The sequence below is a fragment of the Tasmannia lanceolata genome, unplaced genomic scaffold (genome assembly GCF_043159265.1).
Source record: "Tasmannia lanceolata isolate RefF3 unplaced genomic scaffold, GAP_Taslan_0.1 ptg000007l, whole genome shotgun sequence".
In the NCBI taxonomy this organism is placed as follows: Eukaryota; Viridiplantae; Streptophyta; class Magnoliopsida; order Canellales; family Winteraceae; genus Tasmannia; species Tasmannia lanceolata.
In genome coordinates, this window is record NW_027518684.1 from 11,516,456 (window position 1) to 11,588,544 (window position 72,089).

The 72,089-nt window shown below is 39.3% G+C and overlaps 3 protein-coding genes across 6 annotated transcripts; 2 read left to right on the forward strand and 1 right to left on the reverse strand.

Moving 5' to 3' along the window:
• The first annotated feature begins 5,821 nt into the window (after positions 1–5,821).
• On the forward strand, positions 5,822–23,385 carry LOC143881895 (PH, RCC1 and FYVE domains-containing protein 1-like). 3 transcript variants are annotated; one of them, XM_077385231.1, is made up of 10 exons: positions 5,822–6,423; positions 8,654–8,740; positions 12,303–12,392; positions 12,559–12,645; positions 12,740–12,859; positions 15,722–17,887; positions 18,178–18,324; positions 19,391–19,890; positions 20,153–20,352; positions 22,721–23,385. In XM_077385231.1, the coding sequence occupies exons 1-9, from the start codon at positions 6,376–6,378 to the stop codon at positions 20,316–20,318; spliced, it is 3,411 nt and encodes a 1,136-aa protein (XP_077241346.1). In that variant the 5' UTR covers positions 5,822–6,375; the 3' UTR covers positions 20,319–20,352; positions 22,721–23,385. The 3 variants fall into 3 exon arrangements, with proteins under 3 accessions (XP_077241346.1, XP_077241345.1, XP_077241344.1); XM_077385230.1 differs by having other exon boundaries at positions 22,731–23,385; XM_077385229.1 differs by lacking the exon at positions 22,721–23,385 and having other exon boundaries at positions 20,153–20,569.
• Positions 23,386–26,661: 3,276 nt separating this feature from the next.
• On the forward strand, positions 26,662–30,659 carry LOC143881896 (putative serine/threonine-protein kinase WNK7). 2 transcript variants are annotated; one of them, XM_077385232.1, is made up of 7 exons: positions 26,662–27,611; positions 27,735–27,772; positions 27,891–28,118; positions 28,218–28,438; positions 28,895–29,052; positions 29,142–29,592; positions 29,698–30,659. In XM_077385232.1, the coding sequence occupies exons 1-7, from the start codon at positions 27,507–27,509 to the stop codon at positions 30,525–30,527; spliced, it is 2,031 nt and encodes a 676-aa protein (XP_077241347.1). In that variant the 5' UTR covers positions 26,662–27,506; the 3' UTR covers positions 30,528–30,659. The 2 variants fall into 2 exon arrangements, with proteins under 2 accessions (XP_077241347.1, XP_077241348.1); XM_077385233.1 differs by lacking the exons at positions 27,735–27,772; positions 27,891–28,118 and having other exon boundaries at positions 26,664–27,611.
• An 8,954-nt stretch (positions 30,660–39,613) lies between these two features.
• On the reverse strand, positions 39,614–41,274 carry LOC143880969 (U-box domain-containing protein 28-like). Its single transcript, XM_077383944.1, has one exon. The coding sequence runs from the start codon at positions 41,140–41,142 to the stop codon at positions 39,868–39,870; it is 1,275 nt and encodes a 424-aa protein (XP_077240059.1). The 5' UTR covers positions 41,143–41,274; the 3' UTR covers positions 39,614–39,867.
• Between the last annotated feature and the right edge of the window lie 30,815 nt (positions 41,275–72,089).

Consider the following 72,089-nt stretch of genomic DNA (forward strand, 5'->3'; position numbering starts at 1 on the left):
CTACAAAATAAAAATTAAAGGAGAATAGAAAATAAAAAATAAAGGGATTTTTGCCAATTAGTCCCTGGTTTGCAAAACTATAGCTTAATAGTCCTATGGAATTTCATATCTACCATTGCGCATGCTCTCTCACCAGTCTTTTAACATGAACCCTAACTGAACGTCAACCCTAACTGAATGGTTTAGGGGAAGTGGTATGTTCGATACCTTTTCTTCCTCGGGCCACCCCCTATATTGTGTTAATGACTATTCTGTTTACACTATAAAAGGGCGGCCCGTGAAAGAAAAGGGGGAAAATATATTATTTTCCTTGTTTAAATCTTTGAACAAGATAGGCCCATTGTATTTATAAAAAAATACGTAAGCCTCATATAATGTATATTTCAAGAAAAAATCACTTGAGACCACTTTGCTTGAAGAACCAAAATGTTAATTTGTTGGGCCCCAATATAAATCGGCCTTGGCCCCGGGCGTGGAGCCACATATAGCGATGGGGTGACCATGGTCCCCCAAAGACTTGCAAAATCCCTTTTATGTGCATAAAAAATATGTGCACATACGCAAGCACCATGGGAAGTGGGTCCCATCTATTATATGTGCACCTAATCATAGACGCCATATAGGATCCAAGCCGTTCACTTGTTTGGCCTCAATATAAATAGGCTATGACACAAAAATCATCTCCATATATAGAATGATCCTAAACCTCCGATCTGTAGACAAATGACGCCATATATAATTCTCTAAGAGTCGGAAGTGTTAAGATTATCCTATGGAGATGGTTTTGGGGGCAATGCCAATTTAATTTCGAGCCCAACAAATGAAAGGTTTGAATCATTGAGCAAATTGAGCCAAGTGATTTTTCAAAAAATATACATTAATTATATGATGTCAGAAGGGAGTGAATATATCATGCCGAGAAAGCATTGGTTGTGGGAGTGAACCGTTGAGGGAGAGAGTTCACGGTAATTTTGTAATTTCAGAAATGTTAATGGAAGAAGGTAGATGCCGTAAGTTTTTGAGATGGTTTGGCAATTATTTTTCCAAAGGCAGGGACTAATTGGCAAAAATCCTTGCTAATCTAGAAAAGGAAAAATTACTACAACCACCTCAAAGCGCCCCCCCCCCCCCCCCAACACATTGACCAGAGTTAATTTCTGAAACAAAATCCCCTTGGGAAGTGATATATCAGCCCCTTTTCATTACTAGGGACACCCACGACCATCACCGTTGCAGTTAAGTGAGGTTGTCGAATGTTAGAGTAATTAGGTCAAGCAAGAGGTTGCTTGAAGCATTACACCCAAGGTATCTAATTTGGAATACCAAGTTTATTGCCCCCAGCCCCTATATATAGAGATACACTAGGGTTAATGACTGGTTAATGGACTCTAGCCCATGTAGGCCCACTACACCGGTCCATTATCTTATTGGGCTTATATTATAACATACATGGGTTATATCATATACCCAACAATCTCCTCATATGTTCTACATATAGCACAATCCGATAGATAGATAAAGTGATGTCCAAACAAATATTGAATCATCCACAGCACCATATCAATAAAGATCTGTAATCCAACTGAAAACAAAAATACTTTAAAGAATAACCAAGAGTTTTAGAAATAATCTAAACTCAAACATAAGCAGTTTTACATGTAGGTGAACTATTTAATCAACTGAAAAGAAAATAATAGTTCTCACTTCTCTATAAGGATTCACTCATCAAGTAAGTCATCATCATCAAGATCCAAATTGAAGCAATCTCCTTCATTTTCGCCAATTCCTGTAAATTACCAAATATGATTTCATTAAAAATGAATCCAATTATTTATGTATTTTACTAAAAGTATCTAGTTCTACCATAAGAACTTAGTACAATTTCATAATGGCTGAAAAAATAAATATTAATATCAATAAGCATCAATGTCAAGTTTCAATCAAGAACAAGACCTAAACAATTTCTTTTACAAAGAACCATTCCATGTTTCCATTTGAAATGTTACAGGCATCATATCCAAATTGAGTTAAGCTGTATCATCAAGTTTGGAATGAAACAATCTTTCCCAAGAAGGACATGTCATCAAATGTGGAATGACATCAAGACAACTGTAAACATCATTGAAACATATCAAGTGCTTATCTTGGCCAAGATAGGGAGATTCGAAAAATTCAAAATAATATAAATGTAAGTTAAGACACATCTACACAATCATATACCCAACATCGAATGGGTAGGGCCACTACTACTGGCGTGGCTTCTTTGATCACCTTCAGTTGATTCTCTTATAGGTGGAGGTGTTTGCACTATTTCATCATTTAGAGATGCATTTGTCGACCATCAAAGCATAATCTTTCTCTTTCTTGTATCCAGAAGTTCAATGAATCATCCTCTTTGATTATGCAATCCCCATTATTTCTAAAGAAGCTATCACACATAATAGTTTTAAAACTCCTCCGCATCATCGTGGGCTCCCCCGAGTCGACTCCCTTTTACTTTGCTGGTGGGTGTCCCAACGGATATATTAGGAGAAATAATTTATGTAAATCCACCCGACTTTTAGCAATTAAATTTTTGGCAAATTTTGGGTGATAATGCAATCCAATCCATCAGACATGCATTGGGTAGTTGGAGTCTTGGAGATTAGTTTTCATTTTGAAGAGTTCTATATTAACAAGGACAAGCAAGCTTTCCCTCTTCCCTCACTCCTTAGCAATAGGCATGTTTCACTCCTTATTGCAATCGGTTGCCTTTATAAATACCGCACTTGGTGAGAATTTTTGTTTCTAGGGAGAGAGAGAGATAGAGTAGAGATAGAGAGATTTGAATTATTTTTCTTCCCCACCTTTTGTTCTTTGAAACTTTTTTTTCCATTGGGATTGAACACGATTGAGAGCGGCTCTTTTCCGGTCTTTTTCTTGAACTGGAAGCGCGAGATCGACTTGGGCGATATCTACATTCATCCATCCCTCCACTTCAAGGAATTCGAAGAGCTCATGAGCCGAATGATCGCAATCTCCTCAACCGAGATCACCATCTTTCGTATCGATCTATTTGAAAAAATTCTTGTCGCCAGCCGAACATAAGAGGATCCCAATCAAAGAGAATGCCAACTTCACCACAATTATCCGCAACAAGAATTGTGTCTTCCTCGCTATATTGAAGCACAAAAGAACACCTCCACAGAAGAAGAAGATCCTCCCCAGTGCTCCAACGAACAATATGCCGGATTTGTCTTGGTTTTATGATATGCTGGACGAATTTGAATGGGGCACCTATACTGCAAAGAAGATCATCCCCATGCTCCACCGGACAATGCGCCGGACTTCTCTTGGATTGACGATCTGCTCGATGACTTTGAATGTGAGCTAGCCCTGCACTCCTCCAATCCTGAGATTTTAGGGTCGAAGACTAATTCCCCTCAAGCTTCCTTTTGATTTTAGTGTCTCATTGGTTTGTGAATAGGAAGAAAATAGTAAGTGAGATGGTTTTAGATTTGCACTCAGTTAATTTACTCTGATCATTTGATATTAGTGCATTGTAAGAGAAGGTAGATTATATTCACACTGACTTACAGTGTATATTCCATTCATTTTTAATAATTAAGTATTTGGTTTTGAATTTAATTGGAAATTCGTTCAACCTTTTTATTTCATAAGGCCATTTAAGTTGTAAATAGAAAATTCGTCTTACATAAATAAGTGGACTGGATGGAATATCTATCAAAAAATTGCTCACTTACATCCCATTAAATAAAAAGGTTTTTCCAAGATTTTATATGGTGTTTTCATGTAGTTGCTGAGTATTCTTGAAAAATGAAGTAGTCTCACATGATTCGATGATCCAAACCGTTCATTTGTTGAGCCCCATGGTAGGCAGTGCTCTGAAATATAATCTCCACAGGATGATCTAACGCAGCAATTTGTTGATGGACGTTAAATTATAGAAACATCTACAGATATGAGGGCAAGGATCATCCTGTTGAGATGATCTTGCGCCAGGGTTGATGCCCAAAAAACAAATGGTTTGGATCATTGAACCATGTGGGCCCTCATGTTATTTGGTGTATATCGATCATACTTTGGGTGTGTTTGGATTCCCATAATCAAGCACCGGAATTGGCATCTTATTTTGAATTAGAGGATGAGATTTACAGGGGCGGAATTGAAGGGGAATATGCTGGAGATGGTATTTTGATTCCGCTCGGGCCAGAATGGAATTTTTATTAGAATTTTTTCTATCATTGGGGAGTCACAATAGGAATCATAATGAGATGCTGAATCCTGAAAGGATTTTAAGGTAGTACATAATTTGAGATATGCTTTATTGTTTCTATTCAACGGCCGTAGTTATTACCATTGTTTAATGGAAAGAGATTGTACGGGAAAGTCTACCAACATCTAGAACATCTAATATAATAGTGTTGAAATTTTCTTAGGCCCTGTTCTTTAAAGATTATGGCAACCGATTGTGAGTGCCGAACCGATTAATAGAGAAATAGAAAATTTTAATTATGGAGAGTATTATTTTTTGTAATAAAAATGAATTAACCAAAGAGTGAAAAACTCATTTCCCAAGGAAATTTTTTACCCTAATCCTAAAAAGCCCTTTAAATGAAATTTAAACGCTCTAATCTCCTACAATGAGTCTCATGAAATGATTATGGGTCTCATTGTTTCAACAAATCTGAGCAGGCAGATCCTAAATAACATGGTTAGTGTGGGACATACGTAATCAAGTTGGTGGAAAAGGTCCGACCAAGCCATTGCTCGTATCAACTTAAGAAGGGCCCACCTTTTGCTCCCACTCCCCAAAGTTAGCCTTTGGAACCCTTCCTCTCATCTTCTTCCTCATTCTTCCCCTTTCTTCAAGTCCCCATCATGTAAACACTCTTTCTTTCAACTCTCTAGGGCGGCTTTCACTAATTATTATTCTTATCGTCATAATTAGTTCCTCACTCCCAAATAATATGTACTTTATTACTCGTTTTAAGCATTAGTTCCTCACTCCCAAAGCATTGTGGAGGAGTTTTCCTTGGGGTTAATTGGGAATGGAAAAAGATTTTCTTACTTATATTATGATTAAAGGCCATTGGTTCACTACAAGTACATTCTTTTTAAAAAAAATATATAATTGGGCCCACATTGTTTGCTATCCAAATCATAGCAAATGAATAATTGGGCCCACATTGTTTCCACCAACAAATGAATGGTTTGGATCATTGAATAATGTGGACCCCACTATGTATTTTTAAAATTACCTGGATAAAAAGTGCCTGTTCTAATGGGAAGTGATATTTACGCCCCTTTTGATCACCAGGGACACCCAACGTCAGTGTATCAATGGCAAAAAGGGAGCTGATGTACTTTACGTCAGAAAAATTCAGTGGATTTGATTGCAAAGTACACTGGCAAATGGGTATTCTGGTGATGATAGGGGCGTAAATATCAATTCCCATTAGAATATATGGGACCCATGAATTGCAGTTGCACCAACGAGATCGAGATTGATCGTGATGAAGGGATGAAATATCTTTCCTCAATAAAGCTAGACTATTATAGACCAAAAATATGGATCCACTCGATCAATCTGATTTTTTCAATACGAATGTTTGTCATAGGCCATAGTTTGCTGATATTTTTATGACCGTTGATCTTACTGGTCATTCATTAAATAGGCATAATAATGATGGTCACATAATTTTTGGTCTTTCTCCTACTTTTATTCCATGGTGGACCACCCCATCATCCAAATCTCAGATGTTTTATAACTTCCCTCATTTTCTCTCAAAATATTTACCAACAACGAAAAGTCTCTCTCTTTTTTTTTTTGGGTCCACACTCCACAGGCGAGTTCATGTTTTTCCCCTTTGACTCGTAATTACGGACCCCAGAAGGGAAGTTATATGACTTATATCCCATTCCGCATCCGATTACTCCGCCCGGTTTTCCGAAAACCGGCGTTCTTCCTTCCGAAACCCCCGGTTCGTTGTCGGAAAGCCGCTATATCTCACTCCTCGTAACGGTGCTGAGCTCTCTAACAAAAGTCAGCTATTTCACTCGTCAAAGCCTTTCATTTTTTTTTTTTCCTTCTTCCTTTTTTGTTTTCCGCCTTGTTGAAAGAAAGTCCAGGGTGGAGATTTTTTCTAGGGTTTGGAGATTCGCAGATCTGAGAGACGATATAGTTCTAGTGCTTCTGATAGTTTTTTTTTTGTTCTTTGTTCTTTTTTTTTTCTCGTTTTCTATTTGGGGAGGAGAGATGTATCTCTTTGATTGAGGGTTTGATGAAAATCCACCGAAATATCTTTCGTCTATGATGACTGGAATTCTAAAACGATCGATGCGGGCGGTGTTTGGGAAAATCTCTCACATGGAATGGCAGATCTTGTTAGCTATGGGAATGCCGAACGTGACGTCGAACACGTGAGTTTTGTTTTATTATGGATTTTACTGTAAATGATTTGTAAGAATCTTTGTATTTTTTTTTAAATTTCTGTTCCCCTGTTTTATTTGTTCTGTATGATGATCTTAGGTTTTATAGTAGTTATTGTCGAGAACCTGCGAATTTCATGAATTGTTGACTTTGATGCAATTTTTGAAGAGATTAGGGATTGTTGGAGAATTGTTGTGATCGTTAGAGAAGAATTTTTCAAATTTTTGGTCGAAGGGTTTATGAGTCTATGTGGGTTTTGTTCATTTTGATCTATTTTTTACCCTTCCACTTTTTACCGCAGCTTGTGTTGGAACTTGAGCCAATGTCCATTGCCTATCAAAATTTAAGTAGTATGATCTTATCATATTAGGGATGTATCTGAGTAATTTCTCACATTGCAAGCTCCATTACATTTTAGACGCTGAAAGTGGTAAACTGACATTGTGGGAACTACTGATGTGGAGTTTTTTATAATGGTTAGCTTACTTAGGGTTGTTCTTTCGTCATGGGATGTGTCTGAAAAGTGAATTAGTTTGGGCATGTGTTTAGTGGGAAAAGCTCGATATGGTTTGAATCGAGCTCCTCATGCATAGTTTTGCAGCTTTTACAGTGCATTTGAAAAGGAGAAGGATCCTCTTACGGCAGATGATTTTGTGATTTTGAAAATGGGTTATGATAAATGTTATTCTTGTATGTGTTGATGGTATAATGGGGAAAACAAGTAGTTTACTTAACACCAGTGAGAACATGGGGAATATATTGGACTGAGTCTAATATTATGAGGGCCATGGAGGAGGAAGACAGTTGAGATATGAGATGAAATGCCCTATAAATACACCATTATTGTATGGACAGTCACTTAGACCTACTGCTCAGATAGAAAAGAAAAAGATACTCACTTAGACTTGAAAATCATTGGTAGGTTGCAACGATCTCAACGACTGACTAAATTGATTCTCCAACTATACGATCTCGATTAATGTGAAAAGGATACCAAGGATATATGATGACTCTGAGATGTGCAAGCTGAAGCTTAAGAGGAGTGGGATGGCTAGAGGGCAGAGACCATCAAAACCCTACAAGTGAGTGGCTGCGAGTTGCAGATAGAAGTCCTAGAGGGTTGAATTAAAAAGCGTACCATTTGAAGGGAAATCTCACTGTGAAAAGGCGAAAGCAAAAATAAGAGTGCTTTTTGATGATTTGGTTCGAAGATTTTGAGGATAAAAGTAGAGATAGGATCCTTCATCCTCTTCGTAAAGGCATCCATCTTTGAGGTATCAGTGAGCAAGTCCTCCAGAGTAGGAACACATAGTCTCTCTAATCCTCTAGTTGTAGAAGCACCGAAGAAGGTGATTTTCCCAATGCCATTTGGTTGGTGAGTTTGAAGATTGAGCATATCTTGCTCTAGACAATTTTATGTGTTTGATGGATGACATGTTTTAGTATTTAATTCGAGGTCATCCTTCATGTACTTGAGGGAAATGAGATAGTCGATTATTCTCTCAAAAAAATAACAATGAGATGATGGATTCTTTGGAGAGGTTTTTTTCCCCCATCCATTGCTTCATAGATGAGAGGTTTCTTTCCCTTTTCTTTTTTTTTGAAATGGTTGCAATTTCATTCAAAAGATAAAACAGAGGACCGAGATGGTTGACCGTCAAGTACAAGGATAGAGAACAAACAAAGAAAAGAGATACACAAAAAATAAAACCATTGTCATGGTGGGAGGAAGTCAAACATCTCCAAACCCTGTCTTCCCACACCTTCCCAAGCGAGTTTATCTGCCTCTCTATTAGCCGATCTTCTAATATGGCTGAAGATAATTGAGGTTCCTTCTATTCGGCCCTGCATCTCATCGAAGAAGTGTGCAAATCTCCAAGGGGGACCTTGAATTTCTTCTCATCGACTGTGTCATAGACATTGAATCCCTTTTATTCCTTTTCTCTTGTCAATAAATCTATAATAATGGTAAGAAAGGCACGCACACATTTTTAAAATTAAGCGGGAACACCATTGCTCGAGAGAGTTTCCTTTTCATCCACAGTGGAATACTGAATTTGCTGAGTATTTAATTTGTCATAGGAAGAATCATTTTTCTCCACTGTATCTCACATATATAGATTGCTGAGGCCTGTGGTCATGCTTATTCAATGGGTACTTAATTTGTTCATTAAAATTTGTTTCTTCTGTTTTAATTGCTTCTTGTATTTCTTTTCAAAGGCTCTAATTGCTTTGAAGAAAGGCAGTCAACTGCTCAAGTATGGTCGTAAAGGGAAGCCCAAATTTTATCCATTCAGGCTTTCAAATGTGAGTAATGCTACCATTCTGTCTTCTTTAAGGACATTATCTTTATTGTAATTCTAATCCATGCTTTGCATTTCCTTTCTTTGATATCTTGAATAGATGAATGGACTCCCTAGATATTATTCTTTATATTCATTTGAGTACTTTGTTACATGGGAATTGGGCACTAGTTTTGGAAATTTGATATTGCTCGTTGTATTTAGTGCCTTCCAACTTCCAAGCAGATCTTTTCCTCAATATTCAAGTTTTATCACTCTCAGCATAAGTAAGATTCTCCATTTAAAAAAAAAGCATAAGTAAGATTCTAGATTGTTCTTTGATTTGCACAATATTTTAGGGGCATGGGTATAGCCTGTGACACAATTCGAAGGTGCTCTACACCGGAGCCTTGTTATCTCATGTTCAGTTTCAGCTTACCTAAAAAAAATGTACTCTCTCTCTCTCTCTCTCTCTCTCTCTCACACACACACACACACACACACACACACACATATTATAAGGAGATGACACCTATACTCCCTTGGTTTGATGATGGTACACCTCTATTTTGCTCCCTTCTAATTAGCTGTTAATTAAACAGCATCTGAAAGCCGCTTAGGAAAGGATAAAAAAGGGAGAGGAGTGCCATCATCACAACAAGGGCATGTGCGTGCGTGCGTGTGTCATGGATATGTGGGTGGTTGTGTGTCGTTCTCCGGTCAAGTTATAAATTTATTAGTCAATTAGTCGTACTTTGAGATTTAATGTACACTTCCTCTTGTACAATAATAAATTCATTTTCAATTTCAATCATACTGGTCAGGGTTGGTTAGTTTTGGGAGGTTGAAGTCTTACCTCTAGGATAGATGGGTTTCTCTGCTTAGGCAGCAATCCAACATGGCTTTAATAGAAGCAACACAGGCCTGCCCCCGAGTCTGTTGATTCCAGGAGACTGCTCAGAGATGAGTGAGCTAGTGTTATTTTTATGCTATTTTTAACCTGGAACTAGGAGATCTTTCCATTCCCAAAAGACTTGATTACATTTTATATCACATACGAAACTAATTAGAGAATCCGATACTTGATTGCCTGTTATATATTGGTGGGTAAATCTTGGCTTGATCTCAATGATGAGATCCTTTAAATCTTGTTAGTAATAATTTATAGATCGTAGAGGCTCGTTATTGGCGGGAATTGGGGAGCCTTGGCAATTGGGAGATCCTTCACCCGGGTTTCTCAAATTGAACTTCGATTGTTCTAGCCTGGGCAACCCCGGCCCGGTGGGAATTGGGGGTGCCCTCGGAGATTTTAGGGGTGAGGTAATTTGGGCGTTCTCTGGTTCGATTGGGCGTGCGGATGCTAGCGAGGCTGAGGTTTGGGCTGTTCATCAGGGGATAAGGTGATTGGATATAGAATCTTTGGATCGTATCATTGTGGAGGGAGATTCCCTTAACGTGATTCGATGGTTGAGAAGGTTGTTAGTCGCTCCATGGAGGTTTGCGCAATACTTTGATGATTCATGACAGAATTTCTGGGCCCTCAATTATCTTCTCGCACGTTAGAAGATCGGCTAATAGTGTGGCGGATCGATTAGAGAGGGAAGGAGTTGTTAAGCAGGGTTTGGAGTTTTTTGATTTCTTGCCTCCTTGAATTGGGGTGTCTGTTGCATACTCTTTATTCTTCTTTTTGTATTTCGGTTTGTATTTTCCTGTTTTGGGTTGACTGCCTCAGTCGGCCCCTTTTCTATTTAATGAAATCTGCAATCATTCAGAAAAAAAAGAGGCTCATTATTGGCATTTCTCAATCAAAGCCTTACTGTCATCTTCAATCCAAACCACATCGAAATCTAAGGTCTTAGAATATCTAAGGCCATCTAAAATGCCTCTCAATTTAGCCTGCAAGCTAGTACTAACTTAATAAAAATGAGAAAAAGCAAATATAAGCTTACCTAAACGATCTCTAAAGATACCTCCACCACCAGAAACATCCGGATTGCCTTTTGACGCACCATCTATTTTAAATTTTCTTTTCAATCTCTTTGGTTTCAGCCGTTAAACTTTTAAAATTGTAGGAGTCATAACCTTCTTTGGGGTAAGGGAGATGATTTTTTCTCGCCCCCCCCCCCCCCCCCGCATAGGATTATGCGCCCCCCTTTTAGCAAGATTTGATGTCAAAAAGCGTGAATTGTGGGCAGACTTTTAATGCTTTTTTATGTTAAATCACACTAAAAGGGGGGAGCATAATCCTACAGAGGGGGTGAAAAAATCATCGCCCTTGGTTTAATACTCAAGTTGCCAAGATCCAACTATTTTGGCAACTTTTTGATTTTTTACCACCCTAATTGTATAATTGCAGGGGTGCAGGGTTGTCTCTGTTTTCTTGGTTTGTATTTGTGTCTTTGTACTTGAGGGAGGACCTTCTCAGTCTTCTTTTTAATGAATTCTGTTACCATTCAAAAAAAAAACAAAAAACAAAAAACGACTCCCTATAGGAGAACTATGAAGATGGAGAAACAGACCTTGCAAGCATGTTACCCCAAGCCATAATTGCTCTAACAATAATATCCAATAATGTTGGAAGTTTTAGAAGTACCTTTTCCTTCCAAATTTCCGGCTGATAATAGATAGAATAACCTTCAGTAAGAAGCCAAATGTCAAAATTTTCCTCATTTTTGATAGCTCAAACCATTGAAGGAGCTTTGTGGTGATTGGTTGATTTTGAATAAGAGTGACATTTAACATAGACTACTGATATCCTCACTGCTATGTTTTGATAATGAGTATAAGACAAACTCACCTTGTCTTTTATTATTTAACTAGCTGTCAAAAGTTATTACAATTCCCAAAAAGCTCTCAGCTGCCAATTAAAAAGGAAAAGACAAGGTGAGTTGCTTTTCATGCTGTAGCTTTTCTCAATTGATGTCAATGGTCTGTTCACCTCAATTGGGTATTTTGTCTTGTATATTTGTGTTGGTTAGTGACATCCAATGCTATTAAAATAAAAATAAGAAGAAGAGGGAGGAGGAGGAGGAGGAGGAGGAGGGAGGAACCCATGGTGAATGTGAGGGGTTCCTGGACAGGCAATGACAGGCAAAACTTAGCAGCAGCATAGTGGAGTTGATGAGGGCTAGCATGAACTAGCAGGTACTGATATGCACTTGGTGTTCTATGTAGCTGGCAGGATAAGAGTCAGGTACAAATCTTAGGGAGAGCTTGGTTTGATGCTAAGATGTAATTCAAAACTCTAAAGAATGCCTGTGATTCTCTGTTATGGAATCTGTAGGAAAGACCCAAGACAATATTCTGGACAAATTATTAATTAATAACCTTCATGTGCATTTGGTATACAATTTTGTGCACTATCACAATTTGATGAATCCTGCTAGAAGGTTTGGATAGGTATGTTAATGTGCATTTTAATATTTCTCTTTCTATAAGTTTTTTTTGGCTACTGTATTAGAACACGGATGTTGCATTCTTAAGATTTCATGGTTTGTATTGTAAGTTTGTAACCACGTACTGTTATGACTTTTTATTAATATGGTTGTGCTATTTATGAGTTTCTTCTTTATATATCTGATTCACAGGATGAATCGTCGTTGATCTGGTTTTCAAGCAGTGGAGAAAGAAATTTGAAGTTAGCTTCTGTCTCTAAAATTATCCCTGGACAGCGAACTGTGAGATTATCTCTATGCTTATTCAATATTATTCTAATGATCGTTTCTGATCTAAGTTATTATCTGTGTTTTTATTTTGTAAAGCTTAAAAAAATTCTAATTTCTTAAATCTTATGACTAAATTTTTGAACTCTATTTATTCAGCTTTATTTGTATAACTTTTCAGCCTGTTTTTCGACGCTATTTGTGCCCTGAGAAGGACTACTTGTCCTTTTCACTTATATACAATAATGGTACACGATCTCTTGATCTGGTTAGTACACCTACTCTATGATTCTTTTAGCATTTACAGGATTATGATCTCCTGAGTTTTTGTGTACTGATGTTGATATGTTGTCACTTCTTAGATTTGCAAGGACAAAGTTGAGGCAGAGGTGTGGTTTGCTGGCCTAAAGGCATTGATTTCTTCAGGTCAATGTGGACGTTCAAAAATCGATGGGTGGAGTGATGGAGGACTCTATTTTGATGTAATATATTTCCGAGAACCATTTCTATGAATATTTGTTGTCCAATAAGTATCTTTTTGAGATTATCCATGTTTTGCAGTAAATGCCCTCCTTTAAATGTAAACATGCAGTATCCTTAGCTACACTGATATTAATTGGATTCCTATGTGGCTGAGCAAGAGATCTCTGCACCTTATCATCTTTATTTTCCCTATTAATTTTCTTTGCCCGATTTTCACACTGTAATGTTGCAAATCTTTTCTGCACGAATGGATCCATAGACATTGCTTTGCCAAAAAAATTTGGGTTCAATTCAATATGATACTGAATATATGATCTGTTGATGTGAATTTGAAAGTAACATATATTTGATATTTCATGCTATAAACATGCAAATTATGTTGCGTTGCCACATTTTTTTTTTCAATGGCTGCATTGTCACATTATTATACCTTTAGGTAACTTAATATTTTAATTTGCTGACCCATTCCAAACATTCCTGGTATTGCTGTTTACTGCAAATTGTAATCACCGTAATTCTTCATAATCATGAGATCTTTAAACTGAGAAAAATCAATACCTTGCTTAACTATGGTCTATGGTTCACATTTTTTTCTTAACTATGGATTCCGCAGTGCTTGAGTCGCATGTGACACTCTTGTTTGTTTCTCAGTTCATTTCCTTCTATCACACATAATTTTCCAACCAAACATCAATTGCTTTATTTTATAATACACGTGAATATATAAGATAGTAAATAAATATAAAAACAATATAGCATTTTTGTTTTTGTTTTTGTTTTTTTGCTTTTTTTTTTGTTGTTGTTTACAAATCTACATATTTTCTAATTTTTCCTCTATTTTCTTGAATAAAAAAACAATGAAACCGGAAAAAATTATAATCTCCCTAGATACACCCTTTCTAAGAAATTCCCAAACATGAATATGGTTGTGAATTGAGTTTGCATTTACTCTAAGATATTGTGATTTCACTATATTTGTTCATGAGAAGGGCGCTTTACATGGCACTAAAGGAATGAACAAAGTATGTGCTACACTGTGCCAAGTTTCATAACACAAGGTACACTTACACAAAAGCACTATAGTACTGCACATAGTAGTATTTAAAGATGAATAATTAAAATTTCTGATAGTATGTTAATAATACACTAATACTAGTTTTTTTTAAAGTTATTTACATAAATATACTGGAGAGAGGCATGAGTGGACTGGAAAGCCATATTATGCCTATGCTTGAGCTTGAGGTTTGTAAGGGAAGAAGGAATATTATGCCCTGACACCAGGGTTGGGATATTGTGATTGTTTTGATGTCAGTGGTTATAGTACATCGGAGGATCATATCCAAATTTGTTTCCATCTATACATCACATCTGGTTCTCATAATCATCATTACTTTGATGTTTATATTGTTCTCACAGAGACTCAATCATCATTGTACTCGTCCACACTGTGATCATCATCATCACCATCATCATCACCACCACCACCACCATCACCATTGCAGTTAAGTGAGGCTGTGGAATGGGTAGAGCCACTACTACTGGCGTAGTTTCTTTGATCACCTTCAGTTGATTCTCTTATAGGCGGAGGGACTTGCACTATTTCATCATTTAGAGATGCGTTTGTTGACCATCAAAACATAATCTTTCTCTTTCTTGTGTCCAGAAGTACAATGAGTCATCCTCTTTGAGTATGCAATCCCTATTATTTGTAAAGAAGCTATCACCCATACTTTTAAAACTCCCCCACGTCATCGTAGGCTCCCCCGAGTCGACTCCCTTTTACCTTGGTTGTGTTCCGCATTTTGTCCTACAATGCCAATAAAAACTCCTTTGACTCTCCCGAGTTATGACGGCATCAACCGAGTGCTCAGCCGCGTCAACCGAGTACTCCGTGTCGTGCCAAGTCGACTAGGATTTTCTTCGGCTGCGTTTTGACCCACATCAGCATTTTGAAACACTGTGTATCAACAATTAATCTTTGCTTCGAGTCTTTGTCCCTTAATCTCATATTGGAAGAATCTGCTTAAACCAACGTCACCTTCTCTTATCTTTCCGAGGTTAATTTGTTCTTTAATTGGGTATGACCACTGAAGGACACAACCGATATTGATTTTGAATCTTGATTGGAAGAATCTTCATAGACACATTTTTTCTTCCTCTTCTCTAGCTCTTGTACAAAAGAAAGTAAATATCTTCTTATTAATTCATGAATTGTTATATTTGCAAGAGTCGCAGGGCTTTTCCAGTAGTCATAAATACAATAAGACATGGAAGACTAATCTGTTCCCCTTGGTAACATACATTGAGTGAAAATGACACATAAAGGAATTCAATTACTTTGGTAAAATGGGATATGTTAATGCAGATATTTAACGGTTTAACCACAAGCGTAAACTGATTAAAACTAGCATTTTACAATTCAGATGAGAAAAACAGAACAGCTGCTTTATAGTTAGCATCATGGTTGAAGCCTAAGACGAGCAACATGTTTTTTTCCTTGGATCAAGATTTATGTGCCCAATTAGATTCTTTATGTTTGAATTGTGTAAACTCAATTTACTTTCCTTGCATGCATCCATTTTACAATTCAGATGAGAAAAACAGAACTGCTGCTTTATAGTTAGCATCATGGTTGAAGCCTAAGATGAGCAACATGTTTTTTTTTCCTTGGATCAAGATTTATGTGCCCAATTAGATTCTTTATGTTTGAATTGTGTAAACTCAATTTACTTTCCTTGCATGCATCTTCTATAACTATTTTCTGGATATGTGTCAAATTTTGCCTTAGAAAATGCTGCATTCATAGTGTGTATTCAGTTGCACATCATGGCTGATACATGGTTTTATTCAACTTATTTCAGGATAGCAAAGACGTAACATCTAATAGTCCAAGTAACAGTTCCGTTGGAGCCCCGCCAGATAGTAACTCTCCAGAAACTTATATTAGTAAAAGTATTAATAATTTACCCAAAAATTACTCTCTCGAAAATTCACTACATTCAGAAAGGTCAGATGTAACATTAGACCTCAAAAATATGCAAGTAAAAGGAGCCACTTCAGATGCCTTTCGAGTTAGTGTTTCTAGTGCCCCTAGCACTTCTAGTCATGGTTCTGCACAGGATGATTGCGATGCTTTAGGGGATGTGTACATATGGGGTGAAATTATATGTGAGAACTCTTCATGGGGTGGTGGTGCTTATAAAAGTATTAATCCTTCAAGCACAAGAACTGATGTGTTGCTTCCCAAGCCCTTGGAGTCTAATGTGGTTTTGGATGTTCATCATGTAGCCTGTGGGGTCAAGCATGCCGCACTGGTTACGAGGCAAGGAGAGGTTTTTACATGGGGGGAGGAATGTGGAGGACGCCTGGGCCATGGAGTTGGTACGGATGTTATTCAACCTCGTCTTGTCGAATCTTTAGCCACCTATAACACTGAGTTTGTTGCTTGTGGAGAATTCCATACTTGTGCTGTTACCATGGCGGGCGAACTTTATACATGGGGGGATGGCATGCATAATACTGGACTTCTTGGTCATGGTTCTGATGTTAGTCACTGGATACCTAAGAGAGTTTCAGGTCCTTTGGAGGGACTTCAGATTGCTTCAGTTACTTGTGGCCCGTGGCATACAGCCTTGGTAACATCAAGTGGACAGCTATTCACATTTGGTGATGGAACATTTGGTGTTTTAGGGCACGGTGATAGAGAGAGTGTTGCGTATCCTAGAGAAGTGGAATCTTTGATGGGACTCAAGACAATTGCCGTTGCCTGTGGGGTGTGGCATACTGCTGCTGTGGTAGAGGTTATCGTAGCTCAGTCCAGTTCCAGTATTTCGTCAGGAAAATTATTCACTTGGGGTGATGGGGACAAGAACCGTCTTGGTCATGGAGATAAGGAACCACGACTGAAGCCCACTTGTGTTCCGTCGCTTATCGATTACAATTTTCACAAGCTGGCTTGTGGGCATAGTCTTACAGTTGGCTTGACTACGTCGGGACATATTTTTACCATGGGAAGTACTGTTTACGGTCAACTTGGAAACCCTCGTTCTGATGGGAAGTTACCTTGCGTTGTAGAGGATAAACTTGTTGGTGAAATTGTTGAAGAGATTGCCTGTGGCTCATATCATGTGGTGGTACTGACATCTAGGAACGAGGTTTACACATGGGGTAAAGGAGCCAATGGAAGATTGGGCCATGGAGACGTTGAAGACCGGAAAACACCTATTCTAGTTGAAGCTTTGAGGGATAGACATGTTAAGCATATTGCTTGTGGTTCGAACTTCACGGCTACCGTATGTGTTCATAAGTGGGTATCTGGCACAGAGCAGTCTCAGTGCTCAGCGTGCCGACAGGCATTTGGGTTTACTCGAAAGAGGCACAATTGCTACAACTGTGGACTTGTACACTGTCATTCTTGTAGTTCCAGGAAGGCTTTAAGAGCCGCGTTGGCTCCTAATCCTGCCAAGCCATATCGTGTATGTGATTCCTGTTATACCAAGCTAAAAAAAGTGTCGGAAGCTGGTGTTAATGATATCAAGAGGAATATTATACCCCGTCTTTCTGGTGAAAACAAAGACAGGTTAGACAAGGCAGATATAAAATTGTCAAAGACTGGACTCCCCACCAATCTTGATTTGATTAAGTATCTGGATACCAAGGCAGCTAAACAAGGAAAGAAGACCGATGTACATTTGGTTCGAGGTTCCCAAATTCCTTCTACATTACCTTTAAAAGATAGTCATTTGATTCGACCTTCCCAAATTACTTCTACATTACTACTAAAAGATAGTTCTTTTCCTAGTCTGATTGATTTGCGTCGAACAGTTCCTAAGCCAGTTCATACACCAGTAGTTCAGTCTGGAGTCAATTCCAGAGCTGTTTCACCTTTCTCTAGAAAACCTAGCCCTCCGCGTTCTGCGACACCTGTTCCTACAACATCAGGCCTTTCTTTCTCCAAAAGTATTGCTGATAGTTTGAAGAAAACTAATGAACTCTTGAATCAAGAAGTGCAGAAATTGCGGGCCCAGGTATATTAGCTTTGCTCTGTTTCTTATTTGAGGAATGATAAAATGAAGGGCGCCCTTGTAAAAATCAGCTTCAAGAGCTCCCTTATTGGTTGATTTCTGCCAAGTGCATTTATGGTGACACCTAAAAAAGTGGAAACCGTGTTGACTTCGCAGAAATCAACCAATAAGGGCGCCCTTGAAGCTGATTTTTGCAATGGCACCCTTCATTCTATCATTCCTTTTCTTATTTTGTTAAATTTAAGAATGTTTTTGCAGACTGACCTTATTTGGTTTCAACGAAACTTGTTTAGGTTGATAGTCTGAAACAGCGGTGTGAATTTCAAGAATATGAGTTGCAGAAATCAGCAACGAAAGCTCAAGAAGCTATTGCACTGGCTGAAGAGGAATCTGCCAAGTCTAAAGCTGCCAAAGAAGTTATAAAATCCCTAACTGCACAGGTAATATTCTGATTCATCTCCAACATATTTTCTTGTTGAGCTGTGTTGATCTAATAATAAAACATCTACATTCAATTCCGATGGAAGAAATTCAAGAACTAAAGGAAGAGAGAGTGAATGAGAAGAGAATGAGATCTTGGGTTCATTAATACGATCCAAACAATTGTCCTGCATTCAAGCCTCTCACCTTAGATCTTGTGTTCATTTATAAGATCCAAACAAGCTTTTGAGATCCACTTTACATCAGGGACCTTCCTAACAGTTCTCCCTATTATGCCACTTCCCGGCCTACAATAATGGCTATTTTAAAATGACACAAGTGCCCCTATCTCTTTGATAAAATGACAAGACCCTATTTAGGCACACATGGCAATTTTAGGAGAGCTTCTTGGGACAACCCTGGCACAAGCATGTCTTCATGTCGTTTCTGAGGCTTTATATCCCATCAAATTCTGATTAGAATTAACGATATCATGGTTGGTTGTAGTTAGACCAAGAAATAATGCTTGTATATCCTTGGGTGCTGCTAAACTTGATGCTGCTAATTTTCTCAGTTGCAGCTTCCATCAGTTGAACACCATGAATCTGAACACTTGAATCTGAACCTTAACATCATACCTTTTCAGATGCACTTCTTCACGTGTTGTGCCAAATATGTCTATTCTCAAGTGTACCAGGGCATATAGTTATTGGGTGCCATATTTTCTAATCATTAAAAGGAGAGCAATATACTATGTCTGGTGCTGTCTATTTTATTACTAAACTAATATTTAGACTCCCTTGTCTTGATAGATTCACCCCTTTAGCTTCTAAACTTTTCCATTGGTTCAGTTGTTACAATTACCAACAAGTCATAGCCAGTGGAAGAATTTTTAAGTAAAATGAGGGGTGTACTTATCAACAGAATGGGATGTAAATTTTAGCTTAATTTTGTTAATTTACTTTTAATATTGTTGATTATTACTTAGATCTTTCCATTTATCTGTGTTTGCATGCTTACATTTTGGCTGTGGTCCTGGTTTTTGCTTGACTACATTTTTACTTGACTTTGATTAATGCCTTTCAGCTCAAAGATATGGCCGAGAGGCTACCAGTTGGGGCCTATGATAGTGAAACTGTAAGACCGGTGGTCCTACCAAATGGTGTGGAGCCAAATGCCATTTGCCATTCCGATGCAAATGGAGAATATCAATTGAGAAGTGAAGCAAGCAATGGTTCTCATTTACCTGCTCCCATGGCTATTGACTCTACTTCAGTAAGTGGATTTTTGGTCCATACTCGATCACAAAGAGATGCTCTAGTAGCCAATGGGAGTGATGAGCATACAAATATGGGTGTGCGGAATGCTCATGAAGGGATACTAACAAATGGCAGTAGATCTGATGACACTGATGGCAAGGAACCTGACCCTCTTCAAAATGGTGAGAATGTTCCAAAGGCTAGAAGTCCAACAAGTGTTGGTAATCAAGTTGAGGCAGAATGGATTGAACAATATGAAACTGGTGTATATATAACCCTTGTGGCACTTCGAGATGGAACTAAAGATATCAAGCGAGTGCGTTTCAGGTAATTGAAACTCATTTATTTCTTCTTCTTGTATTTGTTTTCTTCGAAGGCGAGTTTGTTGGCAAAACTGATGGGGCCTGACCCTCCATGTTTAAGGGTTGTTGGGTTTATGGTATGAGTCCAATCACTTGCACTAGTCATGGGGGCATACCATAAATCCTTCACCATGAGTTAATGATATTAATATTCTTCCATACTTTGATGGCCTGCAAACTAGAAGCAGTTGCAATTTTCTATTCTGAGATTAGAAATGTATGTGCAGTCGGAGAAGATTCGGGGAGCATCAAGCAGAGACTTGGTGGTCGGAGAACCGTGAGAAGGTATATGACAAGTATAATGTCCGGAGGGGTTCCGACAAGGCGTCATCAGCATCATCTGTCCTGTCCGAACACAAATCAGAAAATGTCTCGCCATCTTTGCAGACTTAGTATTGGAAGGAAATACATCACATTTTCGGTCAAGGTTAGTGATTCAAAAATGGCTGTCACAAATCAATTCTTCCTTCTTCATTTTGTTTAATTTATTTTCCCTTGTCCTTAAATTTATTTTCAGGCTGTGCTCTTGAAATTCTTTTTCAGGGTGTGCCCTTGCTCTGCTGTATTGTAGTGTATATAATCATCAATTGTGAGATATTAAATGTGCAGAAAAAGGTTTTATCCGAGTATATGCCTATTTCTTTCATTGTGCTCTTTACTACTATACAACATGTTTTTAGAGGTTAAAGATTTGGGAAAATATGAAAAGACACTGAATACCCTTACCAGACACCTTTATGATTCGATCCTGACTATATGATATTGGGTCTAACGTGCCACACGTGTATGTTATCAGGCCTGTTGAACAGTTGTAGTGCCATGAGGCGATTGTGATTGTGGTCACGATCCGCCATATAATGGACATCCCATTCATAAGATTAGCACCTACAAAAATCAAATATTACCCATCTCTCCGTGGAACCATAATCAATGCATATAGAGATCAAGAAGCTAGGATCATCTGATCAAGTTGGGGCCAAGATTTTAAATGTCGGTTCTGGTATGCATGCTGGTCGCTATAGAAAATGAAAATATGTCGGTTTCAGTTATAGATTTCGTGCAAATCCCTATAAAATCACAAAAGTTTATGAAAATTCATACAAATGATGAAAATTTAAGATAAGGTTTCAGAAAATGTTAGAATAAGCTCAATTACGTACTTAGAAAGCATCACATAAGCAAGACAACAATCTATAATGATTTACCAAGATCAAACACCTAATGACATGCGTTGTCACGGATGACTGGTATGGTAAGGTCCATTCTAAACTACAAATATATACACCCCCCACCCCCCCAACACACACACACACACACACACACACACACACTTGCTTCAAATAAACACAAAATGCAAGAAAAAAGCCATTTCATTCATTGTTTTCATAAATAAAATACAATATAATGAAAACTATAATGATGGTACAAATCTAAAGAATTTCCTAAAAAATAAATAAAATAATTAAGTTTTGAATAAAAAGATTATGACTTTGTTAATCTGTTGATCGGGAAAGAATAACTCACATATAGAAAAAAGTAGAAGCTAGCTTGCATATACGACAATTTTTTTTAAATATATATATATATATATATATATATATATATATATATTTTTTATTTTTTTTTTCCTTATTTTTAAAAAATCTTCTGACAAAAATAAATAAAATTATTAATTTTCAAAATGAAAAAAATCTGACGCCGTCAGTCAATAGATCAGACAAGAACTTACATATAATAAAATTAGAAGCTAACATTCACATGATTAGTTTGTATTCAAAAATATATTTTCTCAATTTTTAAAATCGTAAATCCATGAAAAATAAAATTTCATGCACTAGTCTGTGTGGAAATGCATCAGATGAATATTTAGTTGATGCTTTTTTACGGTAATTGAAGAAACAAAAGACATAAAATACTCACCAAGAAAAAAAAATGTGAAACTCCGAGCTTCTCTATATAGTTTGATAAAAATTTCAACAGGTTAACTGAAGTTTTTGAATTTAAATACTAAAGTGGTAGCATTTCAGTCGACATGATCGAAACATTACCGAAAGCTAAACCAGACCGGTGGACCGAAGGATTTCGTTTTGGTAAGGATGGAAATAGGAACATGTCATTCATTTTGTTTCGGTTTTGGCTGGCATTTAGAACCACGTGTGGGGCCAACGGAAATGAGCTTGAATCGTGGTAGCCCATTGGATCTACAATTCCAATTGTATGCACTAATGTGGGGCCTAAGGGAGATCTTTAGGAAAAATTCCTAAAACAGTAAACTCTACCTATTTGCTCCTACCTACTCGGTCGGGCGCTTTCTCTTTCTATTACTAAAATATCACCATTAAAAAAAAACAGGAAACCATACCTACTGCAATGAACTCCGGCCCAAGACTTGAGAATAACTTTAGGGGGGATATATCTTGAGAGTGGTAGTAGTAGTAGTGGCAGTCTAATATGCTCCGTTTGGTTGCTCGGGAGTGGCTCGGAGAGTAGTGGAATACGAAGTCAAAAGAGAGGTGACAAGCATTTTGAATAGTCAAAAGAGGGAAATAACTTGAGGTTGTAAAGAAGTTTAGTTTAGAAAGGAGTCTAGTGGTAGTAGTCTAATTGGCCTATTGTTATTTATTTTATATTTTTTGAATGGAATATTTATATTATAATTATTTTTACTAGAGAGGTTTCCTTGCTTTTATTATGTGGAGTGCTGGATTGAGGATGCTAATTATCGGCAAGTTTTCATTCGAGTGAGGAACTTACATAAAAGAGATGCGAGAGAGGTGAATGTAGTTGTTGCTTAGTTATTTGCAGATGGGCGGATGTGAAGCAGTAGCCAATCAAGAATTGGTTTAAGCATTTCAAAATCCAGATCTCACATGATAAAATTGGGGCCATTTCGGAGCAGCATTTTGAGGAAGAGGAAAGGTTAGTGACGCGGTGCAAGAACACTTGCATTATGAGAACCCAATGTAAATCAACTGCATTATGAACTATCCAAACAAGGACAAAATAGCCTTTCCATTGATTGAGGCATAGATTGTGGTGGCTCTTGCAATAAACAAGGTTGCTGGGGAGGAGGTGTTAGATGATACTGTTGAAGAGCATCTTGTTATGCATTAGGAAGTTGTCGAAGCATTACACATGGTGGAGACATGGGTGATTCTGCTGTCTGGAGACAATTTACAGAAGTTGAAAACGGTGTGGCTCCTTGCCCGTCTTGCAGAAGCAAAGCGCATTGAAAGCTTGAGGAAGTCGATCTTGATAAAATTCTTCGCCGGTGACACCCTATATAGGCTACACCTTTAGTTGACGGGATCACTAGTGTTGGGACTTGGGATTGTATTTTTTGCATATGACTTTGATAGATGATAACTTGATTGCACTTGCCCAACGCTGGGACTGAAAAATCCCGTAACTTTGTTGAGGATATAACATAACATGATATAATTTTGGGAAAGGTTTACCATAGTATTTTTCAAATGGGACTGATATTTCCTCGTGAAAACCCCACATTGACAAATGCATATATGTTTTTTGCTGCTTCGGGCTGTAATATTTACCTAGTTACCATTTAAAATAAGATGTTTGTCTACCCTTAAACTAAGAGGTTTGTCTACCCTCATCTGTGACGAAGCTGCCTAGGGGGTTCATCGCAAGCCCTTGGCCGTTGGAACATGTTGAGATGAAAATGTAGATCACCTGCCAAAAAAGCAACCACCAGGTAACTATTTCCCCCCTTTTCCTTGAACTGTGTTTTCGTGAGGGGGAACTCCACCCAACCCCCCTCCCCCCTCCCCCCTCCCCCCTCCCTCCTCTCTTCAGTCGCTAATTTTCATATTTCACAGCATCTTCTCTCAACATGGTTTCTTTCCGGGCGGGATTCGATGCTAGTGCCATTATTTACTACAAAAGGTTATTCGATTCAAGCATTGCACCCTTCAAGCAATCTGTCGTTTGCGGAATTTGTCCTTAAGTTGCCAGTGGGAAAGACAGCTTGCATTTGAACTATTGAAAGCTTTGTGTTAATTCTGGCATTAAAAAACCAGTGCTTCTCTTAATAGGCGATTTAAACCCGATATTTCATCTTCTGTTAGAATATGTGAGATCCACCGTTGGATTAGGTGTAGATCTCACCGTTAGATCATCTTGTGGGAGATTAGGCAAGTTGGTTAATGAGGCAACCCACTAGAATAGGCAGCTAGATTTAATTAGTAAGTAGATTAGATTAGAATATTCCATCATTATCTCTTTCCATAGTCTGCTTGATCTCTTTCTATGTTTATCATGTATGTGCTCAATATAAGCACACCTTGAGCTCTATTGTAAATCATCCAAGATTAGTGAAAATCTCCAACATTCTTCATTGTAAAATAATAGAAAATTATATTAATCTTGGATGCTTACAAAGAGAATCCATTGGTGCTTTTATAGAGCACTTACATAATAAACATAGAAATAAATCAAGACAACTATGGAAAGAGATAACACTAGAATATTCTAATCTAACCTAATCAAATCTACTTTCCTAATCTCTCTTGCTTGCCTCTTCTAATCCACTTGGCTAATTTATCTAGTTGCTTCATTTAGCCACTTACCCAATCTACCTCCAAGATGATCCAACGGTGAGATCTTAACCCAATCCAACCGTTGGATCCCACATATTCTAACATCTTCTCTGAAGCTATTAGATGAAGAAGGTCTGTGGAAGCACCATTAATATCATATAAGTAGTGACAGAACTTTGAATATCACCATCACATGAAGATTTTTTCTTTGGTTAAGCTGGGTACTTGAGTTATTAAAATTTCAACATGGGTGGGTTTGGGTAGAGCCTCTGAGCCCACCATGTGTTTTAGTCAGGGCTTTACTCGGTGTATACCTTTACCCGAGTAAACTTGACCCAACGCTCACTGCTACTCCGACCACTGTTTGCTGATTGTGCTTCACACCCTCGCCTTTTAACTCGGTTCCTGTAAAGAGGGCATAAAACCATGGTTTTAAATTTCGACCGAAATCCAAAATCGATAAAACCGAAACGGTCATTTGTTTCGGTTGAAATTTCGGTTTATCCGAAATTTGACCCAAAAAATCTGTTTTTTTAATATTTCACCGAAATTTAATATTGAATAAAATATTGGTTTTGGGTTTTGTACCAGATTTTGACCGAAATTTTGAAATTTCAGGGTCCGAAAGCGGTACCGAAACCGAAATTTTAAACCTTGCATAAAACAAACTTTACACCCATTTTCCAATTAAAATTGGCAGTGAAATTGGTTTTACGCCCTTATTTTTATGCCGAAAGAATGGGAGCCTTGATGAAAGATTTTTCCAATCATAAAAAGGCCAATGTGGCTTATTTTTACTAAAACACCCCTAAAATAATATATAAAGTTATAAAAATAGAGGTTATTTTCATAAAATAGTAGAATAAAACCGGATTTGAGGACTGTTCCACATATTTTTTAGTTGTATAGAAAATAATTTCGGATACAGTAATAAGGATCTGAAATGTGTCCATGAATCCTGCTAGTGTGTAGAGATTGGATTCGAATGGTCCATGGATCGTCTGGGTCCATTGACAAAACTAATTATTCGTAATTGAAAACGAAGTAGATCCTAAAAAGCTCTGTTCTTGTGCTTGTTTTGGATTTTGAGAACCGAGTGTGAGTCCAAAACTTATTCTCTGACTTAAAATTAACATGAATTGGAGTATGACATGTTTAAAAGTATGGGAAAAGTTTGAAGAAAACATTTGAATGAACGGTCATCCTAATGGAAATTTGGTAGGAGACTTTAGTATAGTGTAGTAAGAGGGACCCACGGAGCCTTAAATATCGCCCATGCAATGTGCCAAAATAGCAACTTTCCCTTGGTCAATTTACATGGCTGCCAAGTTCTCTGGCCTTTGCAAGCTCATAAAACTTAGGTTTAAAAAGGGAAATGATATATTGTCCCCCTTTTCTTCCCTGGGCCACCCTTTCTAGCACTCAAAGATAGTAGGTAGTCATAGATACACTAGGCCTAGGGGAGTGGCCCAGGGAAGAAAAGGGGGTGAGTATATCACTTCGATAGGGAATACCATACAATTATCCCAAAAGAGTACCTAATCCTAGGAAGAACTTATCCAAGGACTTCTATCCCTATCGAGAACAAACCCAATTGGTCCCACAATGGACCTATAAAACAATCACAATCAACGGTGGTTAAGATCACCTGATTAGGTTGATTTTGTGGGCCATTGGAAATCTGAGTTTGGGGCCACTGATGAACAATCCAGATTGACCATTTGGTTAGCCAGGAGACAATAGAACCGTCAGCTTACATGGCATACGAAATCCTTTCATTTTAAAATTCACGACCTATTTTTTGTAATTTTAGTATTTTACCATACACGTGAAACCGTTGAGATGTTACTGCCATTCGCTCAGCGATTCTTCTCGCTTTCCTCTTTGCTTGAGGGACATATGAATGGTGATCGAGACCCTTCATATTGAGAATCTCACACGGTTGCAAAGTTGAATGGTTCCGATTATCACATCCACATGCCACGTGTATAAAAGAAGAGAAGAACACGTTCGCGAATAATATTAGCTCTAAGTTCAAAAAGTACATGTTTTTCGTTTCAGCCTAGGATTATCTCTCATCGAGCCTCCTCTTAAATGCGCGTGGTGCGTACGTGTTGCTCTGGGCGTATTTTTAAGAAATTCTTCGCAATCATACATCGAAGGTGCGCACATGCGCACCGGGCGTATTTTAAGAAAATGGAGCTCCAATAGGTAGGTATATAATATAGCTGTGATTTTCCCTGTATAGAGATCGAAACTACCATAGACAGATCGTTACTTAGTTGGAAGATGAACGGAGATTGTACCAGAATACGACGCGTGTCCTTTTTGCCCTAAATTAGGGTTAGGGTTAGGGTTTCCTCTTTATTCTCCTTTACTTACATTTAAAAAACGGGCCAAGTAATTTCCGTTCGTAGAAGTAAAACCTTTTCGTTTTTTCTGTTTTCCAAATCTCAATCCAATCTCCATCAGCTCCCTTCAATTAGGGTTTCGTTAGGGTTTCGAGAGTAGCTAAATTTGGTTTTTTGTTTCATAGGTTTTTTTTGGAAGAATTCGTGATCACCTCCCTTTTATTTTTCTCATGGAAGATAGGTTAGGGTTTCGTTCGTGTTGGAATTCTTGTAGAAATCCCTGTCCTGTTAGTGCTAGGGTTTATTGATAGCTTAGGGCTTTTTTTGTGCTGGAATTCTTATAGAAATCCCTTCTCTTCTAGGGTTTATTGATAGGTTAGGGCTTCCTTCGTGCCGGAATTAGGATTTATTGATAGATTAGGGCTTCGTTCGTGCCGGAATTCTTAGAGAAATCCCTGCCTACTAGGGTTTATTGATATGTTAGGGCATAGTTTAGGGCCTTTTTCGTGCCTAAAAGACTTTCTTATTCAAATCCCTGTCCTACTAGGATTTATTGATAGGTTAGGGCTTTGTTCATGTCGGAATTCTTGTAGAAATCCCTGTTCTACTAGGGTTTATTGCTGAGATATCTCTTCTCTATTCTAGTCCTCAGCAAGTTTTCTCATTTGGAGATGATGAGTTGTGTGGGGCTAGATGGTGCTGAAGAGAGCTCCACCTCGCTGGAGCCGCCCGACCCCGACATTCTAGAAACTGATCCTGCTCGTCGCTACATTCGGGTATAATTTTGAAAATAATTGTTCCTATTTTTTTATTTATTTTTGGAATGGTAATTATTGTTCTTTCTTTGTTTTTGAAAATTTATTCTCTTTTTGAATTTCTCTTGGCTGGTTTTGAAACAGTATAAAGAAATATTGGGCAAAGGCGCCTTCAAAACAGTGTATCCTTTTCAACTTTGTTGGTTTACTGTTCTGTTTAATATCTGTATTTTTTAAATTTTGCAAAGCCTGATTTTTTTTTTAAAATCTGTGTTCCTTAATTTTATAATGATCATATAGTTACAAGGGATTTGATGAGGTTGATGGGATAGAAATAGCTTGGAACCAAATTCGTATAGATGACGTATTACAGTCTCCACAAGACTTGGAACGTTTATACTCAGAAGTGCATCTTCTGAAATTGTTGAAGCACGAAAACATAGTAAAATTCTATAATTCGTGGATTGACGATCACAACAAGACCATTAACATAATCACCGAGTTATTCACTTCGGGTAGCCTTAGACAGTAAGTTTGTTTTTCATCTTGATGTTTTGCTCTGAATCTATTCTGTTTATTTTTGGTGAGATTAGAGGTTTAGTTGGTTAATTGTAATAATGTATTTAGGTATCGTAAGAAGCACAAAAAGGTTGACATGAAAGCTGTCAAGGGATGGGCAAGGCAGATTTTGATGGGCTTGAGCTATCTTCACGGTCACAACCCGCCGATTATACATAGGGACCTGAAGTGCGATAACATATTTATCAATGGCAACCATGGCGAAGTTAAGATTGGAGATCTTGGGTTGGCAACAGTTATGAAACAGACTAATGCACGGAGCGTAATTGGTACTATTCTTCCCCATTTTAGATCATTGTTAACATGTTGTGCCCATATCCACTTATTAGGCCAGTGTATTTCTCTGAATGCACCATGATTATGGATTTGGGCTGATTTGTTCTGACCTACATTTTATTAGAAAGTACCCTTGTGTTTCTTCCTTTTCATATATTATCATTATCATTTGAAGAGGATTCTGAATGGTAAATAGTGGCACTCCTCTCTCTATTTGCACATCTTTAATTAGCTGTTAAAGGCTTCTACAATTCAAAAAAAAAAAATGACTTCTACAATTCCCAAAGAACTATCAATGGCCACTCGGAGAAACGTTTAATAAAGTGAGGAGTGTCATTATCAAAACAAGGGACTGCATATCTCAGTGTGTATATATATGCCTGTGTTGCTAGTACAGTTTGGTAGTTGTGAAGTCAGCTTTGATTGATTTACGTGAGTGGTCTTTGTAGGCACACCTGAGTTTATGGCGCCGGAGCTTTATGAGGAGGATTACAATGAGTTGGTTGATATATACTCTTTTGGAATGTGTATGCTAGAGATGGTGACCTTTGAATACCCTTACTGTGAATGTAAAAATTCCGCTCAGATATATAGGAAGGTTTCTTCTGTAAGTCATTCGGTAAACGATAACCCATTTCCCCTTAACTTATGGTGTACTACCTCAGTCAATAACTTGCTTTGTGGATGCTTATACAGGGAATAAAGCCTGCTTCCCTTGGTAAGGTAAAAGACCCGGAAGTGAAGTCTTTTATTGAGAAATGTCTAGTCCCAGCTTCTCAAAGATTGTCGGCAAAGGATCTTTTGAAGGACACTTTTCTGCAGTGGAATGGACTCGATGGGTTTTCATTGAATCAATCCCTTCCTTTACCTGATATTGTTATGCCCAAAATGGGTGCCTTTGGAGACCGTTGTGTTCTGTCAGAAGAGCCTAGAAGTGCAGAACAGATGCAACTCTCAATGCATATTGATGCTGCTGCCACTGACGTGCACCCTATTATCACCGTAATTGAGAATTCCAGTGATGGAGGGTCCCACTTACTGAGCTTAGAGGTGCAAAGATCAAACGATGACAACGAGTTCACATTAAAAGGGGAGAGAGTTGACGACAATTCTCTGTCTCTTATACTACGCATTGCAGATCGAAATGGTAATCAATATTCTCTACTTGCTTACTCTAAAATCCCATTAAGGGTGGAATTGTTGGCAGAACTGAGTTCATGTATTTACTTTTCTTTTTCCCCATAATTTGCAGGTCGTGTAAGGAACATTCACTTCCTGTTTTACCTCGCCAGCGATACAGCTCTTTCAGTTGCTAGTGAAATGGTCGAACAACTCGAGCTTGCTAATCAGGATGTATCTTTCATCGCCGAGTTAATTGATCTGCTGTTAATGAATTTGATAACTGCATGGGAACCCCATGTTCCTATTGATCACCTGGTTGTTGTGGATGGAACCCAAAATCCCGAAGGCCCACAAAAGGGCGATCAATTGCCTGAAAATGGAGAAAGCTCTGTTGGATCTTTCCACAACATTTTTGAAGCTGCTGACATATCAAGCCCTCCACCTTGTCTGGATTCTAGTTCTGTCGAAGGCTCCATTCAACCAAGTTCTGAAGCTTCTCTCTACGTGAAGCTTGATGAGATCATGTCTAAAGCTGATGTGGAATATCGCAATATGGCCACTCTGGATGATCAGGGTTCTGAGGTGTCATTTGTTTCTGCCGTCTCAACTGAGGAAAGCAGTAAGAAGTGTATGTGTTCAGAGTCAGGATATATGGATTATAATGAGTTTGAGATGAAAAGGGAACTTAGGGAAACTCTATCCAGAGTTGAAATTGGTCTATGCCTTGATCAGAAGGATATGGGTGTTATTAACATGGGCAGCAGTGGGCCGACCTTTTCTAGCTCTCCAAGCAATGGATCCTCTTTGATTTTGGCTAACGAAGACGGTGAAGACGAGTTGAGATTGGAATTGGAGCTTATTGAATTGCACTACCAGCAGGCAATCATGGAAATTTTCAAGAAGAGACAGCAAAGCATTGTGGAAGCAAAGAAAAGGTCGGCGCAGAAAAAGTTATCATAGGGTCACTAATCTGTTCACTTCAGTTATTCATGTTCTTGCTCTTCCTTCCAAATGTAGATATTATGTTCATGGAAGAGTCCATTAATTGTAATTTCACATTTCTTCTCATGTTGGTAAAGCCACGTTTCAAGATCTGATGGCCCGCTTTCTTTTCTTCTGCAAAATTTACATTGATAAATAGGATATGCTGCCAACCTTTCTTTAGGAACTGATGGTAATGTGTCCATTCTTTCATTTAATACTTTGCCGTGGAAGATCAGGTTCTCATTTTTCTTTTTTAAATATTTCTCGGGAGAGGCAGAAAATAATGAATACAATGCTTAAATTACAGTAAACTATCCTAAAATGGTGATCCAATGTGATTCTTAGCATGGACAGGAGTCCCCCTTTTCTTGTTTTCATCCCTGTCACCATGAAAGGTGAAGTTATTGAAAAATAGAACGGCAATCAATTTCAGCAGACCTGTCGTTCCTGAAATGAATAGGGCCATTTTGCATTCATGTTCAATCTCATTCTTATACACTGTATGCAATCAGTAACACAACCATCAGCTAGTTGAGTCCACATGTCAACGTATTGTCTTGACTTATTACAGTAGGCTTGTGAATTGGGAGATAGAATTACTCTCTGAGCTGAATGTGTAAGTTCTCACAGAAATTTTTTTAGCCTTTAAAAAAAAACAAATAAATAAAATAAAAAATTGTTGAACGCTTCTTATGTTTTCTTGTATTCTATTGTTTATCATTATCTTGTTTATTGCCTAATCTGTCTCACCTGCGTGTGTTTGAATATTGAACATTTTCATGCTGTCACCTGTGATGACGACAATGATTGTGAGAAAGAATTCTGGGAGTATGATCGTTGGGAAGGTATTTTGATGGACCCGAGCAACATTTCACGTGGCAGAGAATATCCGCCTAGAAGTTTTGTCTCCAACACCCTTATATCCAGGTAGTTCCCTTCAATCTCAATATTTGGTTTTCTTTGGACTCATATCTCTTTTTTCCCATTTTTAGTCTCGTGCTCTAATCTGTAACTTATTTGGAAGGATACACTATTCATTTTCATAAGGTTCTCTTTTTCACTTGACATGTTAATTCCATGAGTCATTAACATTCAAATCATTTGATTTTCATTAATCCTTTGTTTTTAATTATTTATTAGGTGGGTAATATAATACAATTGACATTCGCTGTTGTTGGTATTATTTGAAAGATGATTTCCCTGCGGGAATCATAATCATGGACAAATGTTCAAGTTACCACCTGTGTTCACGTATTTCAAATGTACATTCTGCGACAAATTATACTTTACATTCTTCTCTTTAGCATTGTAGATATGGCCTCCTTAAAATTATTTCAGCCCAAATATCATGGGAATAATTTTAGTTTCTATTTCTTGACAAGGGTTTGAGATGAATTTCTCTCCACGTTTCCTTAGCAGCGAGGTAGGACTGGGAATAGGTAAGGATTGACCTCTTTTGTCCCACCGCGGCATTGGCTCTTCGGCATAAAGTCACGGGTTTGCTCCCTGTTGACAAGTGTTCGAATCCCGCCCCCGACTTACCTGATACACGTGGTGAGTGGGTCATTGTGTGTATCAGTAGGGACTAGTCCTACTCCCGAAGGGCGTGGGGACATCCTACGTCATCAAAAAAAAAAAAAAAGATGGTAAAAAAGAAACAAAATGCAGCACTCCTCTCAACGAGGATAATGATAAAAAACCTGAAGGTCTTCTTTACTCTTTAACGTAATATATATCATCTCTGTTGACGTCAAAATTGGGTCGCTACCAAGTGTGCGTCAAGTAGTTCTTTCGAGGTGTTCTTCACTCTCAAACTTGAAAAATGTAATCCTCATTATCTAAGTCTATGATCTTAAGATCCGTATTACCGTAATACTATTCTTGAGGAGGTAAATCTTCAATCCGAGAAGCTTGCCAATAAGAGAGAATTTCCTTCGAGCTCTCGCCTTTACACGCAGAATTTAGGACGATGAGCCCATCAACACCTTGCGAAACGATATGTTTTCATCAAATGCAATGCGTTTCACCTTCCCGTCAACATTGTTGGCTGTTATCTCCATTAAATCGCCTAGGATTCTCTTCCCATCAATATTCTGCCTCACAGTATCTTGCTTAGATTTTCGACTCGCTCCATCATTCTCTCACAGGGTCATTGCTTTCTAGCGGACCAAGTCTAAACATATATAATCCATGGAAGACATCACCCAGAAAGTCAATGTAGATGCAAGTTATTTTAATAGCAGCACCAATGCACAAATGTTGAAGTGACATATGACTCTAGAGTGAGATCTTTGGCTGCTCACACAAAAGTTAGAGGGATGAGAAGAGGAAGAAGTGAGAAGAGAGAGGGGCAATATTAAATGATCTCAACTAGAAAGATTTGCTGATGATGAAATTCTTAAACTATTAATTTTGATGATCTAGGGTTTGTGTATGTTGTGAAAGAGAAATGAGTTGTTAGTATTTTCATAAAGCTGATATTTATTAGATTTGTTTTGGCATTCCCCATGATGAGAATGATGCAGTAGAAAGTAGAAATAGGACACTGCTTGACATGGTTCCAAGCATGATGAGCAATTCAAGCCTTCATAGGTCCTTTTGGGGTTAAGCTATTAAGATGACAATTTATATTCTAAACCAAGTTCCATTTAAATTTCTCCCCAAGATACCTTTCAAATTATGAACAGGGAGATGGCTTAAGTTGCACTTGCATGTTTGGGGTTCTACTGCAAGACAACGTTTTCGGGTTTGGTATGCATTTCGGTCGTAATATGAAGGTTTTGGATGGAAAATTTGGTAGAAATCTTATAAAATCAGAGAAACATATCTAAATGAGGGACATTTATGATAAATCTTCAGGAAGTGCTAGACAGCTCAAATAGTATGCATAGGCATAGTTAGGGGTGTTCATTATTCGGTTAAAACCGAATAACCGAACCGAACCGAATTGGTTCGGTCGGTTCGGTTCGGTTTTTTTCCATTTCGGTTCGGTTTCGGTTTTTATTTTTGGCAATTCGGTTATTCGGTTTCGGTTATCTCCAAAAAAATTCGGTTAACCGAAATAACCGAATTAATGATAAAAACCATTATTTTTTCAAAAAAAGATGTGATATGGGCACTCCAAAGGATGATCAAAACCGTCCATTTGATTGATCATGACTTAATTAGGCTATGCTCAAAAAATCATTTCGATTGGATCATCCTAGCCCTCCGATCGAAACAAAGATTTTGCTTTTTTCCCTCTTTTTCTCCCACTATTCGGTTATTCGGTTTATTCGGTTATAACCGAATAACCGAATTTTTAATCGGTTCGGTTTTTAAAAATTTTGGTTCGGTTTCGGTTACCAAAATTTGATAACCGAAATTATTTCGGTTATCAAATTTCGGTTATTTCGGTTCGGTTATAACCGAATAACCACCCCTATGCATAGTGACATGCACTGTTGTGCATATTTGACATTTCGTGCATACAAAATTTCACATGTAAATCATATTAATATTCAGCGATTTGCTAGGGTCCATCGCAGAAGGCATTTCACAGCTCGTCTATCACATTTCAGACCAGCCACCTCGTGAATGAAGACAACAGCTTTTGTCTCCATTCACTAGGTAGTTGGTTTGACATGCGACAGATCAGCTGTGATTCCTGTGAAATGCCTTTTGCGATGGACGACTATGGAATTCCCTAATATTTATACATATATGTTGCTATGCATGGGTGCAAGATAAAGCGGGTCACCCACCATATGCTTGGACTTGGGTGGAGATAAAGCCTTCCTCCTTTCCTTAGTCCCTTAATTTCCAGCTGTTATATTTTCCCTTAAAACCCTATGAAGGTACGAATAAGATTATCCGTCAAATCTATGTAATTTTTTAATAAAACTCCTCAAATGGAGACATAAAATAGCAAATTAATGGTGGGGCCCATTGTTTAGATGGGGTCACCTACACGAACCATCTATGACAATTTTCTCTTAATTATTGGTGCACCTTATTCAAACATACTTTTCTTTCTCATATAGTGTTGAAAATGCATTGCAAAGAATAATTTAAAAAAAAAAAACAAATATTTGTGCGATGAATGAAAAACCACATCAAAACTTCTCATTCGTGAAACTTAATTTTTATGGAAATAATAAACAAATGTAACAATAATAATAATAATAATAATAATAATAATAAGAGTTTTTATATGGTGCCCGACCGTCAAAATCAGACGGTCTTGGTGGCAAACCACCTGCCGTCTGATTTTGATCTGGTCTAGGTCGGGCATCATAGTTATTTACAGATAATCAAAATATTTATGCCTTCAAACACTTGTTTGTTGTAATTCGAATTTTAAAGGTTGTGCATGAGAGATTGTCATTCAAAATTGGAGTTTGGTTGTCCAAAGATAGATCTCAGTGGTTCAAGAGATTTCTTAAAATCTTGGGTAACCAGAGTCAGTGGGCATTACTCCTAGATGGCCTATTATTCTACTCATGTTGGGTCTTACCCACATATTCATATCTGGATGACATGTATGGGCAATGCACACAGTAGTGTAATTGTCACTAAGAAAATACTCTCTGCTTTTGTCTCACTATTTAGTGGTGTTATTTATCTTAGTTGCACTCATGCCCATATTATTTGCTAACTTATTTCTAGCAGGCGCTATGAAAATTAGAAAATTCTTGAAATCCAAATAGGGCCGCATAATGTTCAGTTACTTCCCTTAGCATTTAAATACAAAGGTCCCCATCCGCATAATGTTCAGACTAATTCTTGAGATTTGGCTTGGAGGTACGTCTCTTTTTATTTAGAAAGGATAAACTACAAAAAAACAATTAGGCCATGTTTGGATTGCATGGTTTTGGAGAGGAAAAACTTTTAAAAAATTCCCTAATTTTTTACCCAAAAGAAGATGACTTCAATTAAAGTTAACATCCCTTTAAATGAACCATAATCATATCATTTCCCTCTATATTGTAGAAAGATAAAATTTTCCATCTTGCCATCCAAACAGGAGAGCTATAATCACATTATCATCGCATTGTTACAGCCATGATGGTGGGCCAGGGTGCACTAATATAATGGTGGGATCTACCTAATTAAATTGCCAAAACGAATATTCAAAAGAAAAAGAGAAACCTCAGTGCGCAAGGAACAATGCCCACCTCTGTTTCCAGTCCCAAAACTTTCATTACTTTGGAGGCTTCCCTTTCAGCCTCTAGCTTCCAAACTTGATTAAATTACAATAAGCTAAACAGACGTATACAAATGCAGTCAAAAGAAGAACCTTAAAAAAAGCTTAGCTTAGGATCCGTAGAGTCTTTCAATGCGTTCCACTTTCTACTATTAAATTACCCAAAAGAAAAAGGAAGGGTTCCCTTTCAGAAATTGCGGGACTCTGTCTCTTTCTATGACTGGAACAACTCTCGATCAGTCCTTCTTCTTTCTTAATTCCACATAAGAAATCAGAAACAGTATTCATGGGAAAAAGTACATATGGGTAAAAAAATTTGTGGTAAAATTAAAGCTAGAAGTTAAAATGCAAGGTATTTAATAGCTACAAAGTAACCTAGATCTATAGGGAATATAATAATAGCTATACAGAATTTTACCAGTACAAAATGCTTATGGAGATGATATTTTCACCCCATGCAGTACGCATGCTCCCCATTTTATAATGTGATTTGATGTCAAAAAGCGTTAAAGTTGCCCGCTGTTCACGTCAAATCTTGTTGTGGCGGGGGCGCAGGTGGGGCGGGGGTGAAAATATCATCGCCCAATATTTAATAGAGGTTAAAGAATTTTGCTTACAAGTTGTTTAATAGTTAGTTTCACACATGTTTGCTCATTATATAGAGATTTTATAGGGTGTATGGCCTTACAACAGTAAGGCCTTTGTACCGCCCTTGATATTTGATCCAACAGCAGCTCACTTTTTGAGCTTTTTGAAAAGCTGCAGTTGGATCCAATGTCAATGGTGGTACTTCCACCGTACAGAGGCCTTATTGTTGTAATTACACCATATAATTTCTCCATTATTATATAAGGGTTTTGCTAACCAGTGCCCTTAGGGCACTCATTAAGGTGCATTGGGGAAGGAATTTTCCAATCATTTTTCACATAGTTTGAGAATTTTACAAATGTTGAGTCTTTTTCCACATTAAGTTTAGAAGCTATTTAATTGTTAAAATAAACTTCACATTTATCTTCACATTTATAAGGTTTTAAATAACCTTGGGTCACAAAGTTTTTCCATTAAATATAGTTTATAGGTAATGTAAAAAAGAGGGAAAAAGCACCTTTGAATACCTTATTCTTCTATCCAAGGTTTTAAATTTTGGTTTCGGAGGTAATTTCGGTCCTCACCGAAACCAAAATTTCAGCCGAAATTTAGGCCAAAATTCAGTAAAGTCGCTCGAAATGTCGTTCTTTTGGGCTGAAATTTCGGCTGAGATTTTGTAAAGGAATAAAAATTAATATTTTATCAAAAGTTTTGCCTAACTTTTTGAAATTTTGGCAATTTCGGTTTCTGTCCTCACCGAAATCCGAAATTTCGGCCTAAATCTAAACCGGTGTTTCTATCTATGCACTGTTTAAAGTCAATAATTGACTCGGCTGTGTTTACCTTGACCAAGTTCTATTTAGAGATCAAATTTTACGATAATAATAAAAATATTGACCCAGTCAATCATTGACTCGCCCGAGTCGACTTTATTTACTTAACCGAGTCCTCGTCAAAGTGTTGAAACACTAATTTCAAGACATTGAGTTGTCATTCATTGTCCTAGCTATTCATAGATCCTTTCTTTAGAATTGGATAAGGACTTGATCTGGATCGCCCACATGAAGACAACATAATCCGAACCCTTCATCTAGTAATTGATTTGCCATCTTGATCATTCTAGTGAACATTCCTAGCCATTTCTTATCAAAGAAATTGAATGTGGATCGTTGGTTAATTTCTCTTTTTAAGTTGTAAATTTGTGTAACCCACTCGGGGGACGGTTGGAATGATCCGAATGGGAATTTGAATATGACGTTCGATAATGGGCCCACCAAATGAAGGGTGGGATTCTCTTGAACGTCATGTGGGATAGGCTTGGATCATGGTTCTCACCCACTTATCAAAGTAGAGCTTTCGTATCATTTCCCATCTATTAAATATCTACTTTTGGTTTGGGTGTTCCTTTTCGCATCGATTCCTTTGCCTTTTTGGTCCAAAATTGATATATATATAGAGAGAGAGAGGAGGTGTAGGGTTTGTTTGACTTACTGATATTGGCACTACCATATTTGATGATTGCACTAACTCATCTTGTCTTTTATTATTTAAACAGATGTGTAAGGTTATATTACATTTATCCAACAACAAAAAAAAGGTTATGAGAAAAGTACGGAATGAGGGTCGATGTTTAGTGAAAATACGAATTCCGGGCACCTATTAAAACAAGAACAAAAAACGGGCTAATCTTCAAAATGGGGTTGGAAAAAGATCCTGATACCCTTCTGACATCAACAGAAACGTCATTCAGCCTCCTTTTTCATTACTGGCGTGTTTCACGAGGTTCTTTTGGTTCGTTTGGTATTTGAACCGACAGAAGTCACAGAACCTTGGGTTCGTTTCTATCTTGGCCGTCAGAAATACATAGAGACGGATGGATGCTTGACACGTGTTGAAAAACTTTTTGGAATGCTAGTGGCTCTATACATAGTCGTTTTGGTTTGGATTGAAATATTTCTGTGAACCCAGAATCCTTGGGTTCCTTTAAATCTTGGTCGTCGCCAATATAAATAGACGGTCGGATCCGCAACACGTGGACATCAATATGAAACGATGTCGTCTTCTAATAATACCCCTCTCTGTACCCATTATTTCCACCGGCGTACCCATTATTCCTATTCTCCTCTCTCTAACTATTATTTCCATCGGCGTACCATTATTTCCGCCGGCGTACCCGCCGGTGGATCCATTATTCCCCCACTTTGTAACCATTATTTCCATCGGGTGTACTATTCCTATTCCCCTCTTTGTAACAATTATTTCCATTGGCATACCCATTATTTCCGCCGATGGGTACTCATTATTCCCCTCTCTGTGACCATTATTTCCATCGCCGTATTATTCATATTCCCTTCTCTGTAGCCATTATTTCCATCGGCGTACTTATTATTTTTGCCTGCGTACCCATTATTTCCCTATCTGTAACCATTATTTCCATCGGTGTACACATTATTTCCGCCGGCGTATTCATTATTTCCCTCTCTGTAACAATTATTTCCACCGGCGTACCTATTATTTCCTTCTCTGTAACCATTATTTTCGCCGGCGTACACATTATTTCCCTCTTTGTAACCATTATTTCCATCGGCGTACCTATTATTTTCTGCCGGCGTACCCATTATTTCTATCTTGGCCGTTGGAAATACCTAGAGACGGATGGATGCTTGACACGTGTTGAAAAGATAATGTCTGCCGTTCTAAGCCAAAAGATAAGTGAGAAAAGATAACGTCAGTGTTCCAAATAGTACAATAATGTCTGCCGTTCTAAGCCAAAAGATAAGTGAGAAAAGATCCGTCTCTAGTTATTTCCAACAGCCAAGATAGAAGCGAACCTAAGGTTCTCTCGGTTCAAATACACATTTAAATGAACCAAAAGAGGCTTCGTGAATCGGGCCAATTTAAGAGGCAGTAATGAAAAAGAAGGACTCTGTCGATGTCAGAAGGGTATCAGGGTCATTTGACCACCTGAGCCCTTATTTTGTTCTTGCTTTAAAATGTGCCCGCAATCTGTATTTTCACTAAACATCGGCTCTCATTCCGTACTTTTCTCAAAGGTTAATACAGTTCCTGAAAACCAAGGCTATTAAAGATGAAAAGACAAGCTAAGTTCGTGCAATTATCAAGAAATAGTAGTGCAAACAGAAGTAGCCTTTATTTGTTAAAAAATCAAAATTAATGAGATATATCTGATTGATTTACGGAGGAGACAACACACGACGAAGAAAAGAAAAATTCTAAAAGGGGACCGACCTGCGCACAACCATAGTTTGATAACCCAACTTACGCATCCAAAAAAAAAAAAAAAAAAACCATAGTTTGATAACGGCACTACTCTTCATTTTACACTTTTAACCTGTTGTTAAAGGCTATTACAATTCTTTAAAAAGGCTCTCAAAAGATTAAAAAAAAAGGTGTAAAATTAATTAGTCCCATTATCAAAATATAGTAGTGCGGATATAACTCTCGTAAAAATTCCCAATTTTTGGGTGCCCGATGTTGTCATCATCGATTGAGATAGAGAGAGAGAGAGAGAGAGAGAGAGAGTCAAAAAGGCATGATGTGTGTGGTCTTAGTATCGTAGCTGGAAAGGCATCTGTTCGAATTAAGACTCGCATTCGAATTAAGCCTGAACATTTTCAGAAGATCGCCGGACATTCGCCGGACCTCCGGCGAGCAATTGCTCTGCATCAATAACAAAATCTTAGCCAAGCCATTATTTCCGGCAACAGCATCAATCGCTCTCTGATCTCTAAACAAATGACAAACACTCCAAACCACCACCACCGCATGCTCCGTAGCCGAATTCGAAACCTTTAAAATCGTCTGCAACATCGCAGGAATACACACCGGATCTTCACAGATCTCCGATCGCCCTTCCGTACACGTCGATATCCTCTCCAAAAGCTTCATCACCTTCTCCGTAATTGAAATACTCTGATCCTGTTCAGAGATCAGCTTCGCAAGAACATGAACCGATCCTAGCCGTACGATCTGCAATCTGATCCGTTTGGATGATGATACCGCGATCAGGCAAGATAATCCTGCATCGATCGCTCTCTTATCCGTCTCAAATCTAATAATCTTAATCAATTGGAATAAAATATTTTCTTCTCTTTCTCCGATCATCGCGAGTTTTGATTTGGACCCTGAAACTCCAGCAATCGCTTCCAAAACTCTAGCGGAATCGATTCTGGAATCGAGTTTTCCTTTCTGTAATAACAAAAGCAAAGAAGAAAACAGATCTGGAGCCGGATATAAAATCGCCTCTTCCTCTACTTTATAATTCGTCATCGAAATACACAAAATCCTAACGGCTTCTTCTAATCTCTCTAATTTTTCACAATTTGCAGCGAGAAAATCCGCAAGAACGGGAATACAACCGGCATTGATGAGGAAATCCTTATTCTTATCAGAATCTTTCAAGAAATCAGAGATCTTAGATAGAGAAGCGATAGGGTTTGGATCTTGCAGGAGGTTTTTGACTAGTTTTTTGGTGTTTTCTTGAGATAATAACAGAGGAGAATTAGAAGATTGAGATGGAGATGGAGATGGAGATGAAGATGGAGATGAAGATGAAGATGAAGATTCAGACCAGATCTGAATGAGACGTTTAAGCGTGTGATTTGGAACGAGATCTTTGGATTGTAAGATCTGCATGGTGGCGGGACACGTGTTATTGCCGTTATCGAACCAGGTCTGGATACTGATTCGATCGTAAGTCACTCCGGTGGAGAGACTTACAGGAGAATCCATCACGTCTAGAGAGATCGGGCATTTGAAAAAGCTTGGAATTGTTAATGAAAGATCTTTTCTCACCATATCTTCTACAAATTTTCCTTCTGTAGGAAGAAGAAGAAGAAGAAGAAGAAGATATAGGAAAAGGTAAGAAGGAAAACGTCGTTTTGTAGAGAAAGGAGGGTGACGTCATTCTTTTTCTGCTGTTTTTTTGCTTTTCTACCTTCTTTTTTCTTTATTGGAGTCTATGGTCAAAATGGAGGGTCGGGTGTTCCCTTCTTATTATTATATGCTTTCATATAAGTTCAAGTGCATTAATAAATAAATTGAGGTTGGCATGAGCACCCCCAAAATATTAACATGGTGGAAATTGTCAAATGAAAGGAGATCTTGGTTGTAATGTGCACCTTCTTTGTTATTTAAAACCTTTGAAATTAGACACATTTTATATTAGATAGTTTTATTTAAAACCTTTTATAGATATTAGTTTCTCTTAATTAAATTTAAGAGAATGTATATATTGTTTATAATGGGATTTAAATACAAGCAAATAAAATAAAGAAAGGTGACTTTAGAATCTAATCGGATTCGTAGATATAGTGGGCGATGATGAGACCAACCCATTGCAATTGGTCCCGTCTAGTTTCAAGGCCTACCAAGAAAGAGCTAAGCCGTTGATTTTTTGTACTGATGGGGAATCTCTGCGGCATTGGGACTACCCCTACACTGACGGGAGTGGTCAAACTTTAAGTACATTTGTGGCTTTAATAATTAGTGGTGGCATTTTACATAAGCTATAAGAGAGTATTAATTACCAGATAGGTGTTAGTCCACATACCTTACCTCTATAGTCTAGCCACATGGCACTTGAAAAAAATATCCGACCCATGCCCTTGTCCTCCCTACATCGAATTCTTCACCTATTTGTCTAGCAAGAAAAAAAAAACTAGCGACCACCTAACTAGTCTAGCCACATGGTCATATGTATGTATTTTGAACAAGAGAGTATCATATGAAATCCCATTAGAGGTATTCTCTTATGGTTTATATCACTGTATCTTTGCATTAAATATTAGAAATAAGAGAGTATAAATTATTAAAATTACAACAATGTTGGCCCGTGGTCTAGGCAATAAGACATAAAAGATTATAGGCTCACCGAGCATTAACTAGTAGAGCCCCAACTTGATGTCCTAAAAGAACTGCGCCTTGTGGGATGATCTTGGCCCTTTTTTATCAAGTCAAGTTCACAAAAAACATCTTGACCCATGGATTTTTATGGTCATTCTATCTTACGCATTGAATGTCCATTTAGCATAGGGCAGAACCATGTGTTGTCTCGTGATGTTTTACAGGATCAACAGTCTCTACTGCGCATACATGTACCCGGGACTCAAAAATTGTATTGTTACTGTTTATCCTCACATTGATTTTCATCCTAGTCGTCATAATACTAAATAGTAAAGCAAAATGCTAAAAACATGGTGAGACTTTCCTAACATAAATTCTTTAGGCTACCTGTGCCATGTGGATGTTATCCGAGCCGTTGATCTAACCAGTGAAGTGATCACAAGTATTGCCAAATGCCATTGAAAGCACCTTGATCTGACGATCCTAGACCGTTGATCAACCAATCATCGTTCGAGGTTCCACTAAGCCGTTGATTTTTGTTATCTTTTATCTTATGCACGGAATGCCCATTCGCATTGGGACCAAGACCATGTGATATTTTCCTAATGATATTCTACAAGATCAACTGTCTAGATTGCACATATACATGTCTTGTTTTAGGACCCAAAAATTAACCCAGCCCTCAAACGCCCATTCTCCGGAGTTCTTTGCCAGAGCTGGGGTAAAACTGTGTTACTTTGGCAATTTTTTATTGTATTTGCTCTTGAGCTTCACTTCTTTTTCATCTTTGTATTTTTAATTTTTCCTTTGTAGCTGTTGACCTCCTCGGTCTTGGCTATTTCCTCCTCTTATTAATATAATCTCCGCCACTTCAAAAACAAAAGAAGATAATGAAAGACCCTCTCACTAGTGGCGAAACTTGGATCGGACCCCTCCCGAACCTGACGAATTCAACCTGTTTTCAGCTCAAGTTGGCTTGGCATTTCTTCGGGGTGAGAGGTGAGATAGGTTAGGGTTGGGAAAAGCTAACCCGATTTACAGGTTGGGTTAGGGTTGAGGCCTTGGGCAACCCAACTCGAGAAAGACTTCTGTCCTCGAATGTTATCATGATTTTAGAAATCTGAGTGCTCGTTTTTTTTTCTTTATTAATTTTTTGTCTTTGCCTTAGGCTAACCCAAACCCAACCAGACTCAGCCCAACCAGATTTGGAAAAAACAGGTAGAAAGGTCGGGTCAGGGTTAGGGTTAGGGTTAGGGTTTAGAGATTTAAAGGAGGTTTGGGTTAGGGTTGACCATCTCGACCCAAGGCTCGGGTTGGGTCGGGTTATGGTTGAAGGAATGCTATCTTTGGTTGGGCTAGGGTTAGCCTCAAGCCCTCAACTCGACCCAACCCGGTCCGAGTTGCACCTCTACCCTCACCCTCTAAAAAAATATCTAAAATCTCAACATGTTTCCTAAATTTGGACGAGATGAGGTAGATAAGTTATGGAGCTAATTTTTCATGTTAGGGAGCTTCCTAACAAGAGCTCCCTATTATGCCACCTATGTAGCAGTAGGGGTGCAACTCGGGTCGGGTTCCCAACCCGACCCAGCCCGACCTGATTTCCAATTTGGGTCGGGTTGGGTCAGGTTGACCCGAAAAAAATCACACCCTAGCTATCAGATTTGATATGGCAGTTGAATAGTAAAGTCTAAAATGGTAAAAACATAGAGGAAATGATTTCTGCCCTTCATTTTCTGTCGTATAGTATTTAAAGAGTTGTCAGAGGAATATTACAGTTCTCAAAAAGCTCTTAAAGCCTTTTAAATACTACATGACAAATATGTGGAGCGCATGTTTATCAAACCATTGGAGCGTTGAAATCATTTCCCAAACATAAATATGGCAGTTGACCCCAAAAGTCTAAAACTCTAAAAAGTAAAGTCTAAAAGGGTAAAAACATAAATATTAATAAAAGTTGAAAAAAAAAAACTTAACAAAAAATAGTCGGATTACAATTCAGGTCGGGTTGCCCGATACCCCAACCCGACTTGCAATTTGGGCTATAAAATCCCAACCCGACCCGGAACCCAACCCAACCCGGCAAAAAAATATGTTGAACCTGTCGGGTTCGGGTTGAGCCCGACCCAAGTTGCACGCCTATATGGCGCAGTACATTAATTACCATTTTTATGACAGTAATACTCTAATTTCCTTGTAAAAATGACAAACATACCTCTATTCTGTAGGAGGTCACTTGAGTCATGTTGAGGCCAACCCTAGCCCAACTCGAAGTGGGGCTTAGGGTCGAGGACAACCGTAGCCCTCTTCAATCCGCTCTAAATTTTGCAACCCTAATCCAACCTGTGTAACCTGATTTTCTAAATTGGGTTGATTTGACACATGGAAAAAAGAAAAAAGAAAAAATAAAAACCATGAACCCAAGATTTTTAAAATCACAATAAAATTAGGAGGAAAGGGGTCTGGTTCGGTCGGGTGAAGTTGCCCAAGGCCTCATCCCTAACCCAACCTGAAATTAAATCGGGTTGGCATTTCCCAACCCAACCCGATCGAGTCCTCCCACGTTGAGCCCAACCCAAGTTGCACCCCTACTATTTTGATGCACATGGCCTATGATATTATGGGACTGACCAGAGTGTCTGTTCCTAACGTTTCCACGGATTTGTTTGGTCCACACGTTGTGTACGCACATGACTTGGGCATTTTAGTATTTCTAAAGACCGAAACCTGCTACGTAAAGGAGTCTCTGACTCTTGAGTCTTGACCAAACCTACTACAAGAAGCTAGTAGTATTGATTTCATATTCCATAAAAACACTAGTACTACTTCTACCACCTCTACACGGCGCTCGTGTTTGGTCCAATCTCAATAAGAAGTCTGGTATTGTCACCCCATTTTGCGTTGTACGAAGCAATAAATAATTTCTATACATAGTGGAAAATACCAAAACGAGTGGGTATCAAGCAATCTCTTTTCTGAGATATAATCTTATTTTATTTCGGATCATGTATAATTGTATAATTGGTATCTACTCAATTTATTTTTATTAAGCATGATTCTGATTAGGGAAATATTATTTTCATCCCTTCACATCGCGTTTGTCTTAAAATGGCTATATTTTTACGAGAATTTATATGATGGGTGGCCGTGAAAGCACGTGAAGTCTAAAAAACTAGGTACGGCCCACTTTTTTTGACGATCCAAACCGTTCATCTATTTGGGCACAACGTAAATAGGTTGTGCCCAAAAAATAATTTCCATAGGATGATCCTAACCCTCCGATCTGTAGAAGATTGCATAAATGATTTTTGAAAATCTCCATATTCATATCAGTTCAGATCGGAGGGTTAGGATCATCCTATGGAAATGAATTTTTGGGCACAACCATTTACGTTTTTTTGACTTCACGTGTTTTCACGGCCACCCATCATATAAATTCTCATATTTTTACATCCTTTTGGTTGTCTTTTCCTGAGAATAAGATAAAAAAAATTGGTGGAAGTACTGAAAAATAGCGTGGAGAAATCATTTCCGTTGTGATTATTGCATACATGGCTTCAAATCTTTGAAGATTAGAATCGGAACCATTGTTTGATGGGTCAACATCCATTAAATCAAAGGATGCAAAAAATAAAAATATTAAGTAGGTAGAATGATTTGTTGAAACTAATTTAGTGTTCAAGAATTCAATAGACTAAGATTTCAATAGAGCTTTGGTAAATAGCATTTTCCAGCTTGAAATCCCAGTATGCATGGTGGGTTACCCATTGCTGTGCATAAAAAATAAATTAGAATCAACCCAAATCCCACCCGATTTTATGGTAAAAGCTTGACATGAGTTCCCAAAAATCAACTCGAGTTGGCACCCCTACTGATATTCCGACTACCATATTTTGATAACGGGGCAAACTCACCTTGTCTTTCACTTTTTAATTGGCTGCTTAGAGCTGGCATTTGTAATAGCAAATTAAAATGAAAGACAAGGTGAGTTCGCCCCCATTATTAAAAAAAAACATGGTAACGCAAATATCATTAGCGCGTGCATACACATATATTTAAAAAGAGAATACCCTATATTTTTACCCTTTTTTAATTAGATTTCAAGGACCAATTAGATTTCAAGGACTGTTACATTAATGCTCAAGAGATGATATCGACTTTCAATCAGAAAAGTGAAAAACAAAGTGAGTCGTGCCATTAGCAAAGTATAGTAGTGCAGATATCCTATGCCTATATTTAATACAAATAGTGCCTATATTTGCTTCGTTCACACTAACAAATATAGCTATTACAAGTTCTTTTTGGGAATTTTAAGCTGGTTAAATATTAAGAGACAAGATGAGTTGTTTTCATTATCAAAACACACACACACACACACATATATATATATATATATATATATATATATATATATATATATAGAGAGAGAGAGAGAGAGAGAGAGAGAGAGAAGAAAAGGATTGTACGCTCGAGTGTACCTTATGGTACACTCGAGTGCCCAATCACCCACTTTGTTAGGATGATCCAAAGCATTCATTTGAAAGGCCCTTATATAGATGAGGTGTGTACCAAAAATCAGCTCCATAGGATCATCCTAACCCATCAATTTGTGGAGGTCAAAATGGACATACACTGTTTGTCCACAAATCTGCCCATTTTTGCTCTCCACTTTTGGAGGGGTTAGGATGATTCGATGGAGCTGATTTTTGGTACACACCCTATCTATGATAGGGCCTTGCAAATGAATGCTTTGGATCACCACAAAAAATGTGGGACCCATGTGATTGGGCACTCGAGCGTACCATAAGCTTGGTACGCTCGAGCATACAATCATTTTCCTCACATAGGATCATCCCAACCCTACGATTTGTGGAGGTAAAATGGACGTGTATAAACCTTCACAAATCTGTCCATTTTTTGCCTCCACGGTTCGAAGGGTTAGGATGATCCTATGGAGCTGATTTTTTTTGGACAGCCTATCTATGTGAGAGCCAATCAAATGAATGGTTTGGATCACCCAAACAATGTGGGCCCCCATTGTATTTTAAGATAGTGTGTAGATAACTTATTTACACACGTGTGTAGGAACCGTTCTCTCTCTCTCTCTCTCTCTCTCTCTCTCTCTATATATATATATATATATATATATATATATATATATATATATATATATCAAAACATGAACATATAAAATACAACATGAACATATCTATCTATCTACTACAATAAGCTGGGATGAAACGAAGAGAGTTTTTTCCATTTTTTTGAAAATTACATGAGAATTACACATCACATTTTTTGACTTTTTTGAACAAATGCACCCATTCAACTCATATAATTTCAATCCTACCCCCTTATTTATGCTTTTAACAAAGGCACCCATTAAATCATATAATTTCAATCCTACCCCCTCCTTTATGCTTTTAACAAAGGCACCCATTAATGCCATATAATTTCAATCTTACCCCCCTCCTTTATGGTTTTTAATAAAAAATCTATAAGGTGATCTTAACCATCCGATTTAAGAAGAATTATGAAAATATCTATAGATTGGAGGGCTAAGATCAGCCTATGGAAATGATTTTGGGGCACAACCTATTTATATTGTGTTCCATCACATGGACGGTTTGGATCAACCTATGACGTGGTCCGTACAGTTCTTTGTCGACCCGTGCATCGCACGGGTTTTTTACTAGTATACTATATAGCATAAGAGAAAATGAGAGAATTATTTGAATTTCTTCCAAAATTCTAACAGAATTACAGATCACTTTGTGGAACCAGATCCGGGACGGGCGTGAGGGGACGGGCCCCCGCGCGAGTCTCTCTAGATCGTCCACGTGAAGGAGAGCCCCACCAAGGAACTCTCGAAAGAGTGCCCCTCACAGCATGAGCGGCGATGTAAAGTGAGATACCTCTCGATTCGGGGACTAGCCCAGATTCGAGGCGTACCTTAAACAAAGAAGAGTCGCCATCCAAGGAAGTGGGCCCTGGATCCCATGCTGTGCTCTGTTGCAACGGATAACCAGAGATATAAAATAGGGTTCGTGCCTGATGACGAATGGGGAAGGGATTAGGCGCCCCCAATTCGCCCAAGTGCTAGCACCTGGTCTCTTATGCCATTTATTATTAATTTTGAAGAGTTTTGGGCGAAAATCATGCGAAATGGGAACGAATATCTCCGAGATAACGTCTAGCTAATCATGCATGTCTCGGAGATGAATAAGAAACACACACAAAAGAAATGAAAGATATGTCGCCTAAGAATAGCTAGGTTATGAGTGCCATGCCTAATTGGTGTCTAAGTTCTGGTGGACAAGCACATGCATGTTACAGCTAAAGGTATAAGATCTGTACATAAAAATAAGAAAACACAGCAAAACACACAACACAACACGACTCGACACACGACCCGACACGACAAACCCTAGACTCTAATGCAATACTTGACTCGGACCAAGATGGCCATCCATCCTAGCTGCACTACGTATCCCGGCCTCGGGAAGAATCAGAGCCAACGTAGTTCGGTGCCCTATTCTAAACTACGATGCCTAAAACTCTAGGACCGCTATCCTAGACTCGATCCACTAGACTCGACTGATGTTTAAAGCTTTTTGTGCGATTGCTTAAATTCAAGTGGATTGTAATTTTTAGGACTCTATATGCCCTAACTAATGCAAGTTGATTAGCCTTAAGCTAATGCAGGTGAGCCCTATATCCTATGTGTATCTAGGCTGTGCATTCTAAGGAAAACCATGGGTTGACTATATGCTTCCTAGTCTAGCCATCGGTTCGACTAAATGTCTAACCGATCGACTTGAGGCCTCCTAACTCTAGGGACACTCACACGACAGGACACACCACATCAATACAAATCAAGACCGACTCCTAACTCTAAAACACCCTAAATATCTAGGACAGACTCCTAACTCTAGGGGAAGATCTTTTTGAAAAGGTTTTGAAGTTTTTTGTATTTTTTGGAGGTTTTGAAGTTATGAAAAATGGTGAAAGTTGTGAGAAATATTTACAAAAATGGTGACTGAAAATGGTGAAAGGGTGTAAAAATGGTGACTGAACTCAGGGTGCCAGCAGCACGCCTGAGCTGCCTACGTACCCCTCAGCTAGGGATCAAGCCATCCGTAGTTCGGACCAGAATTCCTAACTACTCTGCACATGACTCAAGATTTTTTTTTTGAAATTTTGATTTTTAAAATGTTTTTGGATTTTGAATTGTTTTTGAGATGTTTTTGAATTTTCAAGTGTTTTTTGGAATGTTTTTGTTGTTTTCAAGTATTTTTGAAATGTTTTTATTGTTTTTTGACACCAGAGAATAAAATCCTATCATCATACGGGTAGGGAGACTTCTGGAATCCCGCAAAGGTTGGATAGCATCCTATGCTTTGCGGGGGAACGAACAGGAAAATAACTCGGCAAGGGTTGGACAGCATCCTATACCTTGCAGGAGCGGGTAAAGATCACGACTTGATGAGAGGATGGACAGAATCCTAACCCCTATGATGATAGGAAAAACTCCTGGACTGACTGAAGGACTGACTCCTGTGCTGAAGACTGTTATAATTACTATTTATAATTACTATACAAGATTACTATTCAAAAATACTATTAATAATTACTATTTATAGGTACTATTCAAAACTACTATTCATAATTACTATTTATAAGTACTATTCAAAACTACTATTCATAATTACTATTTATAAGTACTATTCAAAACTACTATTCATAGTAGGACTCGTTGATGTGGGACCCGCTGTTGTGGGACCCGCTGTTGTGGGACCCGCTGCGGGACCCGCTGTTGTGGGACCCGTTGATGTGGGACCCGCTGATGTGGGACCCGCTGATGTGGGACCCACTGCTGTGGGACCCACTGTTGTGGGACCCGTTGTGGGACCCGCTGTTGTGGGACCCGCTGTGACCCGCTGGGACCCGCTGTGGGACCTACTGATGTGGGACCCGCTGTAGGACCCGTTGTGGGACCCGCTTTGGGACCCGCGGATGTGGGACCCGCTGTGGGACCTACTGATGTGGGACCCGCTGTGGGACCCGCGGATGTGGGACCCCCTGTGGGACCCGCTTGTGGGACCCGCTGTGGGACCTACTGATGTGGGACCCGCTGTGGGACCCGCGGATGTGGGACCCGCAGATGTGGGACCCTCTGTGGGACCCGCTTTGGGACCCGCTGTGGGACCCGCGGATGTGGGACCCGCTGTGGGACCCGCTGTGGGACCCGTGTGTGTAGTGCAAAGAATGAATAATTAAAAAATAATAAAAAAAAATGAACTTACGCCACAAGAGATCCAGGAAGGTGTTGACAGAGTCGTGCTTGTGTGGGGCCCGCTGATGTGGGACCCGCTGATGTGGGACCCGCTGGAGGTGGGGCCCGCTGGAGGTGGGGTGGAGGAGATGTGGATGCCGGTGGAGCTCCGGTGGTTGGTTGGGAGGATGTCGGAGAAGGTGGCCGGAATCCGGTTGGGTTGCCGGAGGAGAAGACTCTCTCTCTCTCTCCCTCTCTCTCTCTACAGATCTCTCCTCTCTCTCTCTCTCTCCCCTCTGCAGATCTCTCTCTCTCTCTCCCTCTCCCTTTCTCTTTTTTCCTCTGGTTTTTCCTCTCTTTTCTTCCTCTGGTTTTTCTTTTTTCTCTTCCTCTGGTTTTTCTTTTTTTTTCCCTTTTCTTTTTTTCTCTTCCCCTCTGGTTTCTCCTCGCGAGAGAGAAGAAAACCATCATGAGTCATCATGAGGGGGAGAGAAAGTGAGAGTGGTTGTCCCCCTCATGTCCCCCATTTTCTTAATTTTTTTTTTTTTAAAAAAAAATAAAAAATCATTACATGCATAGGATACCAAAAGAAAACAAAAAACATAATCATTGCTTACAAATTTTAAAAATCAAAAGAAAATGATGATGTCCCCTTTCTTCTTTCTTTGAATATAATCGGATCCCACATCAACGGGTCCCACACAAACGGGTCCCACACCAGCGGGCCCCACACAAGCGGGCCCCACACAAGCGGGTCCCACACAAGTGGGCCCCACACAAGCGGGTCCCACATTATATATATATATATATATATATATATATTTTTTTATTTTATAAAAACAGGGTGGTGATATTGACACTACCAATATTGATGGGCGCACTATTGGCGGAAAAATTGATGGACGCACCATCCAATCGTGTCTTATTCGAAATCTGCTCTGCACCGTTCCAGGATAATTCACCCCCCTTTTCTGGTTTACACTACGGTCCTTTCTCTGCTCGTTCGCTAGGCAAATGTACTCGGATTTTGACGAAATTTTGCGGGGACCTAGCTGGGACCCAAAGCTAGCCTAGGGTTAAGTTTGGGACCCTAGATCATTGATCTGATGGGGTTTTGCACAAAATTGGAAGGTTTAGGGCACGGTCAAAATGGGGTGTCTACAGATGCCCCTCTTTGGCAGAGCGTGCTTGTCGCGCGAATGTCAAAGCTGAACAGACAACACATTTTGACTGGCCCAAAATCAGAGGTTTTTTTTTTTTTTTTTTTTTTTTGATTTTTGAAAATGATACTCACAAAGATAACATGGTGAAATAGCCTTTCACCGGACTCTGACTCTACAAACGCTGGTGAGATAGCCTCTCTTGAACTCGTAACTCAATAATGGATGTATGGATGAGATAGCCTCTCTTGCAGAACCTTAAAAGATTGATTTGGCTGCGAGAGAGCCGGGAAAGATATTGGCATGGTTGCGATTGAACCAGAAGCCTAGAATTGACTTGATTGCGAATGAGTCGGAAGGTCAAAAATTTGCTTGGTTGCGAGCGAACCGAGAAGCGAAGGGTTGACTTGACTGCAAATGAGCAAAAATCAGGGATACTGGCCGAGTTGCGAATGAACTATGAGACCGAATAATTGACTTGGTTGCGAATGAACCAGAAAGTCAGGGATTGACTCGACTGCGAATGAGTCAGAGTTAGGGAGATTAGCTTGATTGCGAATGAATCAAGAAATCAGCAAGAAACTCGGCAGCGAATGAGCCGAAGAGTCTAAGATTTTAGCTTGGTTGCGAATGAACCAAAAGACTGGAATTTGATTTGAGCTGCGAATGAGTTAAGAATTGGAAGATTGACTCGACTGCGAAGGAGTCGAAGTCAGGGAGATTATCTTGATTGCGAATGAATCAAGAAATCAGCGAGAACTTGGCAGCGAATGTGCCGAAGAGTCCGAGATTTTGACCCGGTTGCGAATGAACCAAAAGGCCAGAATGATGACTTGGTTGCGAACGAACTAAAGTCAAAGAGATTAATTTGACTGCGAACGAGTCAAGAGTTTAGAAAACAGGCCTGACTGCGAATGAGTCGGAAACCTAAGATTTTGACCCTGTTGCGAATGAACCAAAAGGTCGAGGATACGAGCTAGACTGCGAATGAGCCAAAACTCAAAGGATTGACCTGGTTGCGAATGAACCGAAAGGTCGAAGATATGCAAACCTGAATTGGGATCTGAGAAGATAGCATCTTGGCAGATGAACAGGGCGGAATGATTAGACAGTTATCATGATCAAACCTATGACCTGGTTGCGAATGAACCGAAAGGTCGAGGATATGAGCGAGACTGCGAATGAGTCAAAACTCAAAGGATTGACCTGGTTGCGAATGAACCGAAAGGTCGAAGATATGCAAGCCTGAATTTGGATCTGAGAAGATAGCATCTTGGCAGATGATCAGGGCGGAATGATTAGACAGTTATCATGATCAAACCTATGACCTGGTTGCGAATGAACCGAAAGGCCGAGGATATGAGCGAGACTGCGAATGAGTCAAAACTCAAGGATTGACCTGGTTGCGAATGAACCGAAAGGTCGAAGATATGCAAACCTGAATTTGGATCCGAGAAGATAGCATCTTGGCAGATGATCAGGGCGGAATGATTAGACAGTTGTCATGATCAAACCTATGACCTGGTTGCGAATGAACCGAAAGGTCGAGGATATGAGCGAGACTGCGAATGAGTCAAAACTCAAGGATTGACCTGGTTGCGAATGAACCGAAAGGTCGAAGATATGCAAACCTGAATTTGGATCTGAGAAGATAGCATCTTGGCAGATGATCAGGGCGGAATGATTAGACAGCTATCATGATCAAACCTAAATTGGGATCTGGGAAGATAGCATCTTGACAGATCAACATGGTGGAATGATTAGACAGCTATCATGATCAAACCTAAATTGGGATCTGGGAAGATAGCATCTTGACAGATCACCATGGCGGAATGATTAGACAGCTATCATGATCAAACCTAAATTGGGATCTGGGAAGATAGCATCTTGACAGATCAACACGGCGGAATGATTAGACAGCTATCATGATCAAACCTAAATTGGGATCTGGGAAGATAGCATCTTGACAGATCAACACGGCGGAATGATTAGACAGCTATCATGATCAAACCGAAATTGGGATCTGGGAAGATAGCATCTTGACAGATCAACAGGGCGGAATGATTAGACAGATATCATGATCAAACCTAAATTGGGATCTGGGAAGATAGCACCTAGACAGATCACCATGGCGGAATGATTAGACAGCTATCATGATCATACCTAAATTGGGATATGGGAAGATAGCATCTTGACAGATCAACATGGCGGAATGATTAGACAGCTATCATGATCAAACCACTCTAAGAATCAAGAGCACGAAACTCAAGGAGGAACAATTTTGATTCAAGAAATCGAGATTTCGATCGATTCCATTACATGATTGATTGTCTCTTGCCGAGAACGTTAGGAGTGCGCGATCTCTGCTGAGAACCAGACACAGGTAACTTGCTGAGGTTTTGAGTATTGACCATTTTTCTGATTTTGCCGGGGATTGAAGGCTGAGGGAGCAAATTCTAGACTCTGCTTGGGAAACTGATTTTCTGGGGAAGTAGACCTTTTAGATAGTGCACTCGTCTGAGAAGTTTGAAGTTTGGCTCGAGATATACTCGTACATCTCTTATCTCAAATTACTGAAGACATTGGCACTGATTGCCTTTTGTGCTTGATATCTTTTATGACGCAAGTCATAAAAGATGCCCCTAGTATATTGTGTTTCCATGACAGGAGTTTTAAGGAGGCAGGGCAATGATGGTTGAAGAAAAGATGCTTCGTTTCATGAAGGCTCGAGGATGCAAAGTTCTTTTGTATGGAGAGAATAGGACAATAACCATGATGGCTGAGTCTGGAAATCTCTTCTTTCGCATGGCTCACTTTTGGAGGCTTAAGGTCTCGGGTAGGTTTGAACAAGATGTCTCCCGCCCCTTCTGATACCTAAACCAGGATTTACTCTGAATTTTCTTCGCAATTTGGAGGACACGCTCCCATTCTTCTAGCACCCGACAGTTTGGACTTTGCAAGGAAAGGGAACACAAATATGAAGGAGGAATAGATTTCCAAGGACTCGGTCAAAGAAGATTCTTGTTGTTCGGAGGACTCGACTCGCTTTCGACTCACTCTTGGATCTGATGTGTTATTTTTCAAGGGTATGGCTTAGCCACTCTTAGAGTATTTCGAAGACCGTGTCAAGAGGCACTATTCTCCTTTTTCGGTGTTTATGTCATGATTATTATCCCTTTCGGATTGCTCGGTTTCAATGCCCCTAGTTTAGATGAATGTTAAAGTAAGCTTGCTGGCACTACTTGGACTCCAAGATTTTACCCTGGTTGAAGACTGTTTCTCCACCTCAATGATTCGCTTTTTCGTTGGAAGTCATTGCCATTGACCAGATTGCCTTGTCAGGTTTTCAATCTGGCGGACCGCTTGCCCTAACTTTTGCCTGGTTCGCCCTTTCGGGTTTTCAATCCAGCGGGCTCGATACCCTAACTTTTGCCTAAGCTGAATTTTCAGTTGTCAACTTAGCGGGTAAATGACCCTAAATTTTGCCTAGACCGCCCTCCCGGGTTTTCAACCTAGCGGGTCTTCAAACTCCATCATTTTTTTCTTCTTGACTTTGAACCTCTGCTTGTTCACCAGAAGGACTTTCTAGGCGGGCTTGGGTTCAAAAGGGTTAGATATCGGAAGTTCAAACGATTTGGATCGAATCTGGTCTTGCCAGACTACCTACGTACCCCAAAAATGGAGGATCAGATCCGCGTAGTTCGCTTTGGGTTTAACAAAGAATGGTTTAGCTTTTTAGCTTCAAAAGTTTGAAAAGGGGATGATTTAGCTTTTATCCCCAAGGATTTGACCGAACCTGAGTTGATCAGGTTGCCTACGTACCCCCGAAGAGTTGGGGATCAGGTCCGCGTAGTTCGGGTCGAAATGCCCCTGGTTTGCGGGTGTTTGAAAAGAATGTTTGATTTTGTTGAGGCTCGAAGGTGTTCGCAAAAGGATTTTTTTAAACTTGGGATTTGTGGCGTTTAAGGCTCTGGCGTCCAAGGATGACCTTCTGATGTTTTGGCATACAAGCTTCTTGAATGGCTAAGGTTCAATGGCTTTGAACTTTTTTTTTTTTAGGAGTCTGGCGGCATTTCCTGGCAAGACTTCATCTGCACTGTGCAAGCTAGACTGATTGAATTCCCACTTTGTCTTTGAGATCTTGCACTGATATTTGGGATTCTACGACTCTGGGTCTTCTCTGAATGCTGAAGATTTTGAAATTTTCAATCTACTTATCGACTCCGCTTCCTGCGATTCTGATGCTCTTGAGGAGTTGACGCGGGGCATGCTCCCTTCTCCTTTCTTCTCTGGATTCTATCTTATTTTTCTTTGTTCATTCTGATTTTTATTTTTTTGCTTGGATGTGGGGAATGCCCCTACGCCTGGAATGCTTTAACTTGAAATTCCATCGCAATGTATAGCCCAAGTATTCTTTTTGGGGTTCATGCTCTATGCTCATGACTTTGTTGTCCGAAAGTCTTCTCTCAATTTTTCATTCACTGCATTTGATGTTTGGTATTCTTCATTTGAATTTTTTTGCTTTTTTGACCTGTCTGAAGCCGAGGGTGACTCACATTGAACGATGCCAAGGCACGCTTCTGGTTTATCCTCATAGGACCAAGCAACACTTCTTTGAACCCTCTAAATAGGTTTATCGATTCTTTGCGCTCTTCGGGAGATTTTTCCAATCCTTACTTCTCGAGTTTCGGATTTCGATACCACTATCCACGGTATCGATTTCATCTGCAAGTGGCTTTGCTCGACGCTCTTCCTCTCGTTTGATTATCTTTCAAATCACGAGGAGAATTTCATCGGCATCCTCGTCCGAGGAGGGTGTCTTTAGTTATTTTAAACATTAGATCCAAGAGTGAATCATAAAACATTGAAGATATTGAAATCAAACTTTACATTGAAGATATTGAAATCAAACTTTATTGAATTGAAAACTTTCAAGTACATCAATAGTTCTCAACACGCCTCAGTGGGCTCTTCATCAGACTTGACAGAAAATAAAACACCGACTCTAAATGAAAAAGACTGACAAACAGGACACCCCCTTCTTTTTTCTTTTTCTTTTTGACATTGACACTATGACTCACCAACCTTCAACACAAGAGTTGGTATACACTCGATAGAAGTTAAATCTTGAAACATGACATTTGGAACACCTCACTTGAAACACGACACTTGGACGCGGACAAGGACTAGGCACTGAAGTTCAGAAGTACACGTCTTCCTCCATGATGTTGTCGGCTAGTGGTTTCGGTCCTGGTATAGGAATCTCGGAAGAGGCGGTCCCATGCAGTTTTGTCGACCTGGCCCAAACTGCCCTTGAAAACCTGCTGGTGGCATCATGCTCTCTGCCCTGACATTCTTCGGAGGCTCACATTCTGACATTTTTTCTTTCCCTTTCGGTTCATCCCTCTGCTTTGATGCAGCATAAACAGAGGTGGTGGAACCTTTGAAGGGTTGAATAGGTCTAACCGGTGCATAATTCATGAAAGCACAGAGTTCAGGAAGAAGGGAAGAGTCTCCATCTATCTCGTCCTGAATTTTGTGTTTCAATGCCAGGCACTTTTCTGTTGTATGACCAATACCTCTATGGTACTCGCAATACTGATCTCTTCTCCAGTGCTTGGGGAGTGGGTTAGGAATAAGCTTCGGATCTAAAAGTGTCAAACGACCTTCGCTGACCCATTTCTTCATGATAACTTCCTGAGAACATGGTAGCTGAGCGCATTCTCTCCTCAGTCTCTGACCCATCCTCTCTTCCACTTCTATGATTGGCTTCTTAAAAGGTTGACGATAAGGTTCAACATTCTGAACTTCACTGGGAACAAATACAGGCTTCGTCCCACTATGCAAATCAACGTATCTGTCAAGAATTAAACTCTGAACTGATGTTTCTTCTGTCATAGTACCCATATCGGCAAACTGCTTAGGAGCTGAATCATATCCGGTAGACAGATATCGTATCTGAGTTTTCATCTCCCTCACTTCTTCAGTTAACATGGCCATCTGACCAAAGAGTTTAACCATCCAGTTTTCCATTCGGATGAGGGCCGACCTTTCAAAAGATTCCTCCATTGGTCGAAGGCTTGATGGAACAGGTGGCATTTCAGAGATAGGACGAATAAGGGATGCAGGATCCAATAATGGTTCATCCGTAGAGATAGCTCCTACCATCGGTAAAGGGCCAACTGATCTTTGCACTGGTTTTTTGGTAGCCCCGGGTTCTCCAACAACTACCTTACCACCCTTGATAAGTTTTAGGATCTTATGTTTCAGGGCTTGGCAACTGTTGGATGAATGTCCATGAACTCGATGATATTCACAGAAATCTTGTTCATAAAATTTGCTAGGAAGAGGATTTGGAGGAGAAGAAGGTTCAGGAAGTTCAAGTTTACCCACTTCGACCAATTCTCTCAAAGCTTTTTCAAGATTCTTCGGCAATGGAGGAATCTCTTCTTGTAACCTCTGAATAGGCTTGTTTCCTTTCTGAACCACCTTCTTGAAAGGTTGACGAGAGGTCTCCACATTACTGACTTCTTCAGCTGCTACCATAGTCCTCTTTCCGTCTCTAACATCAGTTGAGGTCCTTGTCTTTAGGCCTTTAGCCAGTGCATCCTCTACTTGGGTTCCCGTCTTGATGAGGTGATTGAAATCGAGAAAGTATTGGATAGCCATATGATGATAATACTGTGGAGACAGGTTCTTAACTACAATCTTGATCTGATCTTCATCGGACAATCTGTGGGTCATCTGAGCAGCTTTTCTCCTCCATCTTCGGATGAAGGAAGTGAAAGTTTCATTATGCCCCTGTTTCAACATTTTCAGATCCCTTTTGGTTACCTCTATCCCTTCCTCCATGGAAAATTGTTCCACAAACTTGTTAGCAATGTCTTCTAAGGTTCGGATCTCTTCAGACTTCAGACTCAAAAACCATTTCTTTGCAGTTCCGACTAGAGACCTGGGGAATAGGAAAGCAATCTGCTCTGGAGAGAGTCCATGTTGCTGTAGAAGAGGAATGACAGATTTCAGATGACTGGTGGGGCATCCCGTCCCATCATACTTGTCAAGATCAGGTACTGTGAACTTAGGAGGAAGAACAACTCCCGGGACTGTCATGAAGTCGGACATGTTCAACTTCTTAGGGCCTTGGAACTTCATGCTTTCCATTTCTCGGGTTAGCTTATCCAATCTATTTGTTATCGCTCTGCCCTCATTGGCTCTCTCCAGATGAGGGAAACAATTATCTTCTGCATACTGCTCATCCTCGACATCGTCTTCGACATTCAAAACAGCAAGCCTGGCCATTGCAGGATGTGGGGGAGGTATAAGTGGAATTTGCCGGGGTACAGGTTCTTCAGAAGTAGAACCTCTATCACTTTTCAGACGGACTATCTCCTCACTCATATTATTCATCTGTTGGAGCATAGACTTCATCAACTCATTCATCTCGGCCAGAGTATTTCCAGATTCAGCCATAGGTTCTGGTGTGGGTTGAATAGAAATAGGTACTGCAAATGAGTGAGGTCAATAAGGTCAGATTCCCGCCATGGAATGGACAAACACTATAGCTCAATATAGGGTAATCAAATGAAAATCCCATACACAAGCTGAGACAAAAGATGATACGAGTATATCCTCCCATGGATAAAATCCGGCAGCATAACATCTATGCAAGGAAATGTGGTAAGATAAGCACATAGAGTTTGTGAGCAAGTCTAAAGGATAATGACCAAACCCAAGGTATCTGAAAGAAAATCGGCAGCATGACGGCTATACTAGGAGGGTCTCAGCAACTAAACATGAAGAGTATGCCGTCATGGTCAAGATAAAGCAGGGCTCTCAGCAAGATAGACACACTCCGGTAATGATGATGGCAAGATAGACTCATAATCGACATGCGGAGTGATCTGATCAGGATCGATCAAATGATCAGGCTTACGGAAAACAGATCATGACTAAAAGAGCCAAGAATCTGATGATAATCCACAGAATGGATAGATGGGGAAAAATTGATTAGATTAGAAGGAAACCTAACTAAGAAGCAAGCCCTAATCTAATAATAAATATATACATATATATACATCCTAACCAGGGGCACCAACCCTAGTCTAATCTAGCGCAGCCAAGAAAATCTTGACCCAGAAGTGTCTGTGAGTGTACTAGATAACGCGGCGGGTAACCACGGTGTGACTTACCCTTCTACACTACATGGGTAGGCTGACTTCTATCCTAGGCTTACATATGCTGGTCGCACATGTTCGTCCTATATGAGTACATATATATAGTGTCCTAGCAAGGGTTCCCTAATTTTGGTTCTAAAGGGAGAAACTAATATATATACATAATATAATGAAATAAAAGTAGGGCCCGGGCATTTCTGCAGGGTACTATGCTTATGACCATACCCTTGATGTATAACGCCAGCACACCCAGCATTATACAAAGTATGTTCATTGCTCATCGGCTGCTGTAGAACACCAGCACACCCAGTGTCTACGGCTGCAGCTCTGGCGCATAGCTCGGAAATAGATACAACGGCTCCCATCTGGTGCGCGTCATATCTATTCCCTGAGGCCAATAATGAAAATAATGAAAGAAATAAAGAATATGACAATGCATGATGTGCAGTGTGTGAATCCCTTGTTTTATTTACGCACCTAATTGGTGCCCCTGGATTTCTAACGATAAAGTTCCCATTTAACTTGGTTTTGACCCAAATTTCTTCAAAATTAATAAAAATGGCATTTTTACAGAGTTAGGCAATGTTCCAAGAAATCCCCAGTGGAGTCGCCAGTCTGTGGACCCCAGATCCGGGACGGGCGTGAGGGGACGGGCCCCCGCGCGAGTCTCTCTAGATCGTCCACGTGAAGGAGAGCCCCACCAAGGAACTCTCGAAAGAGTGCCCCTCACAGCATGAGCGGCGATGTAAAGTGAGATACCTCTCGATTCGGGGACTAGCCCAGATTCGAGGCGTACCTTAAACAAAGAAGAGTCGCCATCCAAGGAAGTGGGCCCTGGATCCCATGCTGTGCTCTGTTGCAACGGATAACCAGAGATATAAAATAGGGTTCGTGCCTGATGACGAATGGGGAAGGGATTAGGCGCCCCCAATTCGCCCAAGTGCTAGCACCTGGTCTCTTATGCCATTTATTATTAATTTTGAAGAGTTTTGGGCGAAAATCATGCGAAATGGGAACGAATATCTCCGAGATAACGTCTAGCTAATCATGCATGTCTCGGAGATGAATAAGAAGCACACACAAAAGAAATGAAAGATATGTCGCCTAAGAATAGCTAGGTTATGAGTGCCATGCCTAATTGGTGTCTAAGTTCTGGTGGACAAGCACATGCATGTTACAGCTAAAGGTATAAGATCTGTACATAAAAATAAGAAAACACAGCAAAACACACAACACAACACGACTCGACACACGACCCGACACGACAAACCCTAGACTCTAATGCAATACTTGACTCGGACCAAGATGGCCATCCATCCTAGCTGCACTACGTATCCCGGCCTCGGGAAGAATCAGAGCCAACGTAGTTCGGTGCCCTATTCTAAACTACGATGCCTAAAACTCTAGGACCGCTATCCTAGACTCGATCCACTAGACTCGACTGATGTTTAAAGCTTTTTGTGCGATTGCTTAAATTCAAGTGGATTGTAATTTTTAGGACTCTATATGCCCTAACTAATGCAAGTTGATTAGCCTTAAGCTAATGCAGGTGAGCCCTATATCCTATGTGTATCTAGGCTGTGCATTCTAAGGAAAACCATGGGTTGACTATATGCTTCCTAGTCTAGCCATCGGTTCGACTAAATGTCTAACCGATCGACTTGAGGCCTCCTAACTCTAGGGACACTCACACGACAGGACACACCACATCAATACAAATCAAGACCGACTCCTAACTCTAAAACACCCTAAATATCTAGGACAGACTCCTAACTCTAGGGGAAGATCTTTTTGAAAAGGTTTTGAAGTTTTTTGTATTTTTTGGAGGTTTTGAAGTTATGAAAAATGGTGAAAGTTGTGAGAAATATTTACAAAAATGGTGACTGAAAATGGTGAAAGGGTGTAAAAATGGTGACTGAACTCAGGGTGCCAGCAGCACGCCTGAGCTGCCTACGTACCCCTCAGCTAGGGATCAAGCCATCCGTAGTTCGGACCAGAATTCCTAACTACTCTGCACATGACTCAAGATTTTTTTTTTGAAATTTTGATTTTTAAAATGTTTTTGGATTTTGAATTGTTTTTGAGATGTTTTTGAATTTTCAAGTGTTTTTTGGAATGTTTTTGTTGTTTTCAAGTATTTTTGAAATGTTTTTATTGTTTTTTGACACCAGAGAATAAAATCCTATCATCATACGGGTAGGGAGACTTCTGGAATCCCGCAAAGGTTGGATAGCATCCTATGCTTTGCGGGGGAACGAACAGGAAAATAACTCGGCAAGGGTTGGACAGCATCCTATACCTTGCAGGAGCGGGTAAAGATCACGACTTGATGAGAGGATGGACAGAATCCTAACCCCTATGATGATAGGAAAAACTCCTGGACTGACTGAAGGACTGACTCCTGTGCTGAAGACTGTTATAATTACTATTTATAATTACTATACAAGATTACTATTCAAAAATACTATTAATAATTACTATTTATAGGTACTATTCAAAACTACTATTCATAATTACTATTTATAAGTACTATTCAAAACTACTATTCATAATTACTATTTATAAGTACTATTCAAAACTACTATTCATAGTAGGACTCGTTGATGTGGGACCCGCTGTTGTGGGACCCGCTGTTGTGGGACCCGCTGCGGGACCCGCTGTTGTGGGACCCGTTGATGTGGGACCCGCTGATGTGGGACCCGCTGATGTGGGACCCACTGCTGTGGGACCCACTGTTGTGGGACCCGTTGTGGGACCCGCTGTTGTGGGACCCGCTGTGACCCGCTGGGACCCGCTGTGGGACCTACTGATGTGGGACCCGCTGTAGGACCCGTTGTGGGACCCGCTTTGGGACCCGCGGATGTGGGACCCGCTGTGGGACCTACTGATGTGGGACCCGCTGTGGGACCCGCGGATGTGGGACCCCCTGTGGGACCCGCTGTGGGACCTACTGATGTGGGACCCGCTGTGGGACCCGCGGATGTGGGACCCGCAGATGTGGGACCCTCTGTGGGACCCGCTTTGGGACCCGCTGTGGGACCCGCGGATGTGGGACCCGCTGTGGGACCCGCTGTGGGACCCGTGTGTGTAGTGCAAAGAATGAATAATTAAAAAATAATAAAAAAAAATGAACTTACGCCACAAGAGATCCAGGAAGGTGTTGACAGAGTCGTGCTTGTGTGGGGCCCGCTGATGTGGGACCCGCTGATGTGGGACCCGCTGGAGGTGGGGCCCGCTGGAGGTGGGGTGGAGGAGATGTGGATGCCGGTGGAGCTCCGGTGGTTGGTTGGGAGGATGTCGGAGAAGGTGGCCGGAATCCGGTTGGGTTGCCGGAGGAGAAGACTCTCTCTCTCTCTCCCTCTCTCTCTCTACAGATCTCTCCTCTCTCTCTCTCTCTCTCCCCTCTGCAGATCTCTCTCTCTCTCTCCCTCTCCCTTTCTCTTTTTTCCTCTGGTTTTTCCTCTCTTTTCTTCCTCTGGTTTTTCTTTTTTCTCTTCCTCTGGTTTTTCTTTTTTTTTCCCTTTTCTTTTTTTCTCTTCCCCTCTGGTTTCTCCTCGCGAGAGAGAAGAAAACCATCATGAGTCATCATGAGGGGGAGAGAAAGTGAGAGTGGTTGTCCCCCTCATGTCCCCCATTTTCTTAATTTTTTTTTTTTAAAAAAAAATAAAAAATCATTACATGCATAGGATACCAAAAGAAAACAAAAAACATAATCATTGCTTACAAATTTTAAAAATCAAAAGAAAATGATGATGTCCCCTTTCTTCTTTCTTTGAATATAATCGGATCCCACATCAACGGGTCCCACACAAACGGGTCCCACACCAGCGGGCCCCACACAAGCGGGCCCCACACAAGCGGGTCCCACACAAGTGGGCCCCACACAAGCGGGTCCCACATTATATATATATATATATATATATATATTTTTTTTTATTTTATAAAAACAGGGTGGTGATATTGACACTACCAATATTGATGGGCGCACTATTGGCGGAAAAATTGATGGACGCACCATCCAATCGTGTCTTATTCGAAATCTGCTCTGCACCGTTCCAGGATAATTCACCCCCCTTTTCTGGTTTACACTACGGTCCTTTCTCTGCTCGTTCGCTAGGCAAATGTACTCGGATTTTGACGAAATTTTGCGGGGACCTAGCTGGGACCCAAAGCTAGCCTAGGGTTAAGTTTGGGACCCTAGATCATTGATCTGATGGGGTTTTGCACAAAATTGGAAGGTTTAGGGCACGGTCAAAATGGGGTGTCTACACACTTTTCTTGACTTTTTTTTAACAAAAGCACCCCCTCCTTTATGCTTTTTAACAAAGGCACCAATTAAAGCCACATAATTTCAATCCTACCCCCTCCTTTATGCTTTTTTAATAAAAAAAGTGGACAAAGTCAACACAGTGACATTTCTTCTTTGCAAAATTACGGATTGGTTACATATGTTACATAATACTACGGATCTTTTTAAACATATTACATAATACTACTGATTCATGACGCCTTTCAAAATATTGACGAACCCGATTAATTTTTAATACAGAACGTGTTTATTTAGTACATAATACTACGGATTTCGGCCACCTTTCAAAATATTTCGAGTCCCACTCGAATGCATGGGTTTGGCTATAGATGGTGCGTGAGGCCCACCTGTCAAAGCATGAGTGTGAAATACTCCATCGCATCAAATGGGAAAGTGATTAACCATTTATATTTTTCTCACCCCGTGCATCGCACATGTGACTATATAGCAGAAGAGAAAATGAAACATTTATTTGAATTTCTTCTAAAATTCTAATTGAATTACACATCACTTTTTTTTGCTTTTGTTAACAAAGGCTCCCATTAAAGCTCCATATTTTCAATCCTACCCCATTCACAATACCTATTTTAGCGTTCTTGATGAATTTTTTTTTATACATTATGTCCACAAAGTCAACATAGTGGCGTTTTTTCTTTGCAAAATTACGGATTGGGTGCATATGTTACATAATACTACGGATTTTTGTGAACATATTACATAATACTATGGATTCAAGACACCTTTCAAAATATTGACGAATTCTGAGCACCTTAAGAGGAACAACATATTATGAAAACCTCTATAGATTGGAGGCCTATGAAAATGATTTTATGGGCACAACCTATTTCTGTTATGTTCCATCATATGGACGGTTTAGATCAACCGATGATGTGGTCCGTACAGTTCGTTGTCGGCCTGTGCATCGCACAGGTTTTTTACTAGTGTGTGTGTATATATATATATATATATATAAAACTGATATGAGCACTACCATATTTTGAAAATAGCACTACCACTTTCTTTTACAATTTTTAATTAAATTTGTATGGCTCTTACAATATCCAAGATGTTATTGACTTCCAATAAAAAAAAATGTAAACAAAATGAGCAGTGTCAGTATCGACATACGGTGCTGCGCGTAGGGTATCATTCCTATAAATATTTGTGCATCCACTTGGGTTCTTTAATCAGCAAAGAAATGAATGAGTGGTCAAAATACTGATAGAATGTCATCATGCATAGTCAAATGTTTAGGAAATTAGAAAGCTATGTATAATGTATAATAATTGTCCATCTATTCGGGCCCTTAATCCGCAAAGACTTGAATGACTGGTCAAAATACTCTTTAAATGTCATCATGCATTGCCATGTATTTAGCATGTTACCGTTGATAATCAAAACGATTATTAAAAATATTCAATACCCATCTCACCGTGTTTAAAAATGAAGGGAATGCATCTTTAGCTTAAAGACTGGCATAGGGAAAGAGGATTGTGAGCCCATTCACTGATAGCAGTCTATAAAATAGGATAAAAATTTCACAACAATCTCATCAATGAAAAGAAACCTCAAGCTTTTATTACACTTTTGATTTCCATGGAGACAAACAATGTCTGTTTATCATTGCAAGAAACCTTTGTAAGGTCCAAAGCGGCTTCTTTTTGTTGTTCGATGCCAATTTGAAAGGATCACCCTACTCGATTACCTCTCAAGATGGTTTGAATGGAAATCACAGGAGACCCGGCCCCTTTTCTTTGTATTTTGAATATTTTTATTTGAATTCATTATACATTAGAGCTCTGTTTCTTTGGACTTAAAAGGAGTGCGAAACAAAATTTATGCCGATGCTTAAAATTTGTTTTACACTCAACTTACGGCGAAACAAAACTGTGCCTAGGGGTAATCTTGTGTGAAAAGCCCTCACAAAGGCTGACAATGGGACTAGATGTATATTACTATATTTACGCAAAAACTTTGGTCGTTGTTAATTACCACGCTTTACATACTATGCAATTAAATTACCATTAGATTGAGCGCTGTATGATGTCGATGGACCGCCCAAAGAGGGCCACGATTAGTTACAATTTAGGAACACTCAGATGTTCACATAGCCTCTAATATTTACTTTTCACATCATCATGTATGTTTCTTTTATTAGATAGCTAATATTAGATTAGTAAGCTACACAAAACTAACAGTTTCATCCTTACTTTTTTTTTTCCTTTTCCCTCTTCTGTTTTTGAGTTTTGGACATCGATACAATGTAATGACATGAGAAAGGAAAAAAGCAGATTTGAATAATGTAGATTGTTGGAATATCATTTGTTAAGAGAGCATTGGCACTTTTACGTCGTTGAAGGAGCTTGGGTCATTTGTTAGAGTTTTTCTCCAAAACCATGGTATGGGTTTCTAAACTCCCACGAATTGATTTAGTCGCTTCCTCCATCTTGTTTTGCTTCTCAATCGTCTTGCATAAAAAGTAAATAAAAAAAATAGGGGAGTGATAGATCGATCCCCATATATCTTAAATCGACCCCATGGGTCTTTCTCTCTCCTCTGGGTTAGAGGGAGAAAGAGGAGAGATAAAGACACATGGGGGTCGATTTATCACTGCCCAAAAAATAAGCACTTCACTTGTTATTTACCTTTTTCTAGTGAAGTTTGCATCATTTACTTGAGTCATTTCACCCTGTTTTTGTTGCCTGTTTCATTCTAAGACAAAGTTAGGTGTTGCCTTTCCCTCGCTGCCCTCGTGTTGTCTCTATCTCATCTCCCTCAATCCTCGGACAAAATATGTTTAACGACTCAAATAAATTTGTCAAAAAAATATAAGATTTATTACCCGTAAGTAAAAAGGTAAATTTTTCTTTATATATATATATATATATATATATATATATATATATATATATATATATATATATGAGGAAACTGTTGGTGAGCTTAAGCGCACCATAAGTTTGGTGCGCTTAAGCTCCCCAATCACATGGGTCCCACATTTTCTGTGGTGATCCAAACCATTCATTTGCAAGGCCTTATCATAGATAGGGGGTGTACCAAAAATCAGCTTCATAGGATTATCCTAACCCCTCCATTTGTGGAGGACAAAAATGGGCAGATTTGTGTCTGTCCATTTTTGTCCTCCACAAATGGAGGGGTTAGGATGATCCTATGGAGCTGATTTTTGGTACACCTCCCATATATGTAAGGGACTTTCAAATGAATGGTTTGGATCATCCTAACAAAGTGGGCCCCCATGTGATTGGGCGCTTAAGCTCACCATAAGTTTGGTGCGCTTAAGCGCACCAACAGTTTCCTATATATATATATATATATATATGAGGAAAATGATTGTATGGACGAGTGTACCAAGCTTATGGTACGCTCGAGTATTCAATCACATGTGGGCTAACTTTGTTAGGATGATCCAAAGCATTCATTTGAAAGGCCCTTACATAGATGGGGTGTGTACCAAAAATCAGCTCCTTAAGATCATCCTAACCCATCCATTTGTGGAGGGCAAAATGGACAGACCACAAATCTGCCCATTTTTTCCCTCCACTTTTGAAGGGGTTAGGATGATTCAATCGAGTTGATTTTTGGTACACACCCTATCTATGATAGGGCCTTGCAAATGAATGCTTTGAATCACCACAAAAAATGTGGGACCCATGTGATTGAGCACTCGAGCGTACCATAAGCTTGGTACACTTGAGCATACACTCATTTTCCTCTCTCTCTCTCTCTCTCTCTCTCTCTCTATATATATATATATATATATATATATATATATATATATATATATATATATAGTGGGGCCCCACATTGTTTGGGTGATCCAAGGCATCCATTTTGTGGATAACTTATGTGTAATTCTCATAAGTTAGGATAACTTATGTGTAATACTCATAAGTTATCTACACACTAGCTTAAAATACAGTGGGGGCCACATTATTTGGGTGATCTAAACCATTCATATTTAAGGCCCTCACATAGATAGGGTGTCCACAAAAAATCAGATCCATAGGATCATCCTAACCATTCGAACTGTGGAGGCAAAAAATGGACTAATTTGTGAAGGTTTAAAGACATCCATTTTACCTCCACAAATCGTAGGGTTGGGATGATCCTATGGATCTGATTTTTTGTAGACACCCTATCTATGTGAGGGCCTTTAAAATAGATGGCTTGGATCACCCAAACAATGTGGGCCCCCACTGTATTTTAAGCTAGTGTGTAGAGAACTCTCTACACATATGTGTAGGAACCGTTTTCTCATATATATATATATATATATATATATATATATATATATATATATATATATATATAGAGAGAGAGAGAGAGAGAGAGAGAGAGAGAGCTAGCTAGCTAGCTAGCTGTTGGTGCGCTTAAGCTCACAATTTTTTTGGTGCACTTAAGTTGTTATAACGCCTCACATTCTTTTAAATGTTTGAGTCCCGCTTAAGCGCACCAATGTGAAGCGTTACAGCAACTTAAGCGCACCAAAAAAATGGTGCACTTAGGCTCACCAATAGTTTCCTCATATATATATATATATATATATATATATATATATATATATGAGAAAACGGTTCCTACACATGTGTAGAGAGTTCTCTACACACTAGCTTAAAATACAGTGGGGCCCCACATTGTTTGGGCGATCCAAGCCATCCATTTTAAGGGCCCTCACATAGATAGGGTGTCTACAAAAAATCAGATCCATAGGATCATCCCAACCCTACGATTAGTGGAGGTAAAATGGATGTCTTTAAACCTTCACAAATTAGTCCATTTTTTGCCCCCACAGTTCGAATGGTTAGGATGATCCTATGGATCTGATTTTTTGTGGACACCCTATCTATGTGAGGGCCTTAAAAATGAATGGTTTGGATCACCCAAATAATGTGGCCCCACTCTATTTTAAGCTAGTGTGTAGATAACTTATGAGTATTACACATAAGTTATCCTAACTTATGAGAATTACACATAAGTTATCCACAAAATGGATGCCTTGGATCACCCAAACAATGTGGGGCCCCACTGTATTTTGAAAATTCTATGAGAATTACACATCATTTTTTTGACTTTTTTTAACAAATGCACCCATTCAACCCACATATTTTCAATCCTGCCCCCTCCTTTATGCTTTTTAATAAAGGCACCCATTAAAGCCACATAATTTCAATCTTACCCCCCTCCTTTATGGTTTTTTAATAAAAAAATCTATAGGGTGATCTTAACCATTCGATTTTAGAGGAATTATGGAAACCTCTACAAATTGGAGGGCTAAGATCAGCCTATGGAAATGATTTTTGGGGCACAACCTATTTATGTTGCGTTCCATCACATGGACGGTTTGGATCAACCTATGACGTGGTCCGTACAGTTCTTTGTCTGCCCATGTATCGCACGGGAATTTTTACCAGTATATATATATATATATATATATATATATATATATATATATATATATATATATATATGAGGAAACTATTGGTGCGCTTAAGCTCACCAAGCTTATGGTGCACTTAAGCGCCCAATCACATGAGTCCCACATTTTCTGTGGTAATCCAAACCATTCATTTGTAAGGCCCTATCTACGATATGGGGTGTACCAAAAATCAGCTCCATAGGATCATCCTAACCCCTCCATTTGTGGAGGAGAAAAATGGGCAGATTTGTGGACAAACAATGTCTGTCCATTTTTACCTCCACAAATGGATGGGTTAGGATGATTCTATGGAGCTGATTTTTGGTACACCCCCCATCTATGTAAGGGCCTTTCAAATGATTGCTTTGGATCATCCTAACAAAGTGGGCCCCCATGTGATTGGGTGCTTAAGCGCACCATAAGTTTGGTGAGCTTAAGCGCACCAACAGTTTCCTCTATATATATATATATAGAAAACGGTTTCTACACACATGTGTAGATAAGTTATCTACACACTAGCTTAAAATACAGTGGAGACCCACATTGTTTGGGTGATCCAAACCATTCATTTGATTGACCCTCACATAGATAGGGTGTCCACAAAAAATCAGTTCCATAGGATCATCCTAACCCTTCGAACTGTGGAGGCAAAAAATGGACAAATTTGTGAAGGTTTATACACGTCCATTTTACCTCCACAAATCGTAGGGTTGGGATGATCCTATGGAGCTAGTGTGTAGATAACTTGTCCACACATGTGTGTAGAAACCTTTTCCTCATATATATATATATATATATATATATATATGAATGAGGAAACTGTTGGTGAGCTTAAGCTCATCAAACTTATGGTGAGCTAGCTTGCCCAATCACATGGGTCCCACATTTTGGGGAGTGATCTAAACCATTCATTTGCAAGGCCTTATCATAGATATGGGTGTACCAAAATCAGCTCCATAGGATCATCCTAACCCCTCCATTTGTGGAGGACAAAAATGGGGCAGATTTGTGTCTGTCCATTTTTGTCCTCCACAAATGGAGGGGTTAGGATGATCCTATGGAGCTGATTTTTGGTACACCCCCCATCTATGTAAGGGACTTTCAAATGAATGGTTTGGATCATCTTAACAAAGTGGGGCCCATGTGATTGGGCAAGCTAGCTCACCATAAGTTTGGTGAGCTTCTCACCAACAGTTTCCTCTCTCTCTCTCTCTCTCTCTCTCTCTCTATATATATATATATATATATATATATATATATATAGAGGAAAGTGAAGCTACACCGCCGGCTTAAAATACAATGGGCCCACATTGTTTTGGTGATCCAAAGAATTCATTTGATTGGCCCTCACATAGATAGGGTGTCCACCAAAAATCAGCTCCATAGGATCATCCCAACCCTACGATTTGTGGAGGCAAAAATGAACGTGTAAAAACCTTCACAACTTTGTCCATTTTTGCCTCCACAGTTTGAAGGGTTGGGATGATCTTATGGAGCTGATTTTTGGTGGACACCCTATCTATGTGAGGGTCAATCAAATGAATGGTTTGGATCACCAAAACAATGTGGGCCCATTGTATTTTAAGCAGGCGGTGTAGCTAAGTTAGCTACACCGGCGGTGTAGCTTCACTTTCCTCATATATATACATTGTTTTGGTGATCCAAACCATTCATTTGATTGGCCCTCACATAGATAGGGTGTCCACCAAAAATCAGCTCCATAAGATCATCCCAACCCTTCAAACTGTGGAGGCAAAAATGGACAAATTTGTGAAGGTTTTTACACGTCCATTTTTGCCTCCACATTCGTAGGGTTGGAATGATCCTATGAAGCTGATTTTTGGTGGACGCCCTATCTATGTGATGACCAATCAAATGAATTCTTTGGATCACCAAAACAATGTGGGCCCATTGTATTTTAAGCCGGCGGTGTAGCTAAGTTAGCTACACCGATGGTGTAGCTTCACTTTCCTCTCTCTCTCTCTCTCTCTATATATATATATATATATATATATATATATATATATATATATATATATATATATATATATATATATATGAGGAAAGTGTTTCTACTCGGTCCCCTAGATAAGCTTATCTACTCCTCCCTTTAAAAAAATACAGTGGGCCCACGCTGTTTGGATGATCCAAAGCATTCATTTGATAGGTCTTAACATAGATAGGGTGTGCCCAAAAAATCAGCACCAAAGGGTCATCCTAGCCCTTCGTTTTGTTGGGCACACCGTGTCCAAAATGGACGCATATAAACGTGGACGTTTATATGTGTCCATTCTGGGCACCAAAAGGCACTACAAAACGAAGGGCTAGGATGACCCTTTGGTGCTGTAAAAACGTATATATATATAAGATGTCATCCAAACTGTAAAAAGCGATGTGACCCGACAACGTTAAATCTATTTCAAATAAAGCTTTTCATTATTTAAAGCTTTTAGTAAATTTAAAACTTTTTGCAAAAGTAAAAATTAGCTCACTAAAATTACCATTTATTGTATAACAATAAGGTGGGTCCTAATCAATCATTCCT

What these genes read in the sequence shown, in the direction of transcription:
- LOC143881895 (XM_077385231.1), top strand. Translation starts at nt 6,376, where the DNA reads ATGGCAGATCTTGTTAGCTATGGGAATGCCGAACGTGACGTCGAACAC. An exon ending in ATGGAGGACTCTATTTTGAT is followed by an intron (nt 12,860 to 15,721) that starts GTAATATATTTC and finishes AACTTATTTCAG; the next exon opens with GATAGCAAAGACGTAACATC. An exon ending in TAAAATCCCTAACTGCACAG is followed by an intron (nt 18,325 to 19,390) that starts GTAATATTCTGA and finishes AATGCCTTTCAG; the next exon opens with CTCAAAGATATGGCCGAGAG.
- LOC143881896 (XM_077385232.1), top strand. Translation starts at nt 27,507, where the DNA reads ATGATGAGTTGTGTGGGGCTAGATGGTGCTGAAGAGAGCTCCACCTCG. An exon ending in AAAGGCGCCTTCAAAACAGT is followed by an intron (nt 27,773 to 27,890) that starts GTATCCTTTTCA and finishes ATGATCATATAG; the next exon opens with TTACAAGGGATTTGATGAGG. An exon ending in ACGCATTGCAGATCGAAATG is followed by an intron (nt 29,593 to 29,697) that starts GTAATCAATATT and finishes CATAATTTGCAG; the next exon opens with GTCGTGTAAGGAACATTCAC.
- LOC143880969 (XM_077383944.1), bottom strand. Translation starts at nt 41,142, where the DNA reads ATGGTGAGAAAAGATCTTTCATTAACAATTCCAAGCTTTTTCAAATGC.